At 45.4% G+C, this 72,089-nt stretch overlaps 2 protein-coding genes across 2 annotated transcripts; one reads left to right on the top strand and one right to left on the bottom strand.

The window, feature by feature from the left end:
- The first annotated feature begins 36,945 nt into the window (after nucleotides 1-36,945).
- LOC109745523 (phytosulfokine receptor 1) lies at nucleotides 36,946-40,954 on the top strand. Its single transcript, XM_020304652.4, has one exon. It carries the CDS (start codon nucleotides 37,542-37,544, stop codon nucleotides 40,698-40,700), a length of 3,159 nt encoding a protein of 1,052 aa, XP_020160241.1. The 5' UTR covers nucleotides 36,946-37,541; the 3' UTR covers nucleotides 40,701-40,954.
- Nucleotides 40,955-57,334: 16,380 nt separating this feature from the next.
- Nucleotides 57,335-60,868, bottom strand: LOC109745522 (probable aquaporin PIP2-2). The gene is made up of 4 exons (XM_020304650.3): nucleotides 60,473-60,868; nucleotides 60,095-60,390; nucleotides 58,471-58,611; nucleotides 57,335-57,765 (listed from the first exon to the last, which is right to left on the bottom strand). The coding sequence occupies exons 1-4, from the start codon at nucleotides 60,786-60,788 to the stop codon at nucleotides 57,658-57,660; spliced, it is 861 nt and encodes a 286-aa protein (XP_020160239.1). The 5' UTR covers nucleotides 60,789-60,868; the 3' UTR covers nucleotides 57,335-57,657.
- Nucleotides 60,869-72,089: the final 11,221 nt, after the last annotated feature.

The raw sequence follows: 72,089 nt of genomic DNA, 5'->3' as shown, positions 1-72,089 counted from the left end.
CACGTGCCCGTGTGCGCCCCTCCATCCACCGTGGCGCCGACCCCCGTGAGTTTGCCTGCACCTGTCGCGCCCGTGCCCGTGCCCGTGCGCGCGCTCCCCTCAGCGGCATGGGACACTGTCATTGACCGCTGCCTCTCAGCGGCGCCAGTTGCCGTCCTCCCGCGCCCCGCCCGTCGATCGCGCAACGACATGATGTTTGATTTACAAGTGAAGAACATTTTGTGCTGCCTTGAAGACTTCAACAACGGCGTCCTGGAGGACGACAACGACAACGACGGCGCGGCACGCTGGCTCCACCGCTGCCGGAAATAGGTTTTTTTGGGGTTTACTACTGTATCTCGAATTCTCGATCGTATGAATATAAATTCACAGTGTGACTGAATGAAAGATATGGTTTGAACGAACTTGCATCTTTCTCTCTTAATGTACAGACTTATCAAACGATTTTCTTTTGAAAAAACGTCAATGGTTTTTAAATGTAAAACACTCATCGCAAACGTTTTAGTTAGAACACCCGGATGCAAACCGACAGCTTCCCAGGGAAAATGTGCCGAGCAGGATTTCTGCATCCCTTCAACGCAAACGGTTGTTTTGCATGACCCGTGTGCAACCATGTACAAACAATTGGGTAAGATTTGCATATCTGTCATTTTGGGTATGTTGCCATTTGTCAAACTGGAAAGATTGACATTTGTTTATCTAGTAACATTGCCATTTGTCAACCTTGTAACACTGCGATTTGTCAAAATATGCAGCTAAAATCACTACCACTATCTAATTTTTGCAACTAAAATCACTAGCACTGTTCATATGAACACCACTAGCAGGCGTGAGTTGATGGACGCATATGCAAATGTACCATTGATTACATACAACAAGTCATCAGCCCACAGCGACAACGAGGATACACGTTGGATTATAGATCATTCACAACAAAACATTCTAGTAAAGTTTTTCTCACAAAAAAAATAACAAAGCGATGAAATGAACTTCAGCTCAACCACTCGTCGGCGTTGGAAACGCTTGCTTTGAACTAGAAGTGATTCTCTGGGAAGGGCCAACTACTGCCAATCTCGAGACCAACGCAGGACTGATCATCCAGGCTGAAGCGGCCTATGTCAGGACCCATATTGGGACGGTAGGGAAGCATAGCAATGTCCGAGGTATAGATACAATTGCTTCTCATAAATAGTAGTAACGTTGTGTCAACAGCAGCTGGATCACCTTCCACCATCATTGGATAGTTTCGTCCAAGGAAGAGCGAGTTTCCTCCAAGACTTTCAATACTGAACCAAGGAGAAGGTGTTGGCGCTAGTACACTAGTATCCATCCCGAATACCCTGCAGCGGATGTTGGAATAGGTCCGGAGAGTGCGACCATGCGAGACAACACCTGCTTCCTTAGTAACATCAGAAGTACCCTGTATACAGACAAGAAGAAGAGGTGATCCATCGGAATAAGTTGCCAGGCGCCACTGAGTATATGGGTCCAGCTCGTCCTCATGCTCGTGATCATCAGCATCGTCATCTCCCCCTTGGTTATAAAAATTTAAAATTATAGGTGGTGGAATGTTCACACGACCTTGAAAACACAAGAAGGTTAATTAATTAGTAAAGGGAAACTAGCTAACCCGCATGCTGTGGATGAAACAGTTATAATTACAGTGGAAGACAAATGTACCGAAAGGATGATGATTCCATGCAAAAACAGTGCCACGAGTGGTGGCAGCAAACACAAGACCCTCGTATTGAATTGCATCACAGTACTCATCCGTGTACAGAAATTGATTTTTGAGCAATATCCATCGAGGGCTGGAAGTAAGGAAGGCAACAAGCTTGTCGAAGATAGCAACAACTTCATAGTTCGAGTAATCCCAATAGCGGTTGGGAACTCGACAAATTGCTATCTTCCGTAGACGACAGTCACCATGATCGTATTTGAACTCACGTAGATTACCGGTGTACTCAACCTCAGGGCAGTCGTCTGAGATTTTTGGAAGTGGAACCCGGTGACGAGTGTACACATTCACAAGTTCCCACTCGCAGTTGTACCCAATATAAACAACTCAATCTCCATTTGCGCCTGCCCAAGCCTTGCCCTCAAGCGATGGCATCTTAACATCATACGTATCATTATCAAGCGGCATCAACTTGCACAAGGCGAGGCTTCCCTCGTCCCCGCGCCAGTCAGCAGGGTCACGGCGAAGAAGATCGGGGAGATCAAACCGCTCCTGGACCCTTGGGTTCCTTGTAATGATGTTATTAGTTGAGTCAAGAATGGTCTTGAATGAATCTGCCATGCTAGCCGAGGTGATGACATCGCACCGATCAATGAGTTCCTCCACCACGTCATCTTTCAGATCGGGGCAAGAATAACGGGGTCGTTTCCGGCCTGTTCCCTCCATGGAGAAGATGATCGAACAATGGTAGAAGGAAGGGTGAAGGCAAATGGAGGGAGGAAGAGCATGCGACAGCAATTCCAAATTGAGAGGGAAAGGCGAAGAGGCGGTGGAGGGTTGCCACGGTACACGAAGAGGCGACTGGGGGAGCGAACAGTTGCCACAGAGGTCACACACTGACGACAAGGGCCGAGTGAACCGCATGCGTATATCGCACACACCTTGATCTGGCTGACCGTTTCTTTTGTGTTGCCTAATCACAAACAGTTCATCTGAGTGAACCGTATGCTATATATCGCACACACCTTCATCTGGCCGCCTGTTTCTTTTGTGTTGCCCAATCACAAGTAGTTCATCCGAGTGAACCGTATGTTGTGTATCGCACACACCTTCATCTGGCTGTCCGTTTCTTTTGTTCCTCCTCACCGCAAATAGTTGATTGAACTGAACCGTATGCCCTTCATCGCACACGCAACTAAAACCTGAACCGTATGCCCTTCATCGCACACGCAACTAAAACCTGAACCGTGTTTGATGCATCCGTCATCGCAAATGTTTTATACATTTCTGACGGTTTTCATACAGCACCTTTTGCGATTATTGCATTGCACACAGTTTCTCGAAGGGTCTCTGATCATACTGTCGCGTTAGCAGCATCCTGCAGTAGTGATCATCACCTCGTCCTTCACCAGTCTCCGCTTATTCCGCAGCTCCTGTTTTGAGTTACAAATGTGAGCAACCGCACCGGTATCAAATACCCAGGAGCAACTACGAGCGCTGGTAAGGTACACATCAATAACATGTATATCACATATACCTTTGGCGTTGCCGGCATTCTTACCCGCTAAGTACTTGGGGCAGTTCCGCTTCCAATGACCATTTCCCTTGCAATAAAAGCACTCAGTCTCAGGCTTGGGTACATTCTTTGGCTTCTTCCCGGCAACTGACTTACCGGGCGCGGCAACTCCCTTGCCGTCCTTCTTGAAGTTCTTCTTACCCTTGCCTTTCTTGAAACTAGTGGTCTTATTCACCATCAACACTTGATGTTCCTTTTTGATCTCCACCTCCGCTGATTTCAGCATTGAATATAACTCAGGAATGGACTTCTCCATCCCTTGCATATTGCAGTTCATCACAAAGCTCTTGTAGCTAGGCGGAAGCGACTGGAGGATCATGTCAATGACCGAGTCATCTGGATGATTAACTCCCAGCTGAGACAAGCGGTTGTGCAACCCAGACATTTTGAGTATATGCTCGCTGACAGAACTATTTTCCTCCATCTTACAACTGTAGAACTTGTCGGAGACTTCATATCTCTCGACCCGGGCATGAGCTTGGAAAACCATTTTCAGCTCTTGGAACATCTCATATGCTCCATGTTGCTCAAAACACTTTTGGAACCCCGGTTCTAAGCTGTAAAGCATGCCGCACTGAAACAGGGAGTAATCATCACTACGCGACTGCCAGGCGTTCATAACATCTTGAGTTGCTAGGAAAATGGGTGCGTCACCTAGCGGTGCTTCAAGGACATGTGCTTTCTTGGCAGCTATGAGGATGATCCTCGACTTACGGACCCAGTCCGTATAGTTGCTACCATCGTCTTTCAGCTTGGTTTTCTCTAGGAACGCGTTGAAGTTGAGGGCAACATTAGCGTGGGCCATTTGATCTACAGGATAGATTGTAAACACAATTTTAGACTAGGTTCATGATAATTAAGTTCATCTAATCAAATTATTTAATGAACTCCCACTCAGATAGACATCCCTCTAGTCATCTAAGTGATACATGATCCGAATAGACTAGGCCGTGTTCGATCATCACGTGAGATGGACTAGTCATCAACGGTGAACATCTCCATGTTGATCGCATCAACCATATGACTCATGTTTGACCTTTGAGTCTCTCGTGTTCCGAGGCCATGTCTGTACATGCTAGGCTCGTCAAGTCAACCTAAGTGTTTCGCATGTGTAAATCTGGCTTACACCCATTGTATGCGAATGTTAGAATCTATCACACCCGATCATCACGTGGTGCTTCAAAACAACGAACCTTCGCAATGGTGCACACTTTAGGGGAACATGTTTCTTGATATTTTAGTGAGGGATCATCTTATTTATGCTACCGTCGTTCTAAGAAAATAAGATGTAAACATGATAAACATCACATGCAAATCATAAAGTGACATGATATGGCCAATATCATCTTGCGCTTTTGATCTCCATTTTCGAGGCGCGACATGGTCGCCATCGTCACCGGCATGACACCATGATCTCCCTCATCATGATCTCCATCATTGTGTCTTCATGAAGTTGTCTCGCCAACTATTACTTCTACTACTATGGCTAACGGTTAGCAATAAAGTAAAGTAATTACATGGCGTTTATATTGACTCGCAGGTCATACAATAAATTAAGACAACTCCTATGGCTCCTGCCGGTTGTCATACTCATCGACATGCAAGTCGTGATTCCTATTAAAAGAACATGATCAATCTCATACATCACATATATAATTCATCACATCCTTTTGGCCATATCACATCACATAGCATACCCTGCAAAAACAAGTTCGACGTCCTCTAATTGTTGTTGCATGTTTTACGTGGCTACTATGGGTTTCTAGCAAGAACGTTTCTTACCTATGCAAAAGCCACAACGGTGGTATGCCAATTGAAGGAAATATGCCCTAGAGGCAATAATAAAGTATTATATATTTCCTTATATCATGATAAATGCTTATTATTCATGCTAGAATTGTATTAACCGGAAACATAATACATGTGTGAATACATAGACAAACAGAGTGTCACTAGTATGCCTCTGCTTGACTAGCTTGTTAATCAAAGATGGTTATGTTTCCTAGCCATAGACATGAGTTGTCATTTGATTAACGGGATCACCTCATTAGGAGAATGACGTGATTGGCATGACCCATTACGTTAGCTTAGCACCCGATCGTTTAGTATGTTGCTATTGCTTACTTCATGACTTATACATGTTCCTATGACTATGAGATTATGCAACTCCCATTTACCGGAGGAACACTTTGTGTGCTACCAAACGTCACAACGTAACTGGGTGATTATAAAGGTGCTCTACAGGTGTCTCCAAAGGTACTTGTTGGGTTGGCGTATTTCGAGATTAGGATTTGTCACTCCGATTGTCGGAGAGGTATCTCTGGGCCCACTCGGTAATGCACATCACTATAAGCCTTGCAAGCATTGTGACTAATGAGTTAGTTGCGGGATGATGTATTACGGAACGAGTAAAGAGACTTGCCGGTAATGAGATTGAACTAGGTATCGAGATACCGACGATCGAATCTCAGGCAAGTAACATACCGATGACAAAGGGAACAACGTATGTTGTTATGCGGTCTGACCGATAAAGATCTTCGTAGAATATGTGGGAGCCAATATGGGCATCCAGGTCCCGCTATTGGTTATTGACCGGAGAGGTGTCTCGGTCATGTCTACATAGTTCTCGAACCCAAAGGGTCCGCACGCTTAAAGTTACGATGACAGTTTTATTATGAGTTTATATGTTTTGATGTACCAGAGGTTGTTCGGAGTCCCGGATGTGATCACGGACATGACGAGGAGTCTTGAAATGGTCGAGACGTAAAGATTGATATATTGGACGACTATATTCGGACACCGGAAGTGTTCCGGAGAAGTTTCGGATTAAACCGGACTGCCGGAGGGTTACCGGAACCCCCCGGGGAAGTATTGGGCCTTAGTGGGCCTTGAGGGAAGAGAGAGGGCAGCAGCCAGGAGGTGGTGCGCCCCCTCCCAGGAGGAGTCCTAGTTGGACTAGGAGAGGGGGGCGCAGCCCCCTTTCCCTCTCCCTCTCCCTCTCTTTCCTTCCCCCCTTCTTTTCCTAGTAGGACTAGGAAAGGGGAGTCCTACTCCTACTAGGAGGAGGACTCCCCCCCCCTCTCCTTGGCGCGCCCATAGGCAGCCGGCCTCCCCCTTGCTCCTTTATATACGGGGGCAGGGGGGCACCTCTAAACACACTTGATATACGATATTTTAGCCGTGTGCGGTGCCCCCCTCCACCAGATTACACCTCGATAATACCGTCGCGGAGCTTAGGCGAAGCCCTGCGTCGGTGGAACATCATCATCGTCACCACGCCGTCGTGCTGACGAAACTCTCCCTCAACACTCGCCTGGATCAGAGTTCGAGGGACGTCATCGAGCTGAACGTGTGTAGAAGTTCGGAGGTGCCGTGCGTTCGGTACTTGATCGGTCGGATCGTGAAGACGTACGACTACATCAACCGCGTTGTGATAACGCTTCCGCTGTCGGTCTACGAGGGTACGTGGACAACACTCTCCCCTCTCGTTGCTATGCATGACCATGATCTTGCGTGTGCATAGGTAAATTTTTGAAATTACTACGTTCCCCTTTAGTGGCATCCGAGCCAGGTTTTATGCGTTGATGCTATGCACGAGTAGAACACAAGTGAGTTGTGGGCGATATAAGTCATACTGCTTACCAGCATGTCATACTTTGGTTCAGCGGTATTGTGAGATGAAGCGGCCGGGACCGACATTACGCGTACGCTTACGCGAGACTGGTTTCACCGTTTGGAGCACTCGTTGCTTAAAGGTGACTGGCGAGTGTCTGTCTCTCTCACTTTAGTTGAACCGAGTGTGGCTACGCCCGGTCCTTACGAAGGTTAAAACAGCACCAACTTGACAAACTGTCGTTGTGGTTTTGATGCGTAGGTAAGAACGGTTCTTGCTAAGCCCGTAGCAGCCACGTAAAATATGCAACAACAAAGTAGAGGTCGTCTAACTTGTTTTTGCAGGGCATGTTGTGATGTGATATGGTCAAGACATGATGTGATATAATGTGTTGTATGAGATGATCATGTTTTGTAACCGAGTTATCGGCAACTGGCAGGAGCCATATGGTTGTCGCTTTATTGTATGAGATGCAATCGCCATGTAATAGTTTTACTTTATCACTAAGCGGTAGCGATAGTCGTAAAAGCAATAAGTTGGCGAGACGACAACGATACTACGATGGAGATCAAGGTGTCGAGCCGGTGACGATGGTGATCATGATGGTGCTTCGGAGATGGAGATCACAAGCACGGTGCTTCGGAGATGGAGATCACAAGCACGGTGCTTCGGAGATGGAGATCACAAGCACAAGATGATGATGGCCATATCATATCACTTATATTGATTGCATGTGATGTTAATCCTTTATGCATCTTATCTTGCTTTGATTGACGGTAGCATTATAAGATGACCTCTCACTAAAATTTCAAGATAAAAGTGTTCTCCCTGAGTATGCACCGTTGCAAAAGTTCTTCGTGCTGAGACACCACGTGTTAATCGGGTGTGATAGGCTCTACGTTCAAATACAACGGGTTCAAAATAGTTGCACACGCGGAATACTCAGGTTAAACTTGACGAGCCTAGCATATGTACAGATATGGCCTCGGAACACAGAGACCGAAAGGTCGAGCGTGAATCATATAGTAGATATGATCAACATAGTGATGTTCACCATTGAAACTACTCCATCTCACGTGTTAATCGAACATGGTTTAGTTGCTTTGGATCACGTAATCACTTAGATGATTAGAGAGATGTCTATCTAAGTGGGAGTTCTTAAGTAATATGATTAATTAAACTTAAATTTATCATGAACTTAGTACCTGATAGTATCTTGCTTGTCTATGTTAATTGTAGATATATGGCCCGTGCTGTTGTGCCGTTGAATTTTAATGCGTTCCTTGAGAAAGCTAAGTTGAAAGATGATGGTAGCAATTACACGGACTGGGTCCGTAACTTGAGGATTATCCTCATTGCTGCACAGAAGAATTATGTCCTGGAAGCACCGCTAGGTGCCAGGCCTCCTGCAAGAGCTACGCCAGAAGTTATGAACATCTGGCAAAGCAAAGCTGATGACTACTCAATAGTTCAGTGTGCCATGCTTTACGGCTTAGAACCGGGACTTCAACGACATTTTGAACGTCATGGAGCATATGAGATGTTCCAGGAGTTGAAGTTAATATTTCAAGCAAATGCCCGGATTGAGAGATATGAAGTCTCCAATAAGTTCTATAGCTGCAAGATGGAAGAGAATAGTTCTGTCAGTGAGCATATACTCAGAATGTCTGGGTATAATAATCACTTGATTCAACTGGGAGTTCAACTTCCGGATGATTGCGTCATTGACAGAATACTTCAATCACTGCCACCAAGCTACAAGAGCTTCGTGATGAACTATAACATGCAAGGGATGGATAAGACGATTCCCGAGCTCTTCGCAATGCTAAAGGCAGCGGAGGTAGAAATCAAAAAGGAGCATCAAGTGTTGATGGTCAGTAAAACCACTAGTTTCAAGAAAAAGGGCAAAGGGAAGAAGAAAGGGAACTTCAAGAAGAACAGCAAGCAAGTTGTTGTTCAGGAGAAGAAATCCAAGTCTGGACCTAAGCCTGAAACTGAGTGCTTCTACTGTAAGCAGACTGGCCACTGGAAGCGGAACTGCCCCAAGTATTTGGCGGATAAGAAGGATGGCAAGGTTAACAAAGGTATATGTGATATACATGTTATTGATGTGTACCTTACTAATACTCGCAGTAGCACCTGGGTATTTGATACTGGTTCTGTTGCTAATATTTGCAACTCGAAACAGGGGCTACGGATTAAGCGAAATTTGGCTAAGGACGAGGTGACGACGCGCGTGGGAAATGGTTCCAAAGTCGATGTGATCGTCGTCGGCACGCTACCTCTACATCTACCTTCGGGATTAGTTTTAGACCTAAATAATTGTTATTTGGTGCCAGCGTTGAGCATGAACATTATATCTGGATCTTGTTTAATGCGAGACGGTTATTCATTTAAATCAGAGAATAATGGTTGTTCTATTTATATGAATAATATCTTTTATGGTCATGCACCCTTGAAGAGTGGTCTATTTTTAATGAATCTCGATAGTAGTGATACACATATTCATAATGTTGAAGCCAAAAGATGCAGAGTTAATAATGACAGTGCAACTTATTTGTGGCACTGCCGTTTGGGTCATATCGGTGTAAAGCGCATGAAGAAACTCCATGCTGATGGAATTTTGGAATCACTTGATTTTGAATCACTTGGTACTTGCGAACCGTGCCTTATGGGCAAGATGACCAAAACACCGTTCTCCGGAACTATGGAGAGAGCAACAGATTTGTTGGAATCATACATACAGATGTATGTGGTCCGATGAATATTGAAGCTCGTGGCGGATATCGTTATTTTCTCACATTCACAGATGATTTGAGCAGATATGGGTATATCTACTTAATGAAACATAAGTCTGAAACATTTGAAAAGTTCAAAGAATTTCAGAGTGAAGTTGAAAATCATCGTAACAAGAAAATAAAATTCCTACGATCTGATCGTGGAGGAGAATATTTGAGTTACGAGTTTGGTCTACATTTGAAACAATGCGGAATAGTTTCGCAACTCACGCCACCCGGAACACCACAGCGTAATGGTGTGTCTGAACGTCGTAATCGTACTTTATTAGATATGGTGCGAACTATGATGTCTCTTACTGATTTACCGCTATCGTTTTGGGGTTATGCTTTAGAGACAGCTGCATTCACTCTAAATAGGACACCATCGAAATCCATTGAGACGACGCCTTTTGAACTATGGTTTGGCAAGAAACCAAAGTTGTCGTATCTTAAAGTTTGGGGTTGCAATGCTTATGTGAAGAAACTTCAACCTGATAAGCTCGAGCCTAAATCGGAGAAATGTGTCTTCATAGGATACCCAAAGGAGACCGTTGGGTACACCTTCTATCACAGATCCGAAGGCAAGATATTTGTTGCTAGAAATGGATCCTTTCTAGAGAAGGAGTTTCTCTCGAAAGATGTGAGTGGGAGGAAAGTAGAACTTGATGAGGTAACTGTACCTGCTCCCTTATTGGAAAGTAGATCATCGCAGAGATCAGTTTCTGCGACACCTACACCAAGTAGTGAGGAAGTTAATGATAATGATCATGAAACTTCAGATCAAGTTATTACTGAACTTCATAGGTCAACTAGATCAAGATCCGCACCAGAGTGGTACGGTAATCCTGTTCTGGAGGTCATGTTACTAGACCATGGCGAACCTACGAACTATGAAGAAGCGATGGTGAGCCCAGATTCTGCAAAATGGCTTGAAGCCATGAAATCCGAGATGGGATCCATGTATGAGAACAAAGTATGGACTTTGGTTGACTTGCCCGATGGTCGGCAAGCCATTGAAAATAAATGGATCTTCAAGAAGAAGACTGACGCTGATGGTAATGTTACTGTCTATAAAGCTCGACTTGTTGCGAAAGGTTTTCGACAAGTTCAAGGAATTGACTACGATGAGACCTTCTCACCCGTAGGGATGCTTAAGTCTGTCCGAATCATGTTAGCAATTGCCGCATTTTATGATTATGAAATTTGGTAAATGGATGTCAAAACTGCGTTCCTGAATGGATTTCTGGAAGAAGAGTTGTATATGATGCAACCGGAAGGTTTTGTCGATCCAAAGGGAGCTAACAAAGTGTGCAAGCTCCAGCGATCCATTTATGGACTGGTGCAAGCCTCTCGGAGTTGGAATAAACGCTTTGATAGTGTGATCAAAGCATTTGGTTTTATACAGACTTTTGGAGAAGCCTGTATTTACAAGAAAGTGAGTGGGAGCTCGATAGCATTTCTGATATTATATGTGGATGACATATTACTGATTGGAAATGATATAGAATTTCTGGATAGCATAAAGGGATACTTGAATAAGAGTTTTTCAATGAAAGACCTCGGTGAAGCTGCATATATATTAGGCATTAAGATCTATAGAGATAGATCAAGACGCTTAATTGGACTTTCACAAAGCACATACCTTGACAAAGTTTTGAAGAAGTTCAAAATGGATCAAGCAAAGAAAGGGTTCTTGCCTGTACTACAAGGTGTGAGATTGAGTAAGACTCAATGCCCGACCACTGCAGAAGATAGAGAGAAAATGAAAGATGTTCCCTATGCTTCAGCCATAGGCTCTATCATGTATGCAATGCTGTGTACCAGACCTGATGTGTCCCTAGCTATAAGTTTAGCAGGGAGGTACCAAAGTAATCCAGGAGTGGATCACTGGACAGCGGTCAAGAACATCCTGAAATACCTGAAAAGGACTAAGGATATGTTTCTCGTATATGGAGGTGACAAAGAGCTCATCGTAAGGGGTTACGTTGATGCAAGCTTTGACACTGATCCGGACGATTCGAAATCGCAAACCGGATACGTATTTACATTGAACGGTGGAGCTGTCAGTTGGTGCAGTTCCAAGCAAAGTGTCGTGGCGGGATCTACGTGTGAAGCGGAATACATAGCTGCTTCGGAAGCAGCGAATGAAGGAGTCTGGATGAAGGATTTCATATCCGATCTAGGTGTCATACCTAGTACATCGGGACCAATGAAAATCTTTTGTGATAATACTGGTGCAATTGCCTTAGCAAAGGAATCCAGATTTCACAAGAGAACCAAGCACATCAGAAGACGCTTCAATTCCATCCGGGATTTAGTCCAGGTGGGAGACATAGAAATTTGCAAGATACATACAGATCTGAATGTAGCAGATCCGTTGACTAAGCCTCTTCCACGAGCAAAACATGATCAGCACCAAGACTCCATGGGTGTAATAATCATTACTATGTAATCTAGATTATTGACTCTAGTGCAAGTGGGAGACTGAAGGAAATATGCCCTAGAGGCAATAATAAAGTATTATATATTTCCTTATATCATGATAAATGTTTATTATTCATGCTAGAATTGTATTAACCGGAAACATAATACATGTGTGAATACATAGACAAACAGAGTGTCACTAGTATGCCTCTGCTTGACTAGCTCGTTAATCAAAGATGGTTATGTTTCCTAGCCATAGACATGAGTTGTCATTTGATTAACGGGATCACCTCATTAGGAGAATGACGTGATTGACATGACCCATTACGTTAGCTTAGCACCCGATCGTTTAGTATGTTGCTATTGCTTACTTCATGACTTATACATGTTCCTATGACTATGAGATTATGCAACTCCCGTTTATCGGAGGAACACTTTGTGTGCTACCAAACGTCACAACGTAACTGGGTGATTATAAAGGTGCTCCTACAGGTGTCTCCAAAGGTACTTGTTGGGTTGGCGTATTTCGAGATTAGGATTTGTCACTCCGATTGTCGGAGAGGTATCTCTGGGCCCACTCGGTAATGCACATCACTATAAGCCTTGCAAGCATTGTGACTAATGAGTTAGTTGCGGGATGATGTATTACGGAACGAGTAAAGAGACTTGCCGGTAACGAGATTGAACTAGGTATCGAGATACCGACGATCGAATCTCGGGCAAGTAACATACCGATGACAAAGGGAACAACGTATGTTGTTATGCGGTCTGACCGATAAAGATCTTCGTAGAATATGTGGGAGCCAATATGGGCATCCAGGTCCCGCTATTGGTTATTGACCAGAGAGGTGTCTCGGTCATGTCTACATAGTTCTCGAACCCAAAGGGTCCGCACGCTTAAAGTTACGATGACAGTTTTATTATGAGTTTATATGTTTTGATGTACCGAAGGTTGTTCGGAGTCCCGGATGTGATCACGGACATGACGAGGAGTCTCGAAATGGTCGAGACGTAAAGATTGATATATTGGACGACTATATTCGGACACCGGAAGTGTTCCGGAGAAGTTTCGGATTAAACCGGACTGCCGGAGGGTTACCGGAACCCCCCGGGGAAGTATTGGGCCTTAGTGGGCCTTGAGGGAAGAGAGAGGGCAGCAGCCAGGAGGTGGTGCACCCCCTCCCAGGAGGAGTCCTAGTTGGACTAGGAGAGGGGGGCGCAGCCCCCTTTCCCTCTCCCTCTCCCTCTCCCTCTCTTTCCTTCCCCCCTTCTTTTCCTAGTAGGACTAGGAAAGGGGAGTCCTACTCCTACTAGGAGGAGGACTCCCCCCCCCTCTCCTTGGCGCGCCCATAGGCAGCCGGCCTCCCCCTTTCTCCTTTATATATGGGGGCAGGGGGGCACCTCCAAACACACTTGATATACGATATTTTAGCCGTGTGCGGTGCCCCCCTCCACCAGATTACACCTCGATAATACCGTCGCGGAGCTTAGGCGAAGCCCTGCGTCGGTGGAACATCATCATCGTCACCACGCCGTCGTGCTGACGAAACTCTCCCTCAATACTCGGCTGGATCGGAGTTCGAGGGACGTCATCGAGCTGAATGTGTGTAGAACTTCGGAGGTACCGTGCGTTCGGTACTTGATCGGTCGGATCGTGAAGACGTACGACTACATCAACCGCATTGTGATAACGCTTCCGCTGTCGGTCTACGAGGGTACGTGGACAACACTCTCCCCTCTCATTGCTATGCATCACCATGATCTTGCGTGTGCGTAGGTAAATTTTTGAAATTACTACGTTCCCCTTTACCAATTGCTATTTACCCTTCATAAGGACCCTCTTCATCGAATCCGATCCAACTAAAGTGGGAGAGACAGACACCCGCTAGCCACCTTATGCAACAAGTGCATGTCAGTCGGTGGAACCTGTCTCACGTAAGTGTACGTCTAAGGGCGGTCTGGGCCGCTTCATCCCACAATGCCGCTGAATCAAGATAGGACTATTAACGGTAAGCAAATTGAACAAATCATCGCCCATAATCACTTGTGTTCTACTCGTGCATAGAATCTATACATAGACCTGGCTCTGATGCCACTGTTGGGGCAACGTAGTCATAATTCAAAAAATTCCTACGTGTCACCAAGATCAATCTAGGAGATGCTATCAACGAGAGAGAGGGAGTGCATCTTAATACCCTTGAAGATCGCTAAGCGGAAGCATTACAAGAACGCGGTTGATGGAGTCGTACTCGCGGCGATTCAAATCGCGGAAGATCCGATCCAAGCGCCGAACAGACGGCGCCTCTGCGTTCAACACACGTACAACCCGGGGACGTCTCCTCCTTCTTGATCCAGCAAGGGGAGAGGAGAAGTTGAGGGAGAACTCCGGCAGCATGACGGCATGGTGGCGATGGAGCTCGTGGTTCTCCGGCAGAGCTTTGCTAAGCGCTATGGAGAAGGAGGAGGTGTAGGAGGGAGCAGGGCTGCGCCAGGGGCAAGGGGTGTAGCTCCCATGCACCTCCCCACTATTTATAGGGGTGGAGGGGGCTGGTTTATTGCCCTCCAAGTCCATTGGGCATTGGCAAAGGTGGTAGGAAAGAAATCCCATCCTTTCCCTTCCCCACCGATTGTTATCCCCCTTTTTAAGATCTTGATCTTATCCCTTCGGGATATGATCTTAGTCCTTCTAAGGGGGATCTCGGTCTGCCTAGACTAGGGGTGTGGGGCCTTGCCCCCACCACCCATGTTCATGTGGGTCCCCCCATCCAGGTGTGCCCCACTTCGGAACCTTCTAGAACCTTCCCGGTACAATACCGAAAAATCCCGAACATTTTTCGGTGGCCAAAATAGGACTTCCCATATATAAATCTTTACCTCCGGACCATTCTGGAACTCCTCGTGACGTCCGGGATCTCATCCGAGACTCCGAACAACTTTCGGTAACCACATACAATTCCCATTACAACTCTAGCGTCACCGAACCTTAAGTGTGTAGACCCTATGGGTTCGGGAACCATGCAGACATGACCGAGATGCCTCTCCGGCCAATAACCAATAGCGGGATCTGGATACCCATATTGGCTCCCACATCTTCCACGATGATCTCATCAGATGAACCATGATGTCGGGGATTCAATCAATCCCGTATACAATTCCCTTTGTCCATCGGTATGTTACTTGCCCGAGATTCGATCGTCGGTATCCCCATACTTTGTTCAATCTCGTTACCGGCAAGTCTCTTTACTCGTTCCATAACACATGATCCCGTGACTAACTCCTTAGTCACATTGAGCTCATTATGATGATGCATTACAGAGTGGGCCCAGAGATACCTCTCCGTCATACGGAGTGACGAATCCCAGTCTCGATTCGTGCCAACCCAACAGACACTTTCGGAGATACCTGTAGTGCACCTTTATGGTCACCCAGTTACGTTGTGACGTTTGATACACCCAAAGCATTCCTACGGCATCTGGGAGTTGCACAATCTCATGGTCTAAGGAAATGATACTTGACATTAGAAAAGCCCTAGCAAACGAACTACACGATCTTGTGCTATGCTTAGGATTGGTTCTTGTCCATCACATCATTCTCCTAATGATGTGATCCCGTTATCAACGACATCCAATGTCCATGGTCAGGAAACCACAACCATCTATTGATCAACGAGCTAGTCAACTAGATGCTCACTAGGGACATGTTGTGGTCTATGTATTCACACATGTATTATGGTTTCCTGTTAATACAATTATAGCATGAACAATAGACAATTATCATGAACAAGGAAATATAATAATAACCATTTTATTATTGCCTCTATGGCATATTTCCAACACATGCTACGGGAATCACAAACTTTAACACGTGTATTCTTGCCAATCCACAATTACTCACTAGCATCAAAATAATATCACCATCTTTATATCGCAAAACTGTTGCAAGGAATCAAACATATCATATTCAGTGATCTACAAGTTTTATGTATGATTTTATGACTAACCATGTGAATGACCAATTCCTGATGACTTTCTAAATAGATATAAGTGAAGCAAGAGAGTTCAATTCTTTCTACAAAAGATATGCCCACGCTTTAACAATTATAAGTGAAGCAAAAGAGCATTCTACAAATGGTGGTTTTCTAGGTGTAGAGAAATAGGCAATCCAAACTTCAAATGATATAAGTGAAGCACATGAAACATTCTATAAAGCCATACTCAAAAGATATAAGTGAAGTGCAAAGAGCATTCTATAAATCAACCAAGGACTATCTCATACCAGCATGGTGCAGAAAACAAAAACGAAAAATAAACACAAAAGACGCTACAAGAATTTACGCGTACTGTTGAGGATATAATCATTAGAGTCACCCGCCCAGGAGGGGCCGGGTTACTCATAATGGTCATCACGCGAAGCCCAGTACCAAACTTGAAGATGGAGGGTCAATAATGGGCTTAAGACCCGGAGGCGGCTTAAGGCCCGTAGTTATAAACCGCCGTTATGGCAAGACTTGTAGTGTAAGGCAAGAGTAGTTAAGAGTCCGAGCCGGGCACTGTTATAAGCCGGCCGGGACTCTGAGAGCCGCTGGGCGTCAACCTCTCTATATAAAGGGACGACCCGGCGGCGGTTCAGGACAAGAAAAGATCAAATCGATAACCAGGCAGGGCGGTTTAGCTCCTGGTCGTCGAAACCCTAAGCAATACAATCTCAACTGGACGTAGGCTTTTACCTTCACTGTAAGGGGCCGAACCAGTATAATCCTCGTGTCCCTTGTCCCGCTTAACCCCTTTAAGCTTCCCAGCTGCGATGGCTCCACGACTAAGTCCTTGCACAAGGACATCTGCCGTGACAATTCCACGACAGTTGGCGCCCACCGTGGGGCCAGCGCACGGTGGATTTGAGTTCTTGAAGGGCAGCTTCGAAGGGCTCAAGGGATACGCTGTGGGCCGGATGACCAAGAGTCATCGCGGCAAGCTCTACATCGACGATGCAAACTGGGGCCCCGACGCCGGCTCAATCGAGTATGGGTACCGGGTCCCCTTCGGCGGAATACATGTCTTCATTGGCAAGATTGGTGAGCCGGGCCCTGAGCCGGACCTCTGCACCGATCTCATCGAGACGGCTCAGCGTGCACGACCCGCCCGGGCTCTACCTGTCTTGAAGCATGCTTTCGTGGGATGTGTCCATGGAGGACTCTCTGAAGGATCTGGATCTGGTGATGAGACGGCCGCCGGCTCTGACGGCGAGTCGGCTACGGATGAGTCAAACTCGTTGTATCAACTTCAAGATGGCAGGCTCAGGGGTTGTTCCGATGGCGACATCATTCCGGACCCCTTTGAGCGGCCGAGCCGGGTTGGAATCTTCATGGCCGGCGCACAGCCTGTTCAAAACCCCGCCGCCGGGTCAGGAAGCCCTGTGCCCTCGCCGGCTCAGGTGCTGATGGATCTCACGGACAAGATGAAGGCCCTGTTGACCGCTGCGGTTGCCCCGGCGGATCAAGCTCAGCATGACGCGGAGGTGGCACAGTTAAAGTTGGATCTAGTAAAAGCCAAGGAGGATCTGGCGGCGGAAGGGATCAGGATGGCTGCAGAGAGAGCGGATCTCGACGCCCAGACTCAGCTGATCCAGGCACAGTCGTTCTGGCTCACGATGGATCAAAACGCGTCCAATGAGGTCATGAGAAGGAGGCATCAAAAGGCCCAATCTCGACTCCCTCCGGTTTACGATCCTCGAAACCTCTTCAACACGCCTGGTGCAGGGCCTAGTAACCCGCCAGAGATCATAGCGCCCGGGGTTGGTACGCCAATTCAACCTCAAGTGATGGGGCCTCCCCGGGTGAACCCTGCCCCGCCTCAATACGTGCCAATACCACCGGGTCATTATGCCAACCCGTTGGAAAACATGGTTGCCACGGCGGCGCGGCTGGCGGCTCTCCCAATCGATGGCGACTCTCCAACGGCGATTGAAACCCGCCGGGTCAGAGAACTCCTTCAGACGGCTCTGGCGCAGCAAGAGGCATATTCTTATAGCCGGGACAGGATTCATTCAACCCCTCGTCCAGGCCGAAGCCCGAGTTATAGCAGACACATGGTCTCAGCGACCGGTTCAAGCAATGTCCGACGCCATGATTTGCTTCCTGGCCACGGCCCGGCTCATAACGGAGCCTTTCACGCAGTAGACCAAGACAGAGCACGGCAAGAGGCGGAGCAGGTGCCTCAGTTGACGGCTTATCAGCCACCCCCGGCTTATCCGACGGCTTCTGTCGATGTGGGTATACCTACGAGGACTGGAGGTGTCCCTTGTCTGATGCCGGCTCTCCGTAATGAACGTCTGCCCAAAGACTTCAAAGGGCCTAGGAAGGTGCCTAATTACACGGCTGATTTGCAACCCGGAGCATGGGTCGAGAGTTACGAGATGGCTATGGAGTTGCTGGAGGTCAGTGAGGCGGCAATGGCCAAGTACTTCACCATGATGTTAGATGGGACTGCCCGCACTTGGTTGAAAGGGTTGCCACCGAATTCTATCGGGTCTTGGGCCGAGCTAAAGGCCCGGTTCATCCAAAACTTCAAAGATACCTGTAGGCAGTCTATGTCCATCGTGGATCTGACTAACTGTAAGCAGCAGGAGGGTGAGTCTACAACCCATTGGGTTCGCCGGGTCAAGGAGATAATACATTCATCTGATAAGATGGATGCCGGATCTGCAGTCTTAATGTTGGAGCAGAATTGTCGTTTCATGCCCTTGAAGATGAAACTCGGGCGGCTCAAGCGTGATTGCAATGATATGGGTACGCTGATGGCGGCTCTCGTCAAGTATGCCGACTCTGATAGTACCAAGGACCCTGCGTCGGACGATGAAAGGACAGGGAAGGGAAAGAAGAACGGCAATGGCAAGGGTCTTCAGCATAACCCGACGAACCAAGGCGGTAGCAAGCGAAAGGCTGATGGCAGCATAGAGTTTGTGGCCAACGCCAGCTCACAGGGTAACAACCAGCAACGCAAGGGGAGGCCACCTCCCCGAGCCGGCGGGTCAGGCCCGACGCTTGAGCAGTTGTTGAATGAGCCTTGTCCAAGGCATGGCTCTAGGGAGAAGCCAGCTACTCATTTATGGAAAGATTGCGCAATCATGAAGGCCTTTAAGAATTCCAATGCCTTTAATGGCATCAATGGCTCGGGCGGCGGCTCAGGCGCCGGCGGCTTTCATGGCCCGGGCGGCGGCTCAAATTCTAATCCTCAGAATGTTCAAGGGGGCTTTAATCAGCAGTCCGGCCAAGGTCATCAACAGCAGCAGGGGGGATACCAGACCAATCCAAAGCAGCTCAATGGTGGACAGTATCATGTGTTTACCACTAGTCTGTGCAAGCGAGATCAGAAGCTTCATAAGAGGGCTGTGAATGCTGTTGAACCGGCGGTTCCACGCTATTTAAGATGGTCTGAGCAGCCTATTGTGTGGAGTAGGGAAGATCACCCTCCCCGGGTTGATAATCCGGGTCACCTGGCCCTGGTGGTGGCCCCTCAGGTGGGAGGATATAAATTCACTAAAGTGCTCATGGATGGAGGCAGCAGCATCAACATCCTCTATTATGAGACTTTCCGTCGTATGGGATTGATTGATAAGAATCTCAGCCAGTCCAATACTGTTTTCCATGGCGTGGTGCCTGGTAAGTCGGCGTATCCAGTGGGTAAGATTGAGCTGGAAGTGGCTTTTGGAGATGAATACAACTACATGGCAGAGAAATTAACCTTTGAGGTGGTTAAGATAAGAAGCCCGTATCATGCTTTATTTGGGCGGCCGGCTTACGCCAAGTTTATGGCACGGCCGTGTTACGTGTATTTACAGCTCAAAATGCCGGGTCACAATGGGACCATTATGGTTCACGGCAGCCGAAAGATAGCCTTGGAGTGTGAGGAAGGTGACGCGGCTTACGCTGAATCTGTTTGTGCAACAGAGGAGTTGAAGTTTTACAAGGACAATGTTGACCCAACAGATATGACATCTCTGAAAAAGCCGACCACGGAGCATGAGCCGGCAATGAAATTTAAGTCAGCTGATGAGACTAAACTTGTTGATTTCGTTCCAGGTGACTCATCTCAGCAGTTTAGCATCAGTGCCAATCTGGATCCAAAATAGGAAGGCGCGCTCATCGAGTTCATCCGTGAGAATAGGGACATTTTTGCATGGAAACCTTCTGACATGCCAGGTGTACCTAGAGAACTCGCTGAGCACACTCTCAATATTGATCCGAAATTTAAGCCAGTCAAGCAATTCCTTCGGTGGTTTAATGAGGAGAGACGGAAAGCCATTGGTGAGGAGGTAGCCCGGCTCTTGGCGGCCGGGTTTATTGTTGAAGTTTTTCATCCAGAGTGGTTAGCTAACCCGGTGCTCGTGCTTAAGAAGAACGGCACCTGGCGGATGTGTGTGGATTACACAGACTTAAACAAGGTTTGTCCGGCTGATCCTTTTGCTCTCCCCCGTATTGATCAGATTATTGATGCTACGGCGGGATGTGAGCGCTTAAGTTTTTTGGATGCCTATTCTGGATACCATCAGATTAAAATGGCAGTTAAGGACCAGGAGAAGACGGCGTTCATCACTCCCTTTGGAGCCTTCTGTTATGTGTCTATGCCTTTTGGACTCAAGAGTGCACAGGCGACTTATCAGCGTTGTGTGCAGAATTGTCTTCATAACCAGATTGGGCGCAATGTTCATGCCTATGTGGATGATATCGTGGTTAAGTCCAGGGAGAAGGAGACCCTGGTCGATGACCTTAGAGAAACCTTTGATAATCTCCGGGTTTACAAGATGATGCTTAACCCGGCCAAGTGTGTTTTTGGTGTTCCCGAAGGCAAGCTCTTGGGTTTCCTGGTTTCTAACAGAGGCATTGAAGCTAACCCGGAAAAGATAAAGGTAGTCACCTCTCTGGCTAAGCCGGCGTGCATCAACGACGTCCAGCGTCTGGCAGGCTGCATCGCTGCTTTGAGCCGGTTTATCAGCCGTTTGGGTGAAAAGGCCATGCCACTGTACCAACTGATGAAGAAAACAGACAACTTTGTCTGGAATGATGCTGCTAATGCTGCTTTTGAGGATTTGAAGAGACAGCTGGCTGAGCCCCCAGTTCTTGCTGCTCCAGTTGACAAGGAGCCCTTATTACTGTATGTAGCCGCTAACACACGAGCCGTCAGTGTGGTTGTGGTGGTGGAGCGCAAGGAAGAGGGTAAGGAGTATCTGGTTCAGCGGTCGGTTTACTATGTCAGCGAAGTGCTCATTGAGTCCAAACAACGGTATCCACATTGGCAGAAGCTTGTTTACGGGGTGTTCATGGCAAGCCGGAAGCTTAAGCATTATTTCCAGGGTCACCCTATCACTGTGGTTAGTTCTGCTCCTCTAGGAGATATCATCCAAAATAGAGAAGCTACAGGGAGAGTGGCTAAGTGGGCTATAGAGCTTGGGCCTCATGGTCTGAAATATGTGCCGCGCACTGCTGTCAAATCTCAAGCATTGGTGGATTTCATCAACGATTGGACAGAGCTGCAGGCGCCTAAAGAGAAACCCGATAATACATATTGGACTATACACTTCGACGGGTCTAGGCAATTGGAGGGCTCGGGGGCTGGAGTTGTATTGGCTTCCCCTCGAGGTGACAAGTTTTGCTATGTGCTGCGGTTGATGTTTCCCTGTACTAACAATGCAGCTGAGTACGAGGCCTTGCTCCATGGTCTGCGGATGGCTAAGGAGATGAGCTTAAGCCGGGTAAGGTGCTTTGGCGACTCAGATTTAGTGGCCCAACAAGTGTCGGGCAAGTGGGACTCCAAGGACCCTCTCATGGCGGCTTATCGTCGCGAAGTTGATGCCATTGTTGGACACTTTCAGGGTTATCAAGTAGAGCACATCGATCGCAGGAAGAACGAGGCGGCTGATGCATTAAGCCAGCTGGGCTCTCAGTGAAAGCCGGTGCCGCCTAATACTTTCTTGGACATCTTACATAACCCTTCTGTTAAGTTGCCTACAGAGGAAGACTTGGCCGTTCCTGACCCGGAGGCACAGTTGGTGGCGGCTCTCCACATCACCCCAGACTGGACAGTACCATACTTGGCTTACATGACCCGGGGAGATTTACCTGAGGATGAAACTCTGGCCAGACAAATAACCCGGCGGTCTAAGTCAATGGTCATTATCAATGGCGAGCTGCATCGTCGCAGTGTTACTGGAACTTTCCAGCGTTGTGTTTCCCCTGAGGAGGGTCAAGAAATCTTACGTGAAATTCATGAAGGGGATTGTGGCCATCACGCCGGCTCAAAATCCCTTGTGGCCAAGGCTTTTCGTCATGGTTTTTACTGGCTGACGGCTTATGCTGATGCGGAGGACTTGGTCAGTAAATGTGACGGTTCTTAGAGGTTCTCGCGACGGGCTCATGTGCCGGCTCAAGAGCTGAGGATGATTCCAATTACTTGGCCATTTGCGGTCTGGGGGCTTGATATGGTTGGGCCTTTTAAAAGGTCCAAGGATAAGAAGACCCACCTCTTGGTGGCAGTTGACAAGTTCACAAAGTGGGTTGAGGCAGAGCCAGTTAGCAAGTGTGACGCAGCCACGGCGGTTCAGTTCATGAAAAGGGTGATATTTCGCTTTGGTTTTCCACACAGCATTATAACTGACAATGGTATCAATCTGTCTAAAGGCGCCATGGAGGAGTTTTGTCAACGAGAGCATATTCGACTTGATGTTTCGTCAGTGGCTCACCCTCAATCCAATGGTCAAGCTGAGAGAGCTAATCAGGAGATTTTGAAAGGCATCAAGCCCCGGCTTTTGGTCCCTTTGCAACGGACGCCGGGTTGTTGGGTGGAGGAGTTACCCTCTGTGTTATGGAGCATCAATACTACTCCTAACAGATCTACGGATTACACGCCTTTCTTCATGGTTTGTGGAGCGGAAGCAGTCCTCCCCAGCGATATCCGTCATGACTCGCCTCGAGTGGCGGCTTATGTTGAGGCGGATAATGAGCGGGCGCGCCAAGATGCTCTTGACTTGTTGGACGAGCAGCGTGATGTGGCAGCAGCTCGCTCGGCAATTTACCAACAAGACTTGCGCCGTTATCACAGCCGCCGGGTTAAGTCCCGGGTCTTCCAGGAAGGTGATTTGGTGCTCCGGCTCATCCAAGATCAAACAGATGCACACAAGTTATCCCCGCCTTGGGAAGGGCCCTTTGTGGTCAGCAAGAACTTGCACAACGGGTCATACTACCTTATCGATGTTCGGGAGCACAAAGATTCACGCAAGTCGGAGGAAAAGACCCGTCGGCCGTGGAACATAGCTCAGCTTCGGCCTTATTACACTTGAGCCACCGGCTCTCATAATGTACATATTTCTATAGCCATGTATATATTATGATAAATAATAAAGCAGGACCTCTGTCCTTTGTTCTCCTCCAAAGGTAAACGTGTTATTTCCGTTACAACATCACATGGTCACTTGGAGGTGGATCTGGCTTACGATCGTATTCGAATCTAGCCGTTAACAATGTAATCATTTGGGGGCTTCCTGTTCAAACATAGGTCGTATTCGAACCAAAGAGAACATAGCTGTCGATACCCACTTGATTGGCAAATTGCCGAGCTCATTGGGGAGTTTTTCTTGATCATATTTGAATCATAGTTTAACCCCCTTTGGGAACCGACGTGGATCGTATTCGAATCAGCGTCGATAAACAACTCTTAAGGTCATTTGGGGGCTTCCTGTTCAAACATAGGTCGTATTCGAACCAAAGAGAACATAGCTGTCAGTACCCTCTTGATCGGCAACGCCAAACCCACTGGGGGCTATATGATCGCATTCGAATCTTAGCTTAACCCATTTGGGACGGGTCTCTGGTCGTATTCGAACCGGAAGCCCCTAAGTTTTGATCTTCTGATTTACAACAAGTTCTTCTAGTCATATCAACAGTGTGCAAGGGCGGTTCTTACTCCGCCGACTTAACTTTGATTCACAATGTTAGTAACACACAATAAGCATTATCAATGCTGGTAAACCGGAGTTGAGGTACCAACCTTATTATTCGGGTTACATAAACCGGAAGTATACTTGAAGGCTTGTAAGTATGCTATCATGGTTACTTCGAGGATATAATTGAGGGCCAGTCTTTTATGATTTTAATTCATATTCCGGGTTATATATATAGCATATGACTCTCAGTGCGGTAAGCCGCCCAGAGACTTGTGATTTATTTTCCGTGCAGGATGATTAAAGACAGTTCTTTAACTTAAGGAAAGTAGATGGTCGAACATAACCCGGAGGAATGTAAAGAAGCAACTTCAATGGAGTTAAGCATTCAACACGTGCACGATGGCACGACAAAATTAAGTATTTGTCCTACTCTATTACAAGACTCCCCGAGTCCAAAAGGTGAGGCATTGTTTAAACCATGAGCCGCCTAGAAGTCAAGGTGCTTGTTGAGTTGAAGCTTCCGGCTCATCCCTCTCCGCTCCTCCGGCTGATTCCATGACCTGGAAGGTTGATGATTTCCAGTCAATGCCGCTCAAAGCTTCAAATTGAGCCTCGTCATCAATTAACCCGGCCGGGTCAACTTCTGGGGCGAAGGTATGCTTACGAGTCGGAGGGATCAAGCTGATGGCTTCATAACATGGAGTGGGGATCCTCTGATTTTCCGCGTCGTAGCCCGGCTGATACTTGGTAAGGTCGGTGTCATTCCCAATCAGGGTGGCCACCGGGCGCACGCTCTTCACACAGGTAGCAAAGTATTTTTGATCAAAGGGGGTGCCGTCTTCCTTCAGGCTGGGGTATCCAAGAGCGATGTCGGCCGGGTCTAGCTCCGGAAGAAAAGCCTTGGCCCGGCTCAAAGCAGCTATAGCTCCGGCTCTTGCAGAGGCCCGTCGTAGCTCTTGGAAGCGCTGAGGAAGAACGGCAAGTCGCCGGAGTACGTCCGCCAGGTGAGTCGGAACCTCATTGGACAGGGCCACAACGGCTAAAGCACGCTGTGACCCGGTGTAGAGTTGCTCCACCAAGGTGTACACGGCCTTCAACTTGGTCAGAACATTCTGATTGAGGTTCGAGCTTCTGGGACCTGTTTTACAAAGTCAGGGGAGCTGAATGACAATGGTGGGACTTATAGGACATAAGGAATGTAAACTTGTTAAAGGCTAGTAGAATGACTCACCGAAGATTGCGGAGACCATCTGTGACACATGGCGTTGTAAGCCGGAGAGTTCGGCGGTTTTCTCCGTCAGAGCAGCCTCTGCTTTTTCGGCCCGGCTGAGCAAGGCGGTTCTCTCCTCAGCCCAAGTCTTCCTCTCTGTCTCAAATTTCTTCTTCAACTTTTCTTGTGCAGCAACGCTGAATTCGAATTTGGCATTGGCTTTCCAGGTCTCAGTCTCCTGAGTCTTCAAGCGGTTTTTCAGCTCAGAAATTTCAGATTCAAATTTTTTGCAGGCAGCCTGTACAAAGTCCGGGTTACAGTGTGAATAATTATCATGCAACATTAAAGTCCCAAGCACTTTGCAAAGCAAAGACACTTGGCACTTGGGGGCTAATGTATGCGGAAAGATTCTATTTATAATTGCCAGTTCCTGAAGGTAAGTCGGAAGCTAAGTCTACAACCTATTCTATCATAAGTAATAGACTTGGGGGCTAGAATGGTAAGGATGACTATGGAGTAAGCAAGAGAGTTGTACCTCAGATTTTTGTTGTATCTGCTTCACCATGTCAATCTCCAGGTCCCGGCTGTTGTGTACTTGACCAATGTAACCAGAAACAATGTCTCCAATGCTCAAGTTAGCATAATCAGTGATCTCCAGTCTAGCCCGGCGGTGCTCTAGCAGCTCTTCCTTGGCGGAGCATCTGGCCAGCACAGTGGGTCTTCCCGGCTCAACATATTCAGTCCGGGTAATCACCACATCCGGGTCATCGGCCGGTTGAGCTGAGCTGGGAATCTCCGGGTTGTCGGAACCCGCCATGGTTTGTTCTTCAGTTGAGGCGGCGGTGTCCGGAGCTAGTGCAGATGGCGGCTCATGAGCAGAAGCTTCCGGTTCAGTCAAGACCGGCTCTTCGACCGGCTTATTTTTCTTGGCCCTTTTGCTGAGCTTGGCTTGGGCACTGAAAGTCAAAAGATTAGTACAAAAAACATAAATAAGATAAGCACAAATGAGATGATTATCATTACCCGGGTGCGGTCTTGAAAGCCGGCAGGTTAGATTGCATGGAGTCACCAGAGGAAGGTGAAGTTTCCTGATAATTGGAATCAGACGAATTGAGTGGTTGACGAGTGACGCCTGCTAAAGGATGGAAAGGGTATAAGTTGGAGGTAACCTCAGTCCGGCGCTTTCTTGATGCCTCGGGTAAGCCGGAGGAGAGGTCTGCATCCTTGCTGGCCCGGGTTTGCCTTCGGCTCTCATGAATCTGTTGCTTCAAAAGAAATTGAGGATCTTGATAAGCTAAAGGATGCGAAAATCTTACTTTCCGGGTTACTCTTCGGACTTTCAGCCTTGGCAAGGGGTCCGAGTCGGAGGAAAGTATAGTTACCTCTTCAGTCACCGGGTTACTCGCTCCGGTATCATCCTGCAGATAATCAAGTCAATAAGGTGGTTAAAAAGCAGACGAAAAGCAGAATAGGAGCCTAACGAATCAAGGGTTACCTCTGACTCGGAGCTATCATCCAACTGAAGCAGCTCTGAGGCGCTAGGCCTACTTCCCTTCTTACGGGGAGCGGCTCTCCTGGCGGCTTTCTTAGCCTTCCAGGCTTTTTTAGCAGCCTCATGGTCATACTTGACCTTCCAGAACTTGTCATTAGCCTGGAAAAATGCAATAAAGGTTTCCTTGAAGTTAAAACGAAGACTGTTAAAATGGAAGGTAAGGTGCTCAGATTGGTAGCTTACCGCCGGAGCCGGGTTAGCTTGGTAGAAGGGGCTTAAGCCGGTCCTCCCGCAGTTGGCTAAGCTCTCATTCAAGAGAGACTTGGTCATGTCGTCCACGACGTCCTCAGGTAGATCGTGGGAGCTGTGCCGCAGAGGGTCATCCTTCCGGCCCGTGTAATCACACATTAAGCCGGGGCGGCGGCTCAGGGGAATCACCCGCCAAGAAATCCAGACCCGAACCAGATCAACGCCGTTAAGGCCATTTCCCAGAAGAGCCTTAATCTTGTTGATGGTAGGGATCAGTGGTTAACGTTCAACTTGAGATAGTTTGTCTGGCAGGGGGTGAGTTGGCTCCAGACGCAGGGCACGAAAGCCGGGCAGAGGGCTCTCATCAGCCGGAGAAGTGTCTTGGCAGTAGAACCATGTCTGGTTCCAGTCTTTGGGGTGGCTTGGCGGCTCAGCATAAGGGAAAAAGGCAATCTCTCCGTCGTTGAATGGAAATTCCGCCAAGCTCCAAGCTAGGCCCGTTGGCGCACTCATTCTAGCGGTTCAGATAAAACAACTCCCTAAAAAGCAGTAGACTGGGCTCTTCTCCAAGATATACTTCGCGGAATACTTGAAAGTTGCAAATATTTGACACGAAATTGGGTCCTATGTCTTGCGGCCGCAGATCGAAGAAGTTCAGAACATCTCTAAAGAATTTTGAGCCGGGAGGTGCGAAGCCCCAGCTCATGTGATCAGCAAATATCACCACCTCGCCATCTCTAGGTTGAGGTCTTTCCTCCGACGGGTCAGGGGCACGATAAGACATGACCTCCTTCTTGGGCAGGTAACCCGTCTTCACGAAATCAGCTAAAGTGTCATCAGTAACATTGGATGTCATCCAGTTGCACATGATGGGTGCCTTGGGAGCCTTGGGTGGCATTGTGAAAGACGAAAGCCTATGACAAAAGGAAATGTCCGGTTCAATTATAAGCCGGAGGAAGTTTACAGTTCAATATTCAAGATGGCGGCTTATGAAGGGGCCTAATGACATATGGCTAATTACATCAGGTTATCTAAGCCGCTGAGGGCATCGTGAGTCATTCAAGTTGTCTAAAACTTTATCATAAATGAGCCAGAAATTTTACAGCGCATGGCCTCTTTTAAGCCGGAGATATGAGCCGCCATAGCTAAACAGATGAAATTTTTTGACTAAGTGTGGCGCAAACAAGTTTCACAGATCGCGGTAATTATTTTGGATCAAACGATCGGCTAAAAAGGAAAAATTTCTAGACCTAGAAAGCTGATACAGAGAAGTTCATGAGCTCTAAGGGGATTTCTTTGCAAGTGAAGGGGGCGTGCTACTATTGAAAATGGGTGTGAAACCACAGCCGCACGAGTTCTATATGTTTACTGGATCTAAGGGGCCGTGTAGAAGAAACTGTGAAGAAATGGCGACGAACTGCGAAGAACAGGGGAGAACAGCAAGAACCCTAATGCGGATCTACTCTATGGAGTGGCAAGGACTTACGGGTGCTGATGAGTCGCGGAGGTCGCCGCCGTTTCTCTGGACAGGTCAGGGTGATGCAGCGGCCAAGGTTGACGAAGACCAGGAGAGCGGCGGCGGCAGCGGAGCTCGAGCTCTCGGGTGTCAGAGGAGGAAGACGATGGAGGCGACAAGTGAATGAAGGCTTATGGGCCGGGCTTATTTATAAGGTGCGGCTAATAAGTGGGCGCGAGAAACGAGGAGGCCACGGCGTGATTATCTCGCCACAGAAGCGCCTCGATTTTCGGGATGGCCATTAAAGATAAGATCCGTTGGGATATGACAGAATAAAAAAATGAACTTAATGGAAGATGACGTCATGGCGGGTTACCAGGAATCCAGAAGATGACGTCACGGCGGGTTATAACTTTCGCACGAATATAAGCCGGAAGATTTTTCTCTCAAAGGAATTGAAGATTGACATGAACCGGTTCAAATCAATCTGGGGCCTAATGTTGAGGATATAATCATTAGAGTCACCCGCCCAGGAGGGGCCGGGTTACTCATAATGGTCATCACGCGAAGCCCAGTACCAAACTTGAAGACGGAGGGTCAATAATGGGCTTAAGACCCGGAGGCGGCTTAAGGCCCGTAGTTATAAACCGCCATTATGGCAAGACTTGTAGTGTAAGGCAAGAGTAGTTAAGAGTCCGAGCCGGGCACTGTTATAAGCCGACCGGGACTCTGAGAGCCGCTGGGCGTCAACCTCTCTATATAAAGGGACGACCCGGCGGCGGTTCAGGACAAGAAAAGATCAAATTGATAACCAGGCAGGGCGGTTTAGCTCCTGGTCGTCGAAACCCTAAGCAATACAACCTCAACTGGACGTAGGCTTTTACCTTCACTGTAAGGGGCCGAACCAGTATAATCCTCGTGTCCCTTGTCCCGCTTAACCCCTTTAAGCTTCCCAGCTGCGATGGCTCCACGACTAAGTCCTTGCACAAGGACATCTGCCGTGACAATTCCACGACACATATCATGTGACGAATAAAAATATAGCTCCAAGTAAAATTTCCGATGATCGTTAGAAAAAAAGAGGGGATGCCTTCCGGGGCATCCCCAAGCTTAGTTGCTTGGGAGTCCTTGAATATTACCTTGGGGTGCCTTGGGCATCCCCAAGCTTAGGCTCTTGCCACTCCTTATTCCTTCATCCATCGTGATCTCACCCGAAACTTGAAAACTTCAATCACACAAAACTTAACAAAACCCTCGTGAGATCCGTTAGTATAATAAAACAAATCACCACTTTAAGTACTGTTGCAAACTCATTCATATTTTGTTTTTGCATTGTTAGTTATTGTATTAAAACTTTTCCATGGCTTATACCACCGATACAATCGATAGTTTCATCAAAACGAGCAAAACAATGCATCAAAAACAGAATCTGTCTTAAACAGGACAGTCTGTAGTAATCTGAACATCCACCATACTTCTGTAACTCCAAAAATTCTGAAAAATTAGGACAAAATAAACAATTTGTATAGCAGTACTGTGCAAAAAGTTTCAGAAGCTTTTGACATTCCAGTAAAAAAATGTAAATTCACGCGCTAGATCCAAAGTTTCTGTTTTTCCACTTCACATACCAAACAAGCAATCTAATCATTCTAAAGGCAAATCTTGGCACATTATTTTTATAATACAATGGATTTATACAAGGGGATAATTATTTTTGTTGAAAAGTTTCTGTAATTCAAGATTTGCAAAGTTTCCATGGGCATGAACAAAGTTCAAGGAGCTCCCCCACTTCAACGGTGCTTGTCCTTCTTACTTTCACTTTTCTTTTTGAAAATTTTTAGGTTCCCTGCTTTATTTTTTGTTTTTAAACTTTATAAAAGTACACAACAGAAATAAATGACTCTCTAAAACTTCTGGGTTGTCTCCCTGGCAGCGCTTTCCTTAAAGCCATTAAGCTAGGGATATAGTGCTCAAGTAATGGATCCACCCGGATCCCAAGGTATATCAAAGCCAATTTTCATTAGCAATGATTTGTAATTTAGTAGTGAGCACAAAGTAACATATATCATGCAATGACGAAGTCTAACTCTCTTCCTATGCATCGGCATGTCATAAAATAACAATTCATGCACATTAAGTAAAGGCAAATACATAGCATAAGCAATTTCTTGCAATTTTATTGTGTTTGAAACATAGGGAGGCGGAGATGTAGTTCCTCTCTCATAATAATTGCAAGTAGGAGCAGCAAGCACATGCATATTATATTCATCAAAATCATCACGTGTAGTAGTAAAACACAACCCATCAATATAATCCTTAATAAGCGCAAACTTCTCCGATATAGTGTAGTTGGGAGAATTCAGAAAGATAATAGGACTATCATGCGTGGGTGAAATAGCAACAATTTCTTTCATAACATAAGGAACTATAGCAAGTTCATCTCCATAAGCATAATTCATATTGGCATCATGGCCACAAGCATAGCAAGCATCAAGTTCATCAAAAAGGGATATTTCAAATGAATCAACGGGATCATAGCAATTATCATAGCATCCGTCCTTCGGAAAGCACGAAGGGAAATTAAACAGTGTATGAGTTGAAGAGTTACTCTCATTAGAAGGTGGACACGGGTAGCTAATCCGCTCTTACTCCTTTTGTTCTTCGCTCTCCTCTTCATCTTTTTCATCTAATGAGCTCACGGTGTCATCAATTTCCTCATCCATAGATTCCTGCAAAATATTAGTCTCTTCTTGGACAGCGGAGACTTCCTCAATAAATGCATCCATATCGTAATTATATTCATAATTCTCATAGCAATATTTAAGTATAGCATAATTTTCAGGTATGTAAACAACATCATCAAGATTTTCACACTTTTCAAACAAAGATTCAATTTCATAAGCACCCTTAAAAGTAAAGAATTCTTCTATTCATTCCACATCATAGTAATCATATATACCATTAGCATAAGAAGCCAAGGTTTTATTATCATTAAATTTTCATGAAAAGGGAAGGTGTGGAGCCTTCATCCTAGAGCAACAAGTATAATCATATATCTGGCATAAATTCCAAGCATACCAATGCAACATATAAATTTGATCCCATAATAGTTTCCCTTTTTGAGTCAAGCAATAATCCCTAAAGTATTCACGTTGATCCAACGTGTCGCGCATTATCAAGTTGAGCGGGGTTTTCTCAGGATTATTAAAGCAGTGCATAATATCTTTCACATAATGAGCATCGAGGGTTTTAGGAGGTTCCCCATCTCCATGAGTAGCAAGTACACCTATTTTTTGGTATTCCATGTTCCATATCCATAACTAAAGATGGAGAACAACTTAGAACAGCAAATAAAATCTACTTAGTGATAAAGCAAACCAACACACACGAGAATATTCATCCCACGCTATTGCTCCCCGGCAACGGCGCCAAAAAAAGGTCTTGATAACCCACAAGTATAGGGGATCAGTTGTAACCTCTTTCGATAAGTAAGAGTGTCGAACCCAACGAGGAGCTAAAGGTAGAACAAATATTCCCTCAAGTTCTATCGACCACCGATACAACTCTACGCACGCTTAACGTTCGCTTTACCTCGAAAAAGTATGAAACTAGAAGTACTTTGTAGGTGTTGTAGGATAGGTTTGGAAGATAATAAAGAGCACGCAAATAAAATCTAGGGGTTGTTTAGATAAAGAAACAACTAAGTTAGTTTTTGTAGAGAGCATTTTTTCACAAGAAAGTTATTTGTCCCTAGGCAATTGATAACTAGACCAGTAATCATTATTGCAATTTTACATGAGGGAGAGGCATAAGCTAACATACTTTCTCTACTTGGATCATATGCACTTATGATTGGAACTCTAGCAAACATCTGTAACTACTAAAGATCATTAAGGTAAAACCCAACCATAGCATTAAAGTATCAAATCCTCTTTATTCCCATATGCCATAACCCACTTATCCGTGTTTAGGCTGCTATCACCCCCCCCCCCCCCCCCCCCGCAACGCAGACAATAAGCAAATCATGAACATATTGCAAACCCTACAGCGGGGATCCATCACGCTTGCGCGGCACGGAGAGCACCATAGGACAGCACCAATAATAAAACATGCAACTCAAACCAATCACGATCATCAATAAACTCATAGGACAAAACGGATCTACTCAAACATCATAGGATAGCCATACATAATTGGGAAATAATATATAGCATTGAGCACCATGTTTAAGTAGAGATTACAGCGGGGAGATTGGGTGTTACACCGCTGCATAGAGGGGGAGAGAGTTGGTGATGACGGCGACGAAGTTGTTGGTGTAGATCGTCGTCGCGATGATGGCCCCGGCGGCGTTCCGGCGCCACCGGGAGAGAGGGGGAGAGAGTCCCCCTCCTTCTTCTTCTTCTTCTTCCTTGACCTCCCTCCTAGATGGGAGGAGGGTTTCCCCTCTGGTCCATGGCCTCCATGGCGGCGGAGGGGCGAGAGCCCCTCCGAGATTGGATCTCTCTATCTGATTCCTTCTGTTTCTGCGCTCCAGATTCTGGCCTTTCAACGTTTCTTAAATTCCCGGAGATCCGTAACTCCGACTGGGCTGAAATTTTAACACGATTTTTATCCGAATATTAGCTTTCTTGCGGCCGTAGAAGGGCACTAACCGCGTTACGGGGTGGCCACAAGGACCCAGGGCGCGCCCCCGCCTTGCTACCTCCTTGGGCATCGTCTCGCATTGATTCCAATTTCCAAAATTCACATATATTCCAAAAAATCTCCGTAAGTTTTTATCGCGTTTGGACTCCGTTTGATATGGATTTTCTGCGAAACAAAAAAGATGCAACAAACAGGAACTGGCACTGGGCACCGGATCAATATGTTAGTCCCAAAAATAGTATAAAAAGTTGCCAAAAGTATATGAAAGTTGTATAATATTGGCATGAAACAATCAAAAATTATAGATACGACGGAGATGTATCAGTGGGCTCCACCACTTCCAAATTCAAAGAGGTTTGGCGTGCTAAGATTCTCCTTAAGATTAAATTTTTATGTGGCAAGCCATTCGCGGCCGGCTTCTTGCGGCTGATCAAATTCGAAAACAAAACGGCCCTGGGTCCGCTTTTTGTGAACTTTGTGGTACCTAGGAGGACACTAACCATCTGCTTTTCAATTGTATTTTCACTAAGCTGCTTTGGAGTTGTGTTAGATCTTGGTTGAATGTGATTTGGTCCCCGTCTTCCTTTGCTGATCTTACGGCCAGCTCGTCCGAGCTCTCTGGGCAAAAAAGGCACCTGTTTTGGGTTGGATGCTCTCCTATGTGTTGGGTGCTCGGTGACTACGAGGAACAAGTTTACTATTGAGCATGTTTTTTCTAACAAGCCTGCTAATTATTTGTTTAAACTCATCTTTTTTCTCCAACGGTGGAAATTATTGACTAAGGAGGCCGATCGCGAGGCGATGGACGTGCTGATTGGCAGTGCGCGTCCTACTGCGTCTTCCCTCCTCGCGCGGGAGCAGTCCAACCCCACCTGATGCTGGTGCTTCTTCTGGTATCTGCCCCGTTTGTCGTCCGTAGGTTGTTGGCCTGCGTGCCATAATTCTGGCCTTTTGGTCGTGTAATGTTATTTATGGCTGGTTTGCCCTTCTGTGGTTACGTTGTTTATCATCTGTGGCCTTCCCTGTTGAACTCTATCTCGTGGCTTTATTTATAACGTTGGACGTGTGTCTTTTCTCTAAAATAAAATAACTGAACTGTGAACGACGTTTCACTAGCTCGATCCATTATTTACGTCACCGCCAAACTCATAGTCAAGTTGCTGGGCTCCTTTACCAGCACCGACTAAAGAGTGTTTCAACTACGAACAGGGTAGGCCTTCCTTTCTAGCAATGGTGTATGGAAATTTCAATGTTTTGATCTACACTTCTAAGTCCATCTCCTCTTTTGCTCCTATCTAGAAGGCTAGTTAGTATTTTAAAGTTGGTCAGTACTTGAAAGTTAGGCTAATTTACAAGGGTAGCACACACACCATCTGGTCATTGATTCACTTTAATTAATAATCACACAACTAACAAGCCTGAGTGCACACATGTGAAGAAACTAGGAGTACACTTTAATTAATAATCACACAACTAACAAGCCTGAGTGCACACATGCGAAGAAACTAGGAGTAATAAAGAAAGCCAGGCAGAGCTTTCAAGAAAAAGAAATTCAAACAGAATCCCGGTCAAGTTTTTGGCTGGGAGCCCCGCCGAAGTGCAAATGTTCCACCGAAGCAAGAACCGAAGTCCACATACAAGGAGAATTTACGCAACGGTGAGATCAAGAATGTGCACGGCTTGGGAGGCCGCAAGCAAGACATCGACGGTCGTAGCCTTTAGCCTGATCCAAATCGACCGGCCGTGTGTCAGCCGAAGACGCAACCTTTCTACGCTAGCTCCCCTGGATGGGCCGCTTGGAAGCCCGACGCCCGCTCGGATGGTTTGGTTAGGTCATGACAGTGAATAAAGCGATCGACCGACGACGCCACCCCGCCGGCCCACCGCCCACAAAATCGTCGGAGAAATGGTGGTGTCTCGTCGCACTCGCACGGTCGATCGCGCGGGCGTTGGTGGGGGTGTGATGATGGTGGTAGTGGTGCATGTCGATGTCACGCTGCCGCCTCTCCTCTCGGTGCCTCGCAGTCGCAGCGTCCCTTCGGTGGCGACTGCGGGTGCACGACTCGTGTTGCCGAGCAGCGCAGCGCATCACCGGCCAGTGGCTACGCTATGTGCTCTCTGGCGATCCATGTCAGGTGCCGGATCGCGAGCTCATTGGACTGGAGGAAAGGGGGGACGGCCATCTTAATCTTAGTGCCCACTGACCGCTGGGAAAAATAGCAATATCTCGACGATCCGAAGGAATCGATCGTTCCACCACTGGATGTTTTGTTGTTAGCTAGCTAGTGGGCTGCGTAGGGAGATAAGGCGCACCATTAGCCACCAGAATCCGGTTCCGCGACTTGGATTAGTTATAAATCTGCGGCTAACCGCGCTACGATTGTTGATTAATCGCGCGGATATGTTATTCGTTAAAGTCTCTGCGAAATACGTAGAAAGGAGAGATACGCACCAAAGCAAAAATTATCCGTTCACGACGGCCGGATACGAGAGGTCGAGATTACTACCTGAGATGCTGCGCATACTATCTTGTCTTGTGCACTACTGGCAGCCAGTGACTTGTATACACGTGTGACTTAACGACGCCACTAAACCAAAGATAAAACGGGAAAGGTCGGTCACTAGTGATCTTGCACACGCACGCCATCATTCTCTCTCGAGGAAATCAATTCCAAATTCAAACCTTTTCAAAGGCTTTTTTCCAACGCAACCTTTCCAAGACTCTACCCAGCCGCACAGCACAGGTCCGGCAATTCGTGGAAAAGAAGGCAAAGCAAAAGACAAAAGTTACGGGTAGTGGGCGTGCGGGTGGCGTAGCATTTCCGCCAGGTAATTGGCCGCTCCTGTCCGAGTGGCCATGGACGAAATGCGCACCGGTGGAACCGTGCATGGAAGCTTGCACCATACCTGGCTTAGCTTGTTATTTTACCACGATTAGATGTATGCTCCTATATGATGTGAAGTCAATTACCATGTCATTGTAGCCCCTCAGGCAAGTAATTGGCTAATTGCCATGAAAGTGAAGTGGCGGACCGGTGAAGTACGAGATTGAACTTGCGAGTTGGCCTACTCACAACACGCAGTTAAAGTTGCATAACATTATCGGCAAAAAATAAGTTGCATCGTTTAACGACTCGGCGAGCCGATGTCTCTCTTTACTCACTTCCATTCATATTAATTGACGCTGCTTTAGTAAATTGAACCGCTCTCGTAGGAGACACTGAGCCAGATAGCATTAAACCGATGGCCCAGATCCAGCTCTCACCAACAACACAGCGCGGTGCTTCATCCACAGATTTGATCAGCCGTCGACTCGAGCCTAATTTTAATATAATAGGCCAAAGAGAGCACGAATGGTTTCGCCAGAAAAAAATGCAGAGCAAGAGTAGAATTTTCGCCAGCCCTTTGTCCCGTATAATAAGCGCCTAGCTTTTGGAGCCGTGCCATGCCGTGCCCTGTATGTTCACGGGCGGGCACGGCAGTGCGTTGCCCGGCCCGGCCGAAAGCGGCGGCTGCACATGCATAGCTTGCCGCTGGCGTTGACTCTCCTGCCACAACCACCCATCCTTCAGTTTTTGGATGTACAGGCCTGGCAAGTAGTATAGCAACTACTCCCTCCGTTTCTAAATATAAGTCTTTCTAAAGATTTCAATAAGTGACTACATACGAAACAAAATGAATGAATTTACACTCTAAAATATGTCTACATACATCCGTATCTTGTAGTCCATTTGAAATGTCTAAAAAGACTTATATTTAGAAACGGAGGGAGTAGCTATCTTCGTATAAATATCTTATGAAAAGCATTCCAAATTGATCACGGTTTTAGTATTACGACCATGCCAGCATCCACTAAATGTAATCATATTTGTAATTTTATTTTTCGAGTACTGATACTTGCAATATTGCTTTGCCTGTTTAGACTGCCCCTTTGAGCACTTGTTGCGCAGTAGTATCTTCAACAGTAATTGATTACCCTTCCGCAAAGTAAATTAAGGCACAAATGGAGAAGCATAATCAGTCTGGTTCTTGGAACATCTAGCATTAGCAATATCCCATTTTGTATGCAGGCCGTATCCTTCAACGGTCTGCTTTCACGCTGGTTATTAGATTCATTTCCAGAAAACAGCCAAAAGGAAGAAGGAAAGCGAGGGAGAAAAGGACGGTTAGGCCAACTTTGAATGCAAGTCAAAAGATTTCCGACCGTGGATCTCTCTAGCAAGTTGACAGAGACAATCAATTTCCTCAAGAAAATTCACGACTCCCACGGCCGAGTGCCTGCACAATCACAGGTCAAAACCGGAGCGCGCACCGGACCTCCTGCTATCATGTCCTATCGTCTCGCACCTCACCTCTCTCCCTCATCCTTCACTGCCGCCATCATTGTTGCTTGGGGCCAAATGGCTTAGATACACATAGCTCCTGAACACAACAAACAAGAACCTCTCTTCCCCATTCAACAGCATCAGCATAGCACTTCCTGCATCAATGGGGCATCTCTTGATGCAACGCACTGCCACATGGCCAACCTGTTTCATCCTATGGTGCTTGTCCGTGCAGCTTCTCTTGCTGTCTCCGGTCTACTCCCTCGACCAAAGCTCCTGCAACCCGGATGATTATGGTGCACTGGAAGGCTTCCTGAGAGGTCTCACCGGAGGCATCAGCGGCTGGACGCTCTCAAACACGACCTCGGAAGTGGCCAACTGCTGTGCATGGGTGGGCCTCACATGCGATGCCGGGGGTCGGGTCATCAGGCTGGACCTCCATGGCAGGAAACTCAAGGGAGAGCTGGCACCTTCGCTCGCGCAGCTGGACCATCTCCAGTGGCTCAACCTCTCCGACAACAACCTCCGTGGTGCCATCCTGGCACCCCTCCTTCAGCTCCATAGGCTTCAGCGGCTCGACGTAAGCAACAACGAGCTCTCTGGCACATTCCCGGCCAACGTGTCGCTCCCGGTGATTGAGGTCTTCAACATATCCTTCAACTCGTTCAGCGGCACCCATCCCACACTCCATGGTTCATCGCAGCTCACGGTGTTCGACGCAGGCTACAATATGTTCACCGGGAGGGTTGATTCAAGCATCTGTGAGTCATCTCGAGTGATCCGTGTGATAAGATTCACATCGAATCTCTTTGCCGGGGAACTGCCGGAAGGCTTTGGAAACTGCACAAAGCTCGAGGAGCTATATGCCGAGCTCAACAGCATCTCCGGGAGCTTGCCAGACGACATATTCAAGTTGCAATTTCTGAAGAATTTGTCTCTGCAGGAGAATCAGCTCACTGGTAGGATGAGCCCGAGGTTTGGCAATCTGTCCAGCCTTGCTCAGCTGGACATTTCTTTTAATTCCTTCTCTGGACACCTTCCAGATGTTTTTGGTAGGCTTGGCAAGTTAGAGTACTTCTCTGCACAGTCCAACCTCCTCAGAGGCCCATTGCCTGCTTCATTGTCTCAATCGCCATCATTGAAGATGTTGTACTTGCGGAACAATTCACTGAATGGAAGAATCAACCTCAATTGCTTGAAGATGACACAACTGAGCTCACTTGACCTTGGGACAAATAAGTTTATTGGCACAATTGATAGCTTGTCAGATTGCCATCATCTCAGAAGCCTAAATCTTGGCACAAATAACCTCAGTGGCGAAATACCAGCTGATTTTAGAAAGCTTCAGTTTTTGTCCTACATCTCACTTTCGAACAACAGCTTCACAAATGTTTCCTCGGCATTATCTGTCCTTCAAGACTGTCCAAGCCTAACAAGCCTTGTGTTGACAAAGAACTTCCATGATGGGAAGGCCTGGCCGATGACTGGAATACATGGCTTTCATAAGATCCAGGTGTTTGCCATTGCTAATAGCCATCTTTCAGGAGCAATACCACCATGGTTAGCTAATTTCAGAGAATTGAAGGTCCTAGATTTGTCATGGAATCAACTGTCTGGGGATATTCCTGCATGGATTGGTGATCTCGAGTTTCTATTCTATGTGGATCTTTCTAACAATTCACTTACAGGGGTAATACCAAACAGTTTCTCGAGCATGAAGGGACTTCTTACATTCAACAGCTCACAGCAATCCACAGAGACTGATTATTTTCCTTTCTTCATTAAAAGGAACAAAACAGGCAAAGGGTTGCAGTACAAACAGGTTAGCAGCTTTCCACCGTCTCTAATTCTCAGCCATAACAAGCTCATAGGTGCCATATTGCCGGGCTTTGGAAGCCTCAAGAACCTGTATGTCTTGGACCTCAGCAACAACAATATTTCTGGTATCATTCCTGATGAGCTATCAGGCATGTCTAGCTTGGAATCCTTGGATTTGTCACATAACAATCTCACCGGAAGCATTCCCTATTCATTGACAAAGTTGAATTTTCTATCAAGCTTCAGTGTGGCATACAATAATCTGATGGGCACAGTTCCATTAAGAGGGCAATTCTCAACATTCACTGGTTCTGATTATGAGGGGAACCCCAACCTTTGTGGCACCCGCTTTGGATTATCCCCATGTCAGTCGAATCATGCTCCCATCATCTCTGCAACGGGAAATCGGAAGAACAAGGGTCTCATATTAGGAATAATTATTGGCATTGCAATTGGAGCGGCAATGGTTTTGTCTGTTGCTGTTGTACTTGCGTTGAAGAGAAGCTTCAGAAGGCAGGATCATATAGTTAAGGCTGTTGTGGATACAAATGTAGCATTCGAGTTGGCACCAGCGTCACTGGTACTTCTGTTTCAGAACGAAGATAATGACAAGGCATTGACTATCAGTGACATTTTGAAATCTACAAACTACTTTGATCAGGCTAACATCATTGGTTGTGGTGGGTTTGGTCTAGTGTACAAGGGAACATTGCCAGATGGAGCAAAGATCGCCATCAAAAGACTATCAGGTGATTTTGGCCAGATGGAGAGGGAGTTCAAAGCAGAAGTGGAAACTTTATCAAAAGCTAAGCATCCTAATCTTGTGCTTCTACAAGGTTACTGCAGGAATGGCAGTGACAGGCTCCTGATCTACTCTTACATGGCGAATGGCAGCCTAGACCACTGGCTTCATGAAAAGCCTGATGGCCCATCCAGATTAAACTGGCAGAGAAGGCTTCAGATAGCCAAAGGAGCGGCACGAGGTTTGGCATACCTGCACTTGTCATGCGAACCTCACATACTACACCGTGATATCAAGTCAAGCAACATACTCCTGGATGAGAATTTTGAAGCTCAATTGGCTGATTTTGGGCTTGCTCGGCTAATTTGTCCCTATGATACACATGTGACAACTGACCTTGTTGGCACACTGGGTTACATCCCCCCTGAGTATGGCCAGTCTTCAGTAGCCACTTTCAAAGGTGATGTGTATAGTTTTGGCATTGTTCTTCTGGAGTTATTAACAGGAAAGAGGCCTGTTGATATGTGCAAGAGGAAGGGAGCTAGGGAGTTGGTCTCATGGGTTATGGACATGAAAGGAGAACACCGTGAAGCCGACGTATTGGACCGTGCAATGTATGACAAGAAATTTGAGATGCAAATGATGAAGATGATTGATTTTGCATGTTTGTGCATTAGTGAGTCACCTAAGCTGAGACCATTAACCCATGAATTAGTGCTATGGCTTGACAACATTTGTGCTAGCTGTGAAGCAACAAAGTGAAGCTCAATAACAGTGACCTTCGTGGAAATACTTGAACTCACAGCCCATGAACTAGTGTTATGGCTTGCCAGCGTTTGTGCTAGCAATAAAGCAACAAAGTGAAGTTTAATAACAGTGACCAACACAGAAATGCTTGTACTCAATTTCTCCCCTCTTGAATAATTTTTGTCAGAGTGAACACTGTAAGATATGACTTTGCATATGAATATGATGTGCTTCATGGGAGTCTAACTTACTACTCCCTCCGTCCAAAACTTTGAAGTCATCTTTGAGGTAATATTTAATACTCTCTACGTTCCATAATACTCCCTCCGTTCCTAAATATTTGTCTTTCTAGAGATTTCAACAAGTGACTACATACGGAGCAAAATGAGTGAATCTACACTCTAAAATATGTCTATATACATCCGTATGTGGTAGTCCATTTCAATCTTTAAAAAGACAAATATTTAGGAACGGAGGGAGTAGAAGGCACATAAATTTGTGGAAAGTCAAGATTCCAAAACTTTGACCACTAATGTTTATGGAAGTATACAGATTTAGCATGTAAGAAATGTTATTGTTCTACTTGTCTTGTAAAATACTTTTGTGCCATATGTTCATTTACTAATTTTGTAAGCATTTCATAAGTAAAATTTATAGTCAAAGTCGTGTACAGGAGATCGTAGAAGTCAAACGTGCCTTATATTTTGGAACAGAGGAGCAACAGTAGAGCCATTGTATGCCGTATGAGTAAATGAGATTTTGTGATAGCTCACCCAAATGTTATCTGTGTCTTTTATGATCTTGTCCTAATTTCTAGTATGAAGCTATGGAAGATGTTTTAAGGATCATTTGCACCATAGCTGACAATTCACATGTTTGATATTTCCCTGCATTTACCTTAACCAATCTTTCCAGTTAGCCAACTTAAAGTTACTGTTATATTGCTTTGGAACTTAATAAGAATTCTGCGTGTTAGCAAAGTACAATATAGTCTTGCTAAAAGAAAAAGTACACTATAGTCAAGATGACTTACCTAAAATGAAAGGAACATACATAAATGGTAGAGCTGTGTACGGAACTGTACTTTCATCATAACAATTACGATTTTCAGTTTCTTTAACTAGCGTTTCAGATAAATGACTAGAGATCAAAACCCGTGTTCTTGGCTCCTTGCCTTAGTCCTGGGCTCCAGGCTTCTCAGTCTCAGACTGTCGAACTGTGTAACTCAGATGCTTAATTTAAAATCAGAAAGCAGAGGCATGGAGGTTTATGGCAGAAACCTGTTAGGCTGGCCGTATATTCCTTTGCTCTGGCACTCTGTCGAACAGGTGGCTTGCATGGGTAGCTGCTCCGTGTGAGGCACCACAAGTTCGCCTCCCAAACCATAGACTGCACGTCCCTGCCATCCTCCACCGCCACGGCAGTACACTGCGCCGTCTATGGGACGTCGCTCTCCACGGCCCTTGACGTCACAGTCGTACCACGCACGCCGACGGGGGTTGTGGCAGCCGTCTCCTAGACTGGGACTCTGGGGGGCTGGGGGGGAGAAGTGGGCTCAACGGATATGGACATCCACGGAGGAGGACGGTGAAGGCAGTAAGGCCGCCGGCTACGTCTCCTTTCCGACGGCGCCGTCGCATGGGGGCGTCGGTCGCCGTGTTTTTTTTTTGGAGGGCGCTCGCCATGCTCTGCGTTGTGCTTGTGCAGGCTGATGATTGTAGCCCAACTCTTCGAGTTGCCAGATGCAGCCCGATCCAGAATGGGAGCAGAATAACGCAGAACCTGCGCCATGCTGCGAAGAAAGGTGGCCCGGAAGGCAGCTCGATATTGTGTAGTTTATCTTTACTAGCAGGATGCCCATGCGTTACACAGAATATTGATGAACGAGGAAAGGACTTATATGTAAATGTGGAGAGGAGTGCAGATATTTTTTTGCAAAATTGTCATATTTTCCTTCCTAACCGTCAGATATAGATCAGACGGCCTATATTGCAAGATGGCAGGCACACCATCATCACCAACTCTGTTGTTTTATAAGAAGTAGTGAAGCGATCATCACTGTTGCTTAAAAAACAAATCTTTAACATCACTAGGGCGTTTTTTTTTGCGAAAACATCACTGGGACGGTTCCTCATAAACCTCCTCTACAGTTCCTTTAGCGCCAACTAACAGGCGCGGCTATGCCTCACTTATATTTTTTTAAAGGGTAACTAGGGACTTTATTTAAGAATCAAAGTGTCTGAAATACATATGATATCATGCACTAACCCTAGCCACTCGCCCAACTTCTAGAAACAAGTTTAGCAAGAGCATGAGCTTCATAGTTCAACTAGCGTGCTCGAAACAAAAACTACGATCACCCAAGTCCTTCTTGCGATGATTGATCTCGTTCAAAATTACATGTAAACAGGCGTGTCTCCTCTATTGATATTGTTAACGATCTCAAGATAGTCAAGACCACTATCACCTTGTGAATGTTAAGTTCCTGAGCAAGAGAAAGGGCCTCGTGGCATACTGGCATGCCTGAGCCTCAAGGGTAGCCGGATCCAGCAACCCCTCGAAGGTTACAGCTGATGCGCCCAAAACATATCTTGATGAATCCCTGCAAACAATGGCAGCTGCCCCAAACTTGTCATATGTGACAAAGCACTGCCAACATTGATCTTCACCATGCCTCTGGTTTAATCCATCTGCTTGATCTATGGGGCTTCCGCAATGGAACTGATGCAAGGGAAACATAAACCATGACAATTTCCGCTCTTGAAGATACCGATTGATGAAGCTCATAGTGGAGGGCTCTGAAACTCGCCATCATGAATGGCACGTCATCACAGCCACCATATTGCCCACAACATAACCAACACGCAGCCCAGATCCTGCTGATTAACGTGTTGAACTGCCAAAACAACCACATGCCTCTGTTATATAGCGAGACAATAGGAGCGCTCGCCTGAAGCGTTTGCCCCAATGGGATGGCTCGGCGTGCTGGGCTTTGAGCGCTCGTTTATTTATTTCTTTTTTTCTGTTTTTAGTTTGTTTTTATTTTTCACTTCTGTTTATATTTTGAAATACTCTAAATATATATATCACACAAATAAATTTACACAAAATTTCGAAAAATGCTACTAATGCATTTTCAAAATGTTGAACATGTGCATAAAAACGTTTCCACAGTATATGAAAAATGTACAATGTGTATGGAAAAAATATACAATAGAATGTAAATATGAAAAAAAATCATGTGTTTCAAATGTAAACATGTAAAAACAAATGTTCCTAATGTATAAAAAAATATAAAAGGTGTATGTAAAACGTACTATGTTTATAAAAACATAGAAATCAAAACTGAAATGAAAAAAAAGTTAATTATGTATTTAGAAATGTAAAACATATATAAAAATAATGTTTTTGATGTATACAATGAATTTACAAAGCATATGAAAAAGGTAGACATCAAAACATAAATTTGAAAATATGTTAATCATGCATTTATAAAATGGTAAACATGTACTGTATAAAACAATGTTTCTCATGTAAACAAAAAATATAGAGGGTGTATGTAAAAAAGTCCACATAAAAATTACTACAAAATGTTAATCATGTATTAAAAAATGTTAATTGTGTGTTTTAAAAAATGCTCCTGATATATATGGAAAATTTACAATGTGTATAAAAAAAGTTGACATCAAAATATATATTTGGGAAACAAAGTGTAATCATGTGTTTGAAAATTTTCAAATGTATGTGAAAATTGTTGCTGTATACCAAAAAATTAATGTGTACGAAAAAGAAAATATGCATCAAGACTTATATTTAAAAAAAATGTTGATCATGTATTTAAAAATTGTTAAACATGTATTAAAAAATATACCCGATATATATGAAATATATAGACTTGTGTTGAAAACCCCCAAAGAAAGCTGAGAAAGAAAAAAGGAAAAAAAAGAAAAAGAAAACAAGAAAACCTGAGAAGAACCAGTTCAAAAAAGAAAACAAAAACACGAGAAAACTAAGAAAGAAACAAAAAAAGTACAAAAAGTAAAAAATGAAAACCAAAGAAAAATGTTGACAAAATAAAAGGCATAAGAAAAGTAAAAGAAAACAAAAAGTTAAAAAGGGAACAAACATAGCAACGATCAGACCGAACGGACGAACTCAAGATGGAAATGAGCCGACCCGGACCTGGCCTTGGACCCGGCCCAGTGGCCCCAAGGTCAATATGCGAGGCCATGGGTCGGGCCATTTCATTAAAAAATCATGGCCCCATTGACCCATTGGGTATATGAGGCCGAACCAATATCAAGATGAAAAATTTGTGAATTCAGTTAGCACATTTCGGAGACCGGGAAGGCCAATGGGAAGCGGGGGGGGGGGGGGGGGGGGGGATGGCGAGCTCGACGGTGACCGAGACGAACGAGAGGCTGGTTGTTTCTGCATGCATGTACTTGTTCACGTAAGAATCAATTCACCTGTATGTCTACCTGCTTCTTATACACAGATGTCGCATTTCAGATATGTTCTCGTGTACAAGATTCAATTTGTGCGCAGGGGCGGCCAGCAACTACTATATACTCCCTCCGTTCCAAATTACTCGTCGCGGAAAATGGATGTATCTAGAACTAAAAAACATCTAGATACATCCATACCTGCGACAAGTAATTCGGAACGGAGGGAGTAGTGTATAGCGATTCGACTGGGTCGACCCGTCTGACCCATCGGATTGCACGGTGCCGGCTCCACTGACCCGTATATCATTTAAGGCCGACCCACTTGGCTCATTGGCCTCGACATTTTGGGTCGGGTCAGTGACCCAGCGGGCCGACCCGGCCCATTCCCATCTTGAGGACGAACACATGGCTGAGAAACACGCTACTCGGCTGACCCATACGAGGGAGTTGCGGGGTGCTTCATACTAGGGGAGCTACCATCTCACTATAAGCGAGATTTAGCTCCCGCACGCACTAGCTTGGTAGATTCCGCGCGCGCTCACTCCTGGGTCGCTGCCCAACAGCTTGTTTCGCCCACAGGCCCACTGGCTTCGCTCGCTCCGTTGTTTTCTACGCTATGACTTTGATGGTTCAAAAAATAAACGGGCTACCTAACAAAAAACAATTTAAATAGCTAGTGTTTTTTTAAATTTGATGAATTGGAGAAATGATAAAGGTCACGAATTTTAAAATTACTTTTCAATTTGAAAATTAATCACAAATTCAAATATAATCATGAATTCATAAAAATTACAAATAAAAAATAAAAAATTCATAAATTTTAAAAAGGTCACGAATGCAGAACAGTTCAAGAATTTGAAAAAACTCACAAATTCAAGAAAATTTCACAAAATTTTAAAGATCGTCTAAAGTTCAAGAATTCGAAACAATTATTAATGAAATTGGATAAAAGTTCACAGATTCAAAAAAAGTTCATGGATTTGAAAACTATTGACACATTTAAGAATAAGTTTTTGAAATCAAAAAAGTTAATGTATTTTTAAATAAGAAAATAATACAAATGAATAAAAATGAAGATGAAAAAGAAAAGGAAAAAGAAAGAAGAACAAACAAAACCAATAGAATACCGGTCAGAAAACAAAGTAAAAAAAGCACAGAAAAAACCAGGCCAGAGAAACAAATCTTTCAGATGATTCCAAAGACTAGTCAGGGGTACACTCGTATGTTCCGGCCCATTTAGGATTCTTAAGAAGGGATGGGTGTGTGTGTGTACCTAAAGAGCCTTATTCAGCGGCTCAAGCGCCGGAAAGGATTCCATGGTTCCTACCCACATAAGACGGGAAATATCAACCAAACGCGCAACCCCTGCACTTGCTTTGTAATGGTCGTCCCACTTGATTTGTGCCTTCCCCATCGGTTAAGGGAAGGTTCTAGACCTTCTCCACTAGTTTTTAAATATTTTTTCCATGTTCTTTTTAAGCCATTTCTTATTGAGTTTTTTCATTTTCGATTTTAATTTCATTTTCTCTTTACTTTTTCGTTTTTAATTTGATGTTCTCTTTCCTTTTGGTTTTCCTTTTCCAATGTACCTCCTATTTTTTGAATTCGCTAATATCTTTTTAGTTCACGAACTCTTTTGATTTCTTGAACATGTTTGGAATTTGCAAACATTTCTTCAAATTCAGGAACATCTTTTTAAATCCTGAACAATTATTGTAATAGTGAACATTTTTTGAATTCTTGATTTTTTAATAAGTTAGTTTTTTTGAAACGATGAACATTTTTTGAATTTGTGAACATTTTTTAAATTCATGCTGATGTTTTTATTTCTGAATAATTCTTGAATTCGTAAACATTTCTTTAAATTGTGAACATTTTTTTATTTTGCCAAGAAAAATCAAATTTACAAACAAATTTTGAGATCATGATCATTCTTTTCATTAGTGAACTTTGTTGAAATCTCAAAAATCGTGGACATTTTAAATTTGTTAAACATGTTTCATATACACTTGAATTTGTGATTTTTTTTGGCAATTCATGAACATTTTTTTTAAATCTAGGAACAGTTTTTAATTTCGTGAAGAGTTTTTGAAATTAAAAACATTTCTTGTTTGTGAACATTTTTCAAAATTGTGAAATGGAACCACAGCGCACGACTCACTCTTAGATCGCAGCAATGCTATCACAATCAGATGGCGCGGGATCCATTAGGCGCTAGGATGAAATACATAATATTCGCCAATTATATTGGCGTTTTTTTTTGCGGAAAATGATGTTGGCGGTTATTAATTTAAAGTCAGATTCTTATTTGTCTTGGTTCTAAAAAGAGTTAATGGAAGTGTGGAATCTCTTTCTTTGCAAGTAAAATAAAATATCATAAACTATACCAATTCTTCCTCCTCCCAACCCTAGCCGCTCCTCCTCCTCTTTCGTCCCTCGCCGCCACCTGAGGCAGCCGCCGGGCAAGCCCGGGGCGCCAAAGATGGTGGCGGCGGGGCCTCGGTTGCCCTACTTCTGCGTGGGGAACCTCGGATCTGGAGCGGCGGCTTCATTAGCAAGGCACGACCGGCTAGCAGCCGTGTGGGCGGTGGATCTGGTGTCCTGGCCGCGCGGGCGGCGGGATCCGGTGGTCGTTGGCGGCCAGCGGCGGCTTCTGCGGCGGACGGTGCGCGCGATCTGGCGCCTCCCCTCCTCCCCTGTTCGGCGTGCAGGCCAACCTGGCCGGGCCTCGCTTTCTCTTGGTCGCCGGTTCTATACAGGAGGCGCTGCTGGTGGCGGAGATCGAGTTCGGGCGAAATCCCTGGCCGGCCATGACCGGCCGCGCCGACGGCGACGCCTGAGGGCGCCGTTCCCCTCCTTGGAGGCGTCGGTATGGACTGATCTCCTCACTTCACCTTCCCCTAGGTCTCCCGGGCGAAAGCCCTAACTTTGTTGTGCGGCGGCAGCGCTCACGGCGCCGTTCCCTTCTTGAAGGCGCCGCTTTGGTAACCTTGGGGTTGGGTGGCGCTTGTGGGTGGTGGGCGTGTTGGGGAACGTAGTAATTTCAAAAAAATTCCTACGCACACGCAAGATCATGGTGATGCATAGCAACGAGAGGGGAGAGTGTTGTCCACGTACCCTCGTAGACCGACAGCGGAAGCGTTATCACAACGCGGTTGATGTAGTCGTACGTCTTCACGATTCGACCGATCAAGTACCGAACGCACGGCACCTCCGAAGTTCTACACACGTTCAGCTCGATGACGTCCCTCGAACTCCGATCCAGCCGAGTGTTGAGGGAGAGTTTCGTCAGCACGACGGCGTGGTGACGATGATGATGTTCCACCGACGCAGGGCTTCGCCTAAGCTCCGCGACGGTATTATCGAGGTGTAATCTGGTGGAGGGGGGCACCGCACACGGCTAAAATATCGTATATCAAGTGTGTTCATAGGTGCCCCCCTGCCCCCGTATATAAAGGAGCAAGGGGGAGGCCGGCTGCCCTAGGCGCGCCAAGGAGAGAGGGGGAGTCCTCCTCCTAGTAGGAGTAGGACTCCCCTTTCCTAGTCCTACTAGGAAAGAAGGGGGGAAGGAAAGAGAGGGAGAGGGAGAGGGAAAGGGGGCTGCGCCCCCCTCTCCTAGTCCAACTAGGACTCCCCTTGGGAGGGGGCGCGCCACCTCCTGGCTGCTGCCCTCTCTCTCCCCTCAAGGCCCACCAAGGCCCAATACTTCCCCGGGGGGTTCCGGTAACCCTCCGGCACTCCGGTTTAATCCGAAACTTCTCCGGAACACTTCCGGTGTCCGAATATAGTCGTCCAATATATCAATCTTTACGTCTCGACCATTTCGAGACTCATCGTCATGTCTGTGATCACATCCGGGATTCCGAACAACCTTCGGTACATCAAATCACATATACTCATAATATAATTGTCATCGTAACTTTAAGCGTGCGGACCCTTTGGGTTCGAGAACTATGTAGACATGACCGAGACACCTCTCCGGTCAATAACCAATAGTGGGACCTGGATGCCCATATTGGCTCCCACATATTCTACGAAGATCTTTATCGGTCAGACCGCATAACAACATACGTTGTTCCCTTTGTCATCGGTATGTTACTTGCCCGAGATTCGATCGTCGGTATCTCGATACCTAGTTCAATCTCGTTACCGGCAAGTCTCTTTACTCGTTCCGTAATACATCATCCCGCAACTAACTCATTAGTCACAATGCTTGCAAGGCTTATAGTGATGTGCATTACCGAGTGGTCCCAGAGATACCTCTCCGACAATCGGAGTGACAAATCTTAATCTCGAAATACGCCAACCCAACAAGTACCTTTGGAGACACCTGTAGAGCACCTTTATAATCACCCATTTACGTTGTGACGTTTGGTAGCACACAAAGTGTTCCTCCGGTAAACGGGAGTTGCATAATCTCATAGTCATAGGAACATGTATAAGTCATGAAGAAAGCAATAGCAACATACTAAACGATCGGGTGCTAAGCTAACGGAATGGGTCAAGTCAATCACGTCATTCTCCTAATGAGGTGATCTCGTTAATCAAATGACAACTCATGTCTATGGCTAGGAAACATAACCATCTTTGATTAACGAGCTAGTCAAGTAGAGGCATACTAGTGACACTCTATTTGTCTATGTATTCACACATGTATTATGTTTCCGGCTAATACAATTCTAGCATGAATAATAAACATTTATCATGATATAAGGAAATATATAATACTTTATTATTGCCTCTAGGGCATATTTCCTTCAGTCTCCCACTTGCACTAGAGTCAATAATCTAGTTCACATCGCCATGTGATTTAACATCAATAATTCACATCACCATGTGATTAACACCCATAGTTCACATCTCTATGTGACAAACACTCAAAGGGTTTACTAGAGTCAATAATCTAGTTCACATCGCTATGTGATTAACACCCATAGTTCACATCTCTATGTGACCAACACTCAAAGGGTTTACTAGAGTCAATAATCTAGTTCACATCTCTATGTGATTAACACCCAAAGAGTACTAAGGTGTGATCATGTTTTGATTGTGAGATAATTTTAGTCAACTGGTCTGTCACATTCAGATCCGTAAGTATTTTGCAAATTTCTATGTCTACAATGCTCTGCACGGAGCTACTCTAGCTAATTGCTCCCACTTTCAATATGTATCTAGACCGAGACTTAGAGTCATCTAGATTTAGTGTCAAAACTTGCATCGACGTAACCCTTTACGACGAACCTTTTGTCACTTCCATAATCGAGAAACATATCCCTATTCCACTAAGGATAATTTTGACCGCTGTCCAGTGATTTACTCCTAGATCACTATTGTACTCCCTTGCCAAAATCAGTGTAGGGTATACAATAGATCTGGTACACAGCATGGCATACTTTATAGAACCTATGGCCAAGGCATAGGGAATGACTTTCATTCTCTTTCTATCTTCTGCCGTGGTCGGGCTTTGAGTCTTACTCAATTTCACACCTTGTAACACAGGCAAGAACTCTTTCTTTGATTGTTCTATTTTGAACTATTTCAAAATCTTGTTAAGGTATGTACTCATTGAAAAACTTACCAAGCGTCTTGATCTATCTCTATAGATCTTGATGCTCAATATGTAAGCAGGTTCACCAAGGTCTTTCTTTGAAAAACTCCTTTCAAACACTCCTTTATGCTTTGCAGAATAATTCTACATTATTTCCGATCAACAATATGTCATTCACATATACTTATCAGAAATGTTGTAGTGCTCCCACTCACTTTCTTGTAAATACAGGCTTCACCGCAAGTCTGTATAACACTATATCCTTTGATCAACTTATCAAAGCGTATATTCCAACTCCGATATGCTTGCACCAGTCCATAGATGGATCGCTGGAGCTTGCATATTTTGTTAGCACCTTTAGGATTGACAAAACCTTCTGGTTGCATCATATACAACTCTTCTTTAATAAATCCATTAAGGAATGCAGTTTTGTTTATCCATTTGCCAGATTTCATAAAATGCGGCAATTGCTAACATGATTCAGACAAACTTAAGCATGGATACGAGTGAGAAACTCTCATCGTAGTCAACACCTTGAACTTGTCGAAAAACCTTTTTGCGACAATTCTAGATCAGCATCCGTCTTCCTCTTGAAGATCCATTTAATCTCAATGGCTTGCCGATCATTGGGCAAGTCAATCAAAGTCCATACTTTGTTCTCAAACATGGATCTCATCTCAGATTTCATGGCCTCTAGCCATTTTGCGGAATCTGGGCTCACCATCGCTTCTTCATAGTTCGTAGGTTTGTCATGGTCTAGTAACATAACCTCCAGAACAGGATTACCGTACCACTCTGGTGCGGATCTTACTCTGGTTGACCTACGAGGTTCAGTAATAACTTGATCTGAAGTTTCATGATCATCATCATTAACTTCCTCACTAATTGGTATAGGCGTCACAGAAACTGGTTTCTGCGATGAACTACTTTCCAATAAGGGAGCAGGTACAATTACCTCATCAAGTTCTACTTTCCTCCCACTCACTTCTTTCGAGAGAAACTCCTTCTCTAGAAAGGATCCATTCTTAGCAACAAAATGTCTTGCCTTCGGATCTGTGATAGAAGGTGTACCCAACTGTCTCCTTTGGGTATCCTATGAAGACACATTTCTCCGATTTGGGTTTGAGCTTATCAGGATGAAACTTTTTCACATAATCATCGCAACCCCAAACTTTAAGACACGACAACTTTGGTTTCTTGCCAAATCACAGTTCATAAGGCGTCGTCTCATCGGATTTTGATGGTGCCCTATTTAACGCGAATGTAGCTGTCTCTAATGCATAACCCCAAAATGATAGTGGTAAATTGGTAAGAGACATCATATATCGCACCATATCTAATAAAGTACGGTTACGATGTTCGGACACACCATTACACCATGGTGTTCCAGGTGGCGTGAATTTGTGAAACTATTCCACATTGTTTTAATTGAAGACCAAACTCGTAACTCAAATATTTGTCTCCGCGATCAAATCATAGAAACCTTATTTTCTCGTCACGATGATTTTCTACTTCACTCTGAAATTCTTTGAACTTTTCAAATACTTCAGACTTATGTTTCATCAAGTAGATATTCTCATATCTGCTCAAATCATCTGTGAAGGTCAGAAAATAATGATACCTGCTACGAGCCTCGATATTCATCGGACCACATACATCTGTATGTATGATTTCCAACAAATCTGTTGCTCTCTCCATAGTTCCGGAGAATGGCGTTTTAGTCATCTTGCCCATGAGGCATGGTTCGCAAGCATCAAGTGATTCATAATCAAGTGATTCCAAAATCCCATCAGTATGGAGTTTCTTCATGCGCTTTACACCAATATGACCTAAACGGCAGTGCCACAAATAAGTTGCACTATCATTATTAACTTTGCATCTTTTGGCTTCAATATTATGAATATGTGTATCATTACGATCGAGATCCAATAAACCATTTTCGTTGGTGTGTATGACCATAGAAGGTTTTTATTCATGTAAACAGAACAACAGTTGTTCTCTAACTTAAATGAATAACCGTATTGCAATAAACATGATCAAATCATATTTATGCTCAACGCAAACACCAAATAACACTTATTTAGTTTCAACACTAATCCCGAAAGTACAGGGAGTGTGCGATGATGATCATATCAATCTTGGAACTACTTCCAACACACATCATCACCTCTCCTTTTACTAGTCTCTGTTTATTCTGCAACTCCCGTTTCGAGTTACTACTCTTAGCAACTGAACCAGTATCAAATACCGAGGGGTCGCTATAAACACTAGTAAAGTACACATCAATAACATGTATATCCAATATACCTTTGCTCACTTTGCCATCCTTCTTATCCACCAAATAGTTGGGGCAGTTCCGCTTCCAGTGACCAGTCCCTTTGCAGTAGAAGCACTTAGTCTCAGGCTTAGGTGCAGACTTGGGCTTCTTCACTTGAGTAGCAACTTGCTTGCCGTTCTTTTGAAGTTCCCCTTCTATCCATTTGCCCTTTTCTTGAAACTAGTGGTCTTGTTAACCATCAACACTTGATGCTCTTTCTTGATTTCTACCTTCGTCGATTTCAGCATCGCGAAGAGCTCGGGAATTACTTTCGTCATCCCTTACATACTATAGTTCATCACGAAGTTCTACTAACTTAGTGATGGTGACTAGAGAATTCTGTCAATCACTATTTTATCTGGAAGATTAACTCCCACTTGATTCAAGCGATTGTAGTACCCAGACAATCTGAGCACATGCTCACTAGTTGAGCGATTCTCCTCCATCTTTTAGCCATAGAACTTGTTGGAGACTTCATATCTCTCAACTCGGGTATTTGCTTGAAATATTAACTTCAACTCCTGGAACATCTCATATGGTCCATGACGTTCAAAACGTCTTTGAAGTCCCGATTCTAAGCCGTTAAGCATGGTGTACTAAACTATCAAGTAGTCATCATATTGAGCTAGCCAAACGTTCATAACGTCTGCATCTGCTCCTGCAATAGGTCTGTCACCTAGCGGTGCATCAAGGACATAATTTTTCTGTGCAGCAATGAGGATAATCCTCAGATCACGGATCCAATCCGCATCTTTGCTACCAACATCTTTCAACATAATTTTCTCTAGGAACATATCAAAAATAAAACAGGGAAGCAACAACGTGAGCTATTGATCTACAACATAATTTGCAAAATACTATCAGGACTAAGTTCATGATAAATTTAAGTTCAATTAATCATATTACTTAAGAACTCCCACTTAGATAGATATCCCTCTAATCATCTAAGTGATTACGTGATCCAAATCAACTAAACCATGTCCGATCATCACGTGAGATGGAGTAGTTTCAATGGTGAACATCACTATGTTGATCATATCTACTATATGATTCACGCTCGACCTTTCGGTCTCTGTGTTCCGAGGCCATATCTGTACATATGCTAGGCTCGTCAAGTTTAACCTGAGTATTCCGCGTGTGCAACTGTTTTGCACCCGTTGTATTTGAACGTAGAGCCTATCACACCCGATTAACACGTGGTGTCTCAGCACGAAGAACTTTCGCAACGGTGCATACTCAGGGAGAACACTTTTGTCTTGAAATTTTAGTGAGAGATCATCTTATAATGCTACCGTCAATCAAAGCAAGATAAGATGCATAAAGGATTAACATCACATGCAATCAATATAAGTGATATGATATGGCCATCATCATCTTGTGCTTGCGATCTCCATCTCCGAAGCACCGTGCTCGTGATCTCCATCTCCGAAGCACCGTCATGATCACCATCGTCACCGGCTCGACACCTTGATCTCCATCGTAGTATCGTTGTCGTCTCGCCAACTTATTGCTTTTACGACTATCGCTACCGCTTAGTGATAAAGTAAAACTATTACATGGCGATTGCATCTCATATAATAAAGCGACAACCATATGGCTCCTGCCAGTTGCCAATAACTCGGTTACAAAACATGATCATCTCATACAACACATTATATCACATCATGTCTTGACCATATCACATCACAACATGCCCTGCAAAAACAAGTTAGACGTCCTCTACTTCGTTGTTGCATGTTTTACGTGGCTGCTACGGGCTTAGCAAGAACCGTTCCTACCTACGCATCAAAACCACAACGATAGTTTGTCAAGTTGGTGCTATTTTAACCTTCGCAAGGACCGGGCGTAGCCACACTCGGTTCAACTAAAGTGAGAGAGACAGACACCCGCCAGTCACCTTTAAGCAACGAGTGCTCCGAACGGTGAAACCAGTCTCGCGTAAGCGTACGCGTAATGTCGGTCCGGGCCGCTTCATCTCACAATACCGCTGAACCAAAGTATGACATGCTGGTAAGCAGTATGACTTATATCGCCCTCACTTGTGTTCTACTCGTGCATAACATCAACGCATAAAACCAGGTTCGGATGCCACTGTTGGGGAACGTAGTAATTTCAAAAAATTTCCTACGCACACGCAAGATCATGGTGATGCATAGCAACGAGAGGGGAGAGTGTTGTCCACGTACCCTCGTAGACCGACAGCGGAAGCGTTATCACAACGCGGTTGATGTAGTCGTACGTCTTCACGATCTGACCGATCAAGTACCGAACGCACGGCACCTCCGAAGTTCTACACACGTTCAGCTCGATGACGTCCCTCGAACTCCGATCCAGCCGAGTGTTGAGGGAGAGTTTCGTCAGCACGACGGCGTGGTGACGATGATGATGTTCCACCGACGCAGGGCTTCGCCTAAGCTCCGCGACGGTATTATCGAGGTGTAATCTGGTGGAGGGGGCACCGCACACGGCTAAAATATCGTATATCAAGTGTGTTCTTAGGTGCCCCCCTGCCCCCGTATATAAAGGAGCAAGGGGGAGGCCGGCTGCCCTAGGCGCGCCAAGGAGAGAGGGGGAGTCCTCCTCCTAGTAGGAGTAGGACTCCCCTTTCCTAGTCCTACTAGGAAAGAAGGGGGGGAAGGAAAGAGAGGGAGAGGGAGAGGGAAAGGGGGCTGCGCCCCCTTCTCCTAGTCCAACTAGGACTCCCCTTGGGAGGGGGCGCGCCACCTCCTGGCTGCTGCCCTCTCTCTCCCCTCAAGGCCCACCAAGGCCCAATACTTCCCCGGTGGGTTCCGGTAACCCTCCGGCACTCCGGTTTAATCCGAAACTTCTCCGGAACACTTCCGGTGTCCGAATATAGTCGTCCAATATATCAATCTTTACGTCTCGACCATTTCGAGACTCCTCGTCATGTCCGTGATCACATCCGGGACTCCGAACAACCTTCGGTACATCAAATCACATAAACTCATAATATAACTGTCATCGTAACTTTAAGCGTGTGGACCCTTTGGGTTCGATAACTATGTAGACATGACCGAGACACCTCTCTGGTCAATAACCAATAGCAGGACCTGGATGCCCATATTGGCTCCCACATATTCTACGAAGATCTTTATCGGTCAGACCGCATACCAACATACGTTGTTCCCTTTGTCATCGGTATGTTACTTGCCCGAGATTCGATCGTCGGTATCTCGATACCTAGTTCAATCTCGTTACCGGCAAGTCTCTTTACTCGTTCCGTAATACATCATCCCGCAACTAACTCATTAGTCACAATGCTTGCAAGGCTTATAGTGATGTGCATTACCGAGTGGGCCCAGAGATACCTCTCCGACAATCGGAGTGACAAATCCTAATCTCGAAATACGCCAACCCAACAAGTACCTTTGGAGACACCTGTAGAGCACCTTTATAATCACCCATTTACGTTGTGACGTTTGGTAGCACACAAAGTGTTCCTCCGGTAAACGGGAGTTGCATAATCTCATAGTCATAGGAACATGTATAAGTCATGAAGAAAGCAATAGCAACATACTAAACGATCGGGTGCTAAGCTAACAGAATGGGTCAAGTCAATCACGTCATTCTCCTAATGAGGTGATCTCGTTAATCAAATGACAACTCATGCTATGGCTAGGAAACATAACCATCTTTGATTAACGAGCTAGTCAAGTAGAGGCATACTAGTGACACTCTGTTTGTCTATGTATTCACACATGTATTATGTTTCCGGCTAATACAATTCTAGCATGAATAATAAACATTTATCATGATATAAGGAAATATATAATACTTTATTATTGCCTCTAGGGCATATTTCCTTCAGGGCGACGGCGGTGGTGCGGCCCTATCCTAGCATGGATTTAAGTCCGCTGCTTGGAGATGGACTCGCGTAGGCGGAGGTCGTCGTCTGGCATCGTGGTGGCGTCAATGGCGAAGGACCTGCCAAGGCTCGCATAGGTGGAGGTCGTCATTTGGCGTCGTGGTGGCGTCGATGGCGGAGGACCTGCCAAGGTTGTCACCTCAATCTGCTCTGAAGCTGGACCAGTGAAAGACGGCGGCGACGACACATATGAGTGCGTCGGACCGGTTTGAGCCCCGGACCCGGCAGATGGCTCGGATGGGGCCTTCGGCTTTAGATGTTACGTTTAGGTGAGAGGTCTGGGTATGTAGTCCAGCTTGCACCCCTTCATCATTTGGATAGAAGTACCGGCAGATATTGCCAAGATGGCGGATTCAGGCATATTGTTGTTCTACTTTGTAAGGTCCTCGAGAATAATCAATAAAATGGCCGCATGCATCTCCCAGATGCAGAGGCCGGGGGTCATCCTCCTTTTCTAAAAAAAATACCAATTCTTTGATTCACAAATTCTCGACATGCATACATACATACATGAGTACATAGATCGAGTAAAAGGGTAGCACACTTGGAAGAAACAGCAGCAAGCAAACATGGAGAACTCCGGAACACGCATACGAATGGACGGTCACATCGACATGTGCACAAGCCGAGGAACGGTAGCAGCTGATGATGCAAAGACTGGAGTCACTGAACAGGGCAAAGGTGTGGGATCGAGCAACCGTAGCGCATTCGCTGGAGGCGGCCTTCTTCTTCGCACATATCTACACTTCAGTCCGGCCGGAGCGACGGGTGACTTAGTTGCTCCTGTAGGACCCGAGCTTGGCGGCGCTGGCCCTCAGCACGTACTGGTGGTAGGCGGCGGCGATGGCGGCGCCGATCAGTGGCCCCACCCAGAAGATCCACTGCACGAACACAAACAGCAGTCAGCACGTGGCAGGCAGATCAGCGGCAGCGGCGCCGCTTCATTGGAAGTTTATGTGATGTACAGGACAGACGAAGCAATCTTTATTGCTTATCTTATATAACGATTTGATTCGCTATGGTTAGAAAAACTGAATAAATTGACATAGTTAAATCATTTGGTCGATGGTGACATGCATGCAGCAGATTTCGAAACAGGTTGTTATGTTGCACGGAGCATCTTTTAGGTGGGTGTGAGGTAGGGATTAGGTTATATAACGTCAAAAATAGTGGATGAGTATGTCATGCATAACCTAAGTGAGTAGTTCGAATGATCAATGATGGATGAAAATTTGGAGTGTCGACACTGACACCAGCTAGCTGTTTAATTTGGCAAGCATTATCCTACCGTTCTTTTGCAATATCTTCGAAAGCAACCGTTTGTTTGCAATATTATCCTGATTACTGAATGTAAGACTAAACATGATAAGTTTTCTATTTGGCATCAACTAAGCATGATAAGTTAATCAAATATATCCCGTGTGATTGTCAATTCAGTCTCGAGTTATCAAGTACTAGTCGATTGCGACTTGTGAGTTGTGACCAAAGTTAAGTAGTTAGCGAGAAATATTTTATGCCGTTGTTTAGCTGTACTAAGTAATAGCATATCACTGCATTGGACATGATAATGTACTGATGTCTCGTACTTGGTCATCCCAGGCCTTGTCTTTGTTGTAGATGACAGCAGCTCCCAAGCTTCTCGCCGGGTTGATGCCGGTGCCGGTGATGGGGATGGTGGCCAGGTGGACCATGAACACGGCGAATCCAATTGGGAGAGGAGCCAGCACCTGAGGAGATCGGTAAGTTCAAAACATTCAGATCAAACCATGAAACACATCAGCTTAACTAGCGTGCACGCTGAGCAGTTACATCAAAGAGACTGACGATAGCAAGCATCTTGGTCAATATTATAGCACATTAAGGACAAAACAAGTTGCTGCTTTTGTAGATGTTACTGTACTTTTTAGGTGAGTTCAGTTGTAAATATTATTCCAAAATTGAGTATACATCTCAACACAAAAGAAAGCAAATAAGAGCATACTTGTTTGAAAATTGTGTAACCAGAAAGGGATGGTTCACCAAATCTGAATGACAAAATACGTCCGGGCATGACATTATCCCTGGATTTCTGCAATTTGTTCATACCCATGGAATATATCTCGTCATTAATTGGTGGCGATCATTTTCAATTTGCCACCTCAGATTTTCTGTAGACGATGCGGCGAGACAGCGACTAGTGCCTAATCGAGCGAGGGAATCTTCCTATCTGCCTATTGGCACGAGGTGGATCAGACAAGGAGATACATTTGCACATGCAGGTGCTTGATGTGGAGCGATTCGTACAATTTTGGACCATAAATCTTGCCTTTTTTGGGGCACAGGTCCACTAAAATGCTTCATTTTGTCAGGATTCATGAACTTGCTTGCCCTACTCCTGCATACGCAATTGCGTGACCGCGAGAGCTCTCTCCCGAAAGTATTTTGCTACTATAGCACTGGTAGTAGAAATTGAGTATATGATCTGATAATCGTTTTTTATCAGCAATTAACTTCAGTAATTTGAGTTTAACTTACTAGATTATTCTTTACAAACTTGTTCTAGAATGTTTTCTCGCTGTCAAGTACTGTAAGTTGTTCCAACGCTAAGTCAAAAGCAGAATAGGGAGTTAAGGACAAGGTCAACGACTTCCCCTGTTCCCCAGTACTTTGATCTGCATCCAGTTCTATCATTGGCCATAAACCCATAAGCATCAGTTATACACTCTAAAGTGTACTTTTCCTTTTGAAAGACATTGTTAAGTGTACTCTATGGTATAATCAAGGTTTTGGTTACGGTCAAAATTTCAAGATTTCCCATGGTTACCGCGTATTTCCGTGCCCCTCGGTAAATCACCATACCAAGCAAAAAATACCATTTTTTTGAAATTTTTGAATTTAAACACTCAATTTACAATTAAGTACGTAGGTTCTAATTAATGTCATGAGAGTTGGTTCTGGCGTGTTGGTAGCAACCTAGTTCCTGTTTTGAGAGGTCTCTAGTTCGAATATTCGTTCATTCACTTATTTGAATTCATAATTCAACTATAAAATTCGCTCGAAATATTCTCGGTATTTCTCGATAACCGTGGTAACCACATTTATCAGTCTCCTCGGTAAAATTGCCTCATTCGGTAACCAAAACCTTGGGTATAATACGGTATATACTGTACGCTATAGTAGCCATGGGCGATGCAACTTAATTAGCGAGACGTTTCAGTAGTGAGTACTCACCGGGATGTGGGAGTCACGGGCGTTGCGCTTGGGGTCGGTGGCGGAGAAGACGGTGTAGACGAGCACGAAGGTGCCGATGATCTCGGCTGCGAGCCCGGTGCCCTTGGAGTAGCCTGCGCTGAGCTCGTTGGCGCCGCCGCCGTACCGCACGTAGTAGGAGCTCTGGAAGCCCTTGACCAGCCCGACGCCGCAGATGGCGCCGAGGCACTGCGCGATGATGTAGAGCAGCGCCCGGATGAGCGACACCTTCCTCGCCAGGAACAGCCCGAACGTCACCGCCGGGTTGATGTGCCCACCTATGAATACATCGTGAAGAGAGAACAGTCAGCCACACGCATATGCACACGCGAGAAGAGAACCAGTGGTCGAAGGACGGACCTGAGACGCCGGCGGTGCAGTAGACGAGGACGAAGATCATGCCGCCGAAGGCCCAGGCGATCCCGAGGATGCCGACGCCGCTGCAGGCCGCGTCGGTGGTGTTGACGGTGGGGTCGGACTGGTGCTTGTACCCGATGACGGTGGCCACGGTGATGTAGAGGAAGAGGAGCGTGGCGACGAACTCGGCGATCACCGCGCGGTAGAGCGACCACTTGGTCAGCTCCTCGAAGTCCACGATGGGCGCCGGGGGCGGGTCCGAGTAGTCCTTGGTGGAGAACTCGCCCCCCTGGGGGGCCGCCTCAATGTCCTTCGCCATTGCTAGCTCTGTCTAGCTAGTGCCCTGTAGCTAGCTTGAATGGTGTTTGCTGCAGTTGTTCAGTGTGAGGAGAAAGGGGAGGGGCGGCCAGGTATATATGGGGCGCGAGAAGGTGGCTCGTGCTGGGGAGAGGACGAGCTCATCATCGGCTCGAGTTTGGCCTGTTAAGCGGGGAGGCAGATTGATTATTAGCGAGGGATAAGGTTTTGTGCTTAGTTTATGGGAGGTTTTGGGTTATAATTTGCCGCCCACAACCGACTATAGCATCATCGTTAGGTCGTTATCGGAGCCTAACGAACTGGTGGCTAGTTATCAATCGGAGGGGCTGTTTTCTAAGGTATGTGCAGTGCGCTTACGTTGCTGCTGTACCGACCTGGCAAAAGAATATGCAGAAAGTTCAGAAAGCGCACCACAGTGCTCTACTCTCGTTGCTTCTCATTGCTGGTCACTTGCAAGTAACTCATCCACAGTGATGGCAAAAGAAAGGATACAGCGACCTTTATCTAGGGGCGTGTAGACTAGAGTTAGCATGGGTTTGCAGATGTCTTGGAACCATCAACGATGTGTCCGTTGCAAATGCATGCATGCATATGCAGCTCCAGATAGCTTTTACTGTGGTGCCGACTTCTCCGGACAACTTGGCAGTCCTATCTTTCAGAAAAACAATTCAGTATACAAACAATGACCGGAGAAAACTTTGATCCGCTTGTTCGATCCGGCATCCGCGACGTCTCTCGACGCCTCCAAACCCCTCCCGAACGAAATTCCAAAATTCAGTCTGGATTGGCGGCGGCGACGTCCTTCACGTCATACCCTCCATGGAGGCGCCGTCTTGGGAGGTTTTGCTGTTCGGCGTGGAGATGATGTGGGTGATGGACTCCGGGTAGCTCCAGCAGCAGCGACGGTGTGGAGGTTGCCAGGAGGTGCGGCGTTGCTTCTACCTCGTCGATGACGACGAGTATTGGCGGCATGGTGCAGCTGGATATCAACGACAGATGCGGCTGGATCGACGAGCGCAGGGCGGTGGCGTTGTCTGGCGTCATGGTGGCGTCGACAGCTGACCTGTCAAGGTCTTTGCGTCTGTACCTGCTCTGAAGATGATTTGGTGGATGAGGGTTGTGGTAGCCTTGATGAGTGCGCCGGACCGGTTCGTGACCCATTCCCGGTATGTGACTGGGATGGGACAACAGACATTAGATGTTAGGTTTTGGTGCGATGTCTGTTTGGTATTAGGCTAAGACACTCGGCACCCCTGCATCAAAGGAATAGGAGTAGGGACATGTGTCGCCAAGATGGTGGCTTCAGGCTTACTGATGCAATGATTTATAAAGTCTCAGAGAATAATTAATAAAATGACTGCATGCATCGCTCAGATGCAAAGGCCTGGGTAATCCTCCTTCTTGAAAGAAAAGTATACAAACAATGACAATTTAAACAGGTTCAGTATATACATGCTTATCCACCAACGGAGATGCCCAGAAACTTGATTGCCACCAATAGCAAACAAAGACAGCGAATCATCGCTAAGACGGACAGCTCGCCGAGCTACCTGCAAATGGAGATTCCTAACAGTGGCCTGATTAGCTGCAACCTGCATGCAAGCTGTGTGACGTGAAGGCATATGCTGTCCCCCTCTCCTCTCCCTCGCACAAAACGTGCTCCAGAAATTTGAATCCCGGCTGGTTAGGTCTGGCCTTTGTGCTTGGCAGAGCATTATGCAAGGGGTGAATTCCCTGAAACATGGATACATTTGGAGAGTAGGGGATGGTGAAAAAATAAATATTTGGAGGGATGCGTGGATTCCTAACTCACCATCCAGAATGATTATTACCCCAAGGGGTAACCAGTTACTATCAAAGGTGAGTGATTTAATTGATCCAGCTACAGGTCAGTGGGATGTGCCACTTGTGGAGCAAACCTTCTGGCCGATTGATGTGGAACGGGTCCTTTCTTTACCACTATCCACACATGATATGAGTGATTTTGTAGCATGGAGTTTGAATAAACATGGAATTTTTACAGTGAAATCAGCCTACCATGCTCTATGGTACTACCAGCATGGCCGTAAATTGCAGAGGACAGATGGTTTGGGCGCCACTAGTGCTAACCCAACATGGCAAAAGGTTTGAAAACTGAATTGTCCGGCAAAAGTTAAATTTTTTCTTTGGAGAACCTTACATGGAACGCTGCCATGCAATGTGGTCCATGGAACGCTGCCATCCAATATCCTGCATGTAAGCAAGGAGCAGAAGATGTGTTTCATGTACTCTTTCGATGCCATAAGGCCAGAGAGGTTTGGCGGCAGTTGGGGCTAGAGGATGTTATACACCATGCATGTGGGGTAGACCGAGCAGGGGAGGAGATTCTATCATACTTAATTAATTTACCAGCACAAGAAGCGGCCGTGCTGGGAGTGAAAAACTTCCATGACTTGATGTCCACTTGCTGCTGGTACCTTTGGTGGGAGAGGAGAAAGCTTGTGCACAATGAGCCGGTGCAAGATGTGAAGAGAGTTGCGCAAGCGGTATGTGCTTTACCAGCTAACTATGCTATTGCATGTGATCCAAAGGCCTCGTTAAAGAGGGGAGGTTGGTGCAAACCCCCTAGTGGATATGTCAAGTTAAATGTTGATGCGGCCTTTGATTGGGATTTGCTTCAGGGGCGATGGGAGCAGTCATCCGAGATGATAGAGGACATATGGTTGTAGCTGGAAACAAGCTCATTGATTCCTGTTATGATGTACTAACTGCTGAGGCAATGGTTTTGAAGTTTGGGTTGAATATGGCGCTCACAGCTGGTGCAATAAATTGATTGTCAACTCGGATAATCTGGAACTCATGGAAATAATGAATAAGGATGGCCAATATGCTGGAGATGCCGCGGCCATTGTTGATGATTGTTATCATCTGGCTTGTGAATTTAGCTCTATTGTCTTCGAATTTTGTCCCAGAGAGTCGAATGTGGTTGCACATGAACTAGCTAGGATTGCTAGAAGTTCGCTTTGTAACGAGTGGTTAGATAATGCTCCTTCTGAGCTTCTTCCCCTACTACTTAAAGATGTAAGCCTGATCACGAATGAATAAAGAGGAAGTAAAGTTGTCAAAAAAAAAGGTCTGGCCTTTGTGCTTACAGAGAAATCATGAACCATCGGTGGTCGCTTTCTCTAATCAAGACAAGTATAACAACGAAACAGATGGGCGCAGAACGTTCCCCTGTCTGCGAATATTTCTAGTAGTACTCTACTCCGGTGGGCCCCTCGAGCGATGACATCTCCTCCTCCTTTGTTTCCTTTCCCTGTAGCTCTACCTTGAGATGCACAACGTACGTATTCTCATACGTCCATATTGGTCTCCTACGGGACACGTGGGCCAACAGAGACCTTTGGATTTACAGTATCCACAACTGCTGCGCGCGACCAGCCAATCCGGCGGTGCCACCTATGATCATGTGGCTGCAAAGCACCGGGCGGCTCGGGTCACTCTCACGGCCCAATCATTCAGATTTGAGGAGATGCTCCCGTCGACGTAGCTAGTACTGCTAGCAGCTAGTACAACTGTGTTGCGGCGCGGACTTTATGCCGACGCAGGACAGGAGCTTGTCCTTGCACGCAAAAGAAAGAAGAGCTGACAAACTGCAAGATGAAAAGAATGTATTAATATCGTCAAGATAAAATTACACTCAGCCTATGCGCTAATGACGATCTTAAGAGCTGCCTAAAACATTTGCAGGTGCACACAACCAAATTTTTTTGAAAAAAAAGACCAACAAAACAACTTCATAAAACAATATAAACCATCAATCATGGCAACCCAAGTAACATGATAGGTGCTCCAACGACGGTGTCTTCAAAAAGGGAACGACACAGTAGCATCATCGTCGCTGGACCCAACCACCAAGTAAATTCCCTGCAATAGCTCCAACGAAATGTAGGGTGAACGACGCCATGGTATGTAAAAATGTGCTGCTATGTACAGTATTGTTTGTCCATTCAATACCGTACACAGCATAATCCATTCAAAAAGAGTTCTTTGATTCGTTGGATTCGTGTCAAGGGATTGAGCTTCATAATCCATTCAAAAAGAGTTCTTTGATTCGTTGGATTCAGACGACGAAGATGCTAACTTGATGATGATGATCAGCATTTAAGAGAAAATGGAGAGGGAAGTGGAGCACATTCTCGAAGGAAGGAGTGTTCTAAACCGGGATAGGGTCGCTGGTGCAGACCGCTCTACAAGGACTACGTCCAACCCGGACCAACATTCGGCATACATTTTTACGTCGATGCTTCCATATGTGCAAACCCTTGTTCTTGCTCGTGGTGGAGAGAGTGGAGGTGCATGATCCCTACTCAAGGTTCAAGAGGAATTGTCCCGGACAATTCTCATTCCCTCCTTTGCATAAATGTACGTCTGCTCTAAGGATGCTTGCATTAGGTACTGCCACCGTTGCCATTTGTGAGATGGTCCGGATGAGGGAGATCACATGTATTGATACCACTGTGAGATTTTTCCCATGTTGTGGTGAAGGTGTTTGAAGTAGAGTATCTGAGAGATCTAACTGTGCATGATACAAAAAGGTTGATCGCTACTGGAGCGGCAAGAGGTTTTCCAGGTATGCTCGGGTCAATTGATTTAGAATAATCTGATACACATAGTCAATCTACCGAGGACAAATCAATCACATAAGGCATGACACCGAGATTTGTTAACGAGGTTCACCAAGATGACTACAACCCCGAGGCCTGACTATGGACACTCCTCCCCATGATACCGCCACAATACTGTTGGAAATATGCCCTAGAGGCAATAATATTGTATTATTATATTTCTATTATTCATAATTAAGAGTTTATATTTCATGCTATAACTGCTATGATCCTGGAATATGCGATTTAGTGGAAAACTCATATGCACGTGTTAAATGATAAACGGTAAACAATAGGTTCCCGGTCTCGCCTCTAAGACCGGCTCAAGTGTTGTTGGTGATCACGTTTTCTGGATCTTAGGATATCATTAAGTGTAACGATAGTCCTAAAACAACATTGAGGGTATGACGTTAGAAGAACGATCATATTGAATCGACCCAATACTTGTCTGTTATACTATGCGATCATATCGTTTGAAATCATCTGATATAACATGGAGTGTTAGTATGTGTTTTAGTTCCTCAGACCATGAGAGTGTCTCGGCCACTTCCTACCGGACGGTGGGCCTTGGGGTTGCTCAAACTTCATCTGTAACAAGGTGATCATAACAACAACTTCCAGGCTCACCTGAAAGTTTGACAAGTGACCGGACAGTTCGAGAGTGGGATTCGCTCCTCCGACGATGGAGAGATATTCTTAGGCCCTCTCGGTGTGAAGGCAACCATCATTGTGTGGCCAGACACAGGTGACTACGTCATGGAGATGCTGGAACACGTCAACGAGAAAGAAGAACAGAACCGGTAACGGGAGCAATGGTATAGTGAGCATGGTGATGACTCAAGAGGATACCGATGCACACCGGGTTTTGTAAAGTATTGTGAAGCGAAGGGAACATCACATGATAAACAAAGGTTCACTCGAATTCGTGTAATCATAGGGACCAATATGAATGTCCATGGTTCCGCTATCGGCCATTGAACGAAGGGGTTTCGTTCATGTCTATGGTTACCGAACCTACGGGGTCAGAAGCTTAAGGTAATCCCGATCTGCTGAGTGTTAGTAGGACATGAGTGATGAGAATATATTTGTGGAATTGTTTCATTAATATCCGGAATAGTTCCGAGAGGTGAATATCGGGTAATACCGAGTATTACCGATAATATACATATATATAGGTGAAAAATGTTTCTGGAGATGTTAAATTATATATACTATGGTCTGAATTTTTTTAGAACAAAAATATATTTAATTTAATACAACGGGCCAAATACGGCCAAGAGGTTGAGAACGAGTTGGGCCACAAGGGCCCAACAAGGGAGGCGCCCCCCTCTCCTAAAGGGGGGCCGAATCCTACTTGGAGGGGGAGTCCTACCCCCCCTCCCTTGGCCGGCGCCCCAAGGGGGCTCTTCCCCCCTAGGTGGCAGCCCCTCTCCCCCCAATCCTATATATACTAGAGGATTTCCACCCTGTGGACACACAAGTTTTTGGGTGCCTCTTCTAGTTGATCTAGTTCTAGTTGGTCCTAGACTAATTAGAGCTAGCCCTAGTGATACACCTCCATCGTATCTACTTTTCCAAACACTTTTGCCCTTGTTTTGGACTCTAACTTGCATGATTTGAATGGAACTAACCCGGACTGACGCTGTTTTCAGCAGAATTGCCATGGTGTTATTTTTGTGCAGAAATAAAAGTTCTCGGAATGACCTGAAACTTCACGGAGAATATTTTTGGAATTAATAAAAAATACTGGCGAAAGAATCAAGGCCAGGGGGCCCACACCCTGTCCACGAGGGTGGGGGGCGTGCCTGCCCCCCTGGGCGCGCCCCTACCTCGTGGGCCCCCTGACGCTCCACCGACCTCAACTCCAACTCCATATATTCACTTTCGGGGAGAGAAAAAAAATCAAAGAGAAGGATTCATCACGTTTTACGATACGGAGCCGCCGCCAAGCCCTAAAACCTCTCGGGAGGGCTGATCTGGAGTCCGTTCGGGGCTCCGGAGAGGGGGATTCGTCGCCGTCGTCATCATCAACCATCCTCCATCACCAATTTCATGATGCTCACCGCCGTGCGTTAGTAATTCCATCGTAGGCTTGCTGGACGGTGATGGGTTGGATGAGATCTATCATGTAATCGAGTTAGTTTTGTTAGGGTTTGATCCCTAGTATCCACTATGTTCTGAGATTGATGTTGCCATGACTTTGCTATGCTTAATGCTTGTCACTAGGGCCCGAGTGCCATGATTTCAGATCTGAACCTATTATGTTTTCAGGAATATATGTGAGTTCTTGATCCTATCTTGCAAGTCTATAGTCGCCTATTATATGTTATGATCCGTTAACCCGAAGTGACAATAATCGGGATACTTACCGGTGATGACCGTAGTTTGAGGAGTTCATGTATTCACTAAGTGTTACTGCTTTGGTCCGGCACTCTATTAAAAGGAGGCCTTAATATCCCTTAGTTTCCAATAGGACCCCGCTGCCACGGGAGGGTAGGACAAAAGATGTCATGCAAGTTCTTTTCCATAAGCACGTATGACTATATTCGGAATACATGCCTACATTACGTTGATGAACTGGAGCTAGTTCTGTGTCACCCTATGTTATAACTATTGCATGAGGAATCGCATCCGGCATAATTCTCCATCACCGATCCAATGCCTACGAGCTTTTCACATATTGCTCTTTGCTTAGTTACTTTACCGTTGCCACTGTTACAATTACTTCGTAGTGACCAGCAGATATAAATCCCAAGTGACTCAAAGAATAGATCTATGCTCCCCGGCAACGGCGCCAGAAAATAGTCTTGATAACCCACAAGTATAGGGGATCGCAACAGTTTTCGAGGGTAGAGTATTCAACGCAAATTTATTGATTCGACACAAGGGGAGCCAAAGAATATTCTCAAGTATTGGCAGTTGAGTTGTCAATTCAACCACACCTGGATAACTTATTATCTGCAGCAAAGTATTTAGTAGCAAAGTAGCATGATAATAGTGGTAACGGTAACAAAAGTAGTATTTTTGGTGTTTTGTAGTGATTGTAACAGTAGCAACGGAAAAGTAAATAAGCAAAGAACAATATGTGAAAAGCTCGTAGGCATTGGATCGGTGATGGAGAATTATGCTGGATGCGGTTCATCATGTAACAATCATAACATAGGGTGACACAGAACTAGCTCCAATTCATCAATGTAATGTAGGCATGTATTCCGAATATAGTCATACGTGCTTATGGAAAAGAACTTGCATGACATCTTTTGTCCTACCCTCCCGTGGCAGCGGGGTCCTAATGGAAACTAAGGGACATCAAGGCCTCCTTTTAATAGAGTACCGGACCAAAGCATTAACACATAGTGAATACATGAACTCCTCAAACTACGGTCATCACCGGGAGTGGTCCCGATTATTGTCACTTCGGGGTTGCCGGATCATAACACATAGTAGGTGACCATAGACTTGCAAGATAGGATCAAGAACTCACATATATTCATGAAAACATAATAGGTTCAGATCTGAAATCATGGCACTCGGGCCCTAGTGACAAGCATTAAGCATAGCAAAGTCATAGCAACATCAGTCTCAGAACATAGTGGATACTAGGGATCAAACCCTAACAAAACTAACTCGATTACATGATAGATCTCATCCAACCCATCACCGTCCAGCAAGCCTACGATGGAATTACTCACGCACGGCGGTGAGCATCATGAAATTGGTGATGGAGGATGGTTGATGATGACGACAGCGACGAATCCCCCTCTCTGGAGCCCCGAACGGACTCCAGATCAGCCCTCCCGAGAGGTTTTAGGGCTTGGCGGCGGCTCCGTATCGTAAAACGCGATGAATCCTTCTCTCTGATTTTTCTCTCCCCGAAAGTGAATATATGGAGTTGGAGTTGAGGTCGGTGGAGCGTCAGGGGGCCCACAAGGTAGGGGGCGCGCCCAGGGGGGGGGGGGCAGGCGCGCCCCCACCCTCGTGGACAGGGTGTGGCCCCCCTGACATGGATTTTTCTTCCAGTATTTTTCTTATTTTCCAAATAGATGTTCCGTGGAGTTTCAGGTCATTCCAAGAACTTTTGTTTCTGCACATAAATAACACCATGGAAAGTCTGCTGAAAATAGCGTCAGTCCGGGTTAGTTCCATTCAAATCATGCAAGTTAGAGTCCAAAACAAGGGCAAAAGTGTTTGGAAAAGTAGATACGACGGAGACGTATCAACTCCCCCAAGCTTAAACCTTTGCTTGTCCTCAAGCAATTCAGTTGATAAACTGAAAGTGATACAGAAAAACTTTTACAAACTCTGTTTGCTCTTGTTGTTGTAAATATCCAGCATTCAAGTTTTCAACAAAGATTATGACTAACCACATTCACAATAACTCTTAGGTCTCATGTTTACTCATATCAATGGCATAATCAACTAGCGAGCAATAATAATAAATCTTGGATGACAACACTTTCTCAAAACAATCATGATATGATATAATAAGATGGTATCTCGCTAGCCCTTTCTAAGACCGCAAAACATAAATGCAGAGCACCTTTAAAGATCAAGGACTGACTAAACATTGTAATTCATGGTAAAAGAGATCCAGTCATAGTCATACCCAATATAAATTAATAGTAATGGATGCAAATGACAGCTGCACTCTCCAGCTAGTGCTCTTTAATAAGAGGGTGATGACTCAACATAAAAGTAAATAGATAGGCCCTTCGCAGAGGGAAGCAGGGACTTGTAGAGGTGCCAGAGCTCGATTTTAAAGCAAAGATAAATAATATTTTGAGCGGCATACTTTCATTGTCAACATAACAACCAAGAGATGGCGATATCTTCCATGCTACACACATTATAGGCGGTTCCCAAATAGAATGGTAAAGTTTATACTCCCCCTCCACCAACAAGCATCAATCCATGGCTTGCTCGAAACAACGAGTGCCTCCAACTAGCAACAGTCCCGGGGGAGTTTTGTTCGCAATTATTTTGATTTAGTTTGCATAAAGCATGGGACTGGGCATCCCGGTGACCAGCCATTTTCTCGTGAATGAGGAGCGGAGTCCACTCCTCTTGAGAATAACCCGCCTAGCATGGAAGATACGGACATACCTAGTTGATACATGAGCTATTCGAGCATACAAAATAGAATGTTTATTTGAAGGTTTAGAGTTTGGCACATACAAATTTACTTGGAACGGCGGGTAGATACCGCATATAGGAAGGTATAGTGGACTCATATGGAATAACTTTGGGGTTTAAGGGATTGGATGCACAAGCAGTATTCCCGCTTAGTACAAGTGAAGGCTAGCAAAAGACTGGGAAGCGACCAACTAGAGAGCGACAACAGTCATGAACATGCATTAAAATTAATAAACATTGAGTACGAGCATGAGTAGGATATAATCCACCATGAACATAAATATCGTGAAGGCTATGTTGATTTGTTTCAACTACATGTGTGAACATGTGCCAAGTCGAGTCACTTAAATAATTCAAAGGAGGATACCACCCCACTATACCACATCATAACCATTTTAATAGCATGTTGGCACGCAAGGTAAACCATTATAACTCATAGCTAATCAAGCATGGCACGAGCAACTATGATCTCTAATTGTCATTGCAAACATGTTTATTCATAATAGGCTGAATCAGGAACAATGAACTAATCGTATTTACAAAAACAAGAGAGGTCGAGTTCATACCAGCTTTTCTTATCCCAGTCAGTCCATCATATATCGTCATAATTGCCTTTCACTTGCACGACCAAACGATGTGAATAATAATAAGAGTGCACGTGCATTGGACTAAGCTGGAATCTGCGAGCATTCAATAAATAGGAGAAGACAAGGCAATATGGGCTCTCGGTTAAATCAACAATAATGCATATAAGAGCCACTTCAACAATTTAATCATGGTCTTCTCCTATCGACCCCCAAAGAAAAGAAAAGAAATAAAACTATTTACACGGGAAAGCTCCCAACAAGCAAAAGAAGAACGGGAAATATTTTTGGGTTTCTTTTTAATTATTACTACTACAGCAAGAAAGGTAAAGTAGATAAAAGCTACAGCTAATTTTTTTGGTTTTTCTTAAGGTTTATCAAACACACAAGAAGAAAGCAAGAAAAAGAAAATAAACTAGCATGGATATTACAATGAAAGAGTATGAGCACCGACATCTAGCAATGAGTATGTGAACATGAATGTAATGTCGGTGGGAAATACGTACTCCCCCAAGCTTAGGCTTTTGGCCTAAGTTGGTTTATTGCCACGGGTGGCCTGGTGGATATCCATAGTTGTAGCCGGGGTCATACTGAGATGCAGCAGCTATCGCCTCCTGAGCTGCAGCGTGGCGACGAGTGGCCTCTGCCCTCTCGTACGCATCTGCCTCCTCTCTGGTAATAACATATCTTCCTTTTTCCTGATAATCAAAGAAGGCAGGAGTAGGGAGAGCAATACGGACAGCACGATGTCTGTCAAAGATTAAGCGATACTGGAGAGGTGATTCATTCCTCTCAACAAACTGGTGGTGAACCATAGCATTAAAGTCTAGGTGAGCAGGAGGCAATTCAATATCATCATTACGTATGGTTACACCAAGAAAATCAGCTAAGCGGGTTGCATAAATTCCACCAAAGAAATATCCATTAAATCTATTATTA

Source organism: Aegilops tauschii, chromosome 6, assembly GCF_002575655.3.
Source record: "Aegilops tauschii subsp. strangulata cultivar AL8/78 chromosome 6, Aet v6.0, whole genome shotgun sequence".
NCBI classification, from domain to species: domain Eukaryota; kingdom Viridiplantae; phylum Streptophyta; class Magnoliopsida; order Poales; family Poaceae; genus Aegilops; species Aegilops tauschii.
This window is presented reverse-complemented; position numbering and strand designations above follow the sequence as displayed.

Bases quoted from the DNA above. Each gene is read 5' to 3' on its own strand.
- LOC109745523 (XM_020304652.4), top strand. From the start codon at position 37,542: ATGGGGCATCTCTTGATGCAACGCACTGCCACATGGCCAACCTGTTTC.
- LOC109745522 (XM_020304650.3), bottom strand. From the start codon at position 60,788: ATGGCGAAGGACATTGAGGCGGCCCCCCAGGGGGGCGAGTTCTCCACC. The intron at 60,391-60,472 runs GTCCGTCCTTCG...ATGTATTCATAG, and splicing joins CTGCACCGCCGGCGTCTCAG to GTGGGCACATCAACCCGGCG. The intron at 57,766-58,470 runs GTACGAGACATC...GTGTTCGTGCAG, and splicing joins ACAAGGCCTGGGATGACCAA to TGGATCTTCTGGGTGGGGCC.